Below are 60,948 nucleotides of genomic sequence, written 5' to 3'. Positions count from 1 at the left end.
CATGTATATAAACCCAAAGGCTAATTTCCTGATTCGGCCTCATGCACTCGGCCCATACTATGGATACAAGTTCCGAATTGTACAGTTGTAACATGGCAACCACAGAGGCTTAGATGCTCATACTGTACCCATGTATACCTCCATAGCACATGTAATGCAAAAGAAAAAAAACTGTTCCATTGCAAATCCATATAATGGAGGAAGCATTCTGCAGCAGCATAGGGACCATAGCTCTGCCAAGTGCATGAGGCTTAAAGTGACCCTCCAGTTTCAGGACAAAACTTTATCCTGGGAGCAGATGGAGGAGTTATATTACCTGCTGCTGGTCTTCTATTCGGTTGCCTCTCTGATCCACCAGTTCCAGGATCACTTTTCAGCTGTCCAAGATGGCTGACGCAATCTTCAGACTACCTAGTTCCCACAGTGCGTTTGTGTTTTTAGCCTACCAATGCACTACAGATGATCTCCGATTAGCCAGCACTGCGCACATGATCAGTGCCAGCCAATCAGAGAGCAGTACAATTAGGTAGCTAGAAAAGCACAGATGCCATCTTGGACAGTTGAAAACAGGTTCCTGAACCAGTGGATCGGAGCGACATCAGCATAGAAGAATGTCAGGGGGTAATATACACCCCTTCTGTGCAGGGACAGAATTTTATCCTGAAACCGGACAGTTGCTTTAAAGGGGTTTCCAGGCAACGTTGGCTGTCAGAGCTGGGATCCACTGGGATCGGAGTGGAAGGCACTGCTCCAACCCCTGTGTAGTGGCAGGCACAGCTCCCATTGATTTCAATAAGACCCAAGCCTGCAATTACAAGCGCCGGCCACTACACAGGTCGGAGGGAGCAGTGGCTTCCACTCTGACCCCAGCGTATCTCGGCACAGACAGCGGGCGCTGTGTTAGAAAACCCCTTTAATACAGGAGCAAAACTGCTGCCTCCATGGTGCATAGCCAACTCTACAACACCTGAGAACTACAGGATTATGGGCAATGCTGGTCATACTAGGATTTTGGTTTAAAAGGCTTATTATTAAGCTGGCAGCTGTACATGATAACTTATGTAAATCAATGCAGAGTAGAGACTGTGGTTAAAACAAAAAGGTTTTTGCAAGTTTTGTTTGGGGGGCGGGCTTGGACAACAGATCACTAAACAAAAAAATAATTACAAAAAAATACAAATAAAGTTAAATGCCAACCAATGGTTCATTAAATGTAACTTTGTATCAAAGTTGAAAAGTACGGGAAACAAAATATATATATATATTTTTAAAACAATCAGTCTCAACCCAAGAGTGAGTAGTTAACTCTAATACATCTGCCACTGCCTACTTTGTTTTATACCGGATAACCTCTGTACTTCTGTACGGCACGTCCTACAAAAAAAAAATGGATATGTGATAAATTTACACAGACAAAGAACGCTCGTATTTTATTAAGGCTGTGCATCAATGAAAACATGTTGGTCAATAGCCTTCAGAAAGGCACATAGGAGGTGTGCACAGCGAAGTCCATAATATCTGTACCTGTACAATCACGGATGAAGAGGCAAGCATGCAAGTAGCTTAGAACCATCGTTTCTCATTCTGCAGCAATATGAAGTCTTGGATGACGAGAAAAATGGAGGATTTCCTCCGGTACACAGTTTTAAAGTTATTTATTAAAAAGGAAAAAAAAAATAAACGCAAAAAAAAAAGACAAAAGAAAAGGACAAACATTTGAAAAATAAGACATTGAATGGCGTTTTTGGACAAAGTGCCTCATAGTCCCTACCGATGAGTTTGTGCCATTCGGATCTGAAGCTTGTCTAGGCGTCAGTGTAGTGGTTAGCCCAAAACAGATATCCATTCAAGTGAAAGAGGAAATTTCCACTGACATTTATAAAAAGTTGACTTTACGGTTCAAGTAATGGGGTTTTTACGGCCACAGTTTAATAATAATAATGCTATGTTACAGGAGAAAGTTCTTTTTAAAAGGTCATCCTTCATTAAAGCCTTCTCTTAAAGGGCTCGTGGTCTCTTGGGGTTTATTTGCTTGCTGGCTTGTTCCTCCTCTTGTAAAGCAGCTCGGAACGATTTCACTTTGTCTGAAAGAATAAATAGTATTCACATGACACAGATTATGATGAAAGGTTTAATAGCAGTAGGCATTACTCCACAGGCCTAGATACCTCAATATTTACAGATCTAGTACAAGTAATAGACCAAGGAGGAGCTCAGTGTTAACACATTATAGCTACAATATGCTGCACTCATCCTTATGATGGGCTAAAGCGTATGAGGTTGTACCACAAAATTCAAGACTAGCTGACCACTGCCGCCAGTCGGGAGAACGGGTAGTTGGAGTGTCCCTGAATAAATGGAGCAATGGTCATACATTCCCACCACAGCTCAATTCATTTTAATAGGTCCACCAGAGATAGTGTTCAGCTCTCTCTAGCAGTCCCTCTGAAAATGATTGAGCAGTGGTGGGCATATGTGACTATTGCTGTATTAGTTCGGAGACGCCCTGGATCCCTATTTAGCGGGGGTCTTAGTGGTCAGATCCCCACAACCAGCTAGGCAATTTTTTATTGATGATTCAGTCTCAGGATAGGTCATCAATCAATAGTTGATTGGCAGGGATTCCCGGCGATCAGCCGATAGCCCAACCCGCTGTCAGTGCAGCAGGGTCAGACGAGGTCATCGGAGGTCAGAGCAGGAAATCTAACATGCTGTTTCACTGCCTTTAAAAAGCAATCGAAGGGCAGCTGCCTATTACACTTTCGGCTCAATAGTATTTGCTTGGAAAACCCATTTAATTTTCCTGGGACAATCCCTTTAAGAAGTGTCCGATTTTCATTCCCAGAATAATCATCACCTTCATTTATATAGCATATTATGCAGCACTTTACATTAGTTGGCGTTGGGTTCGGTCCCTATTGGGACTCACAATCTATATTCACTTATCTGTATGTTTTTGGAGTGTAAGAGGAAAACAGAGTACAAAGAGCAAACCCACGCAAACACAGAAAGAACATACAAACTCCATGCAGATATTCTCCTTGGTGGGATTTAAACCCAGGTGCCAGCACAGCAAGGCTTCAGTGCTAACCAGTGAGCCATTGTGCTCCCAATGATGTGTAACTATGAATATCTACAAGTGTGTGACTGGTTTCTAGTGTTCTACAGAACTGATGAAGAGCCCAGTACATACCCCGTAATTCAGTTAGGATGTCAATCTTCTGATCTAAGATTGCTTCAAGTTGTGTAGCGTAGGAATCCACGTCATAATCCACCTCCTCGGTCATTTCTAACAGAGCCTTCTCATCTTCAAGCCATCGTATAGATTCCTGTGCATTAATAAAAATAGTAACGTCTGAGATTTTGGTGATCGGGTTAAATTTCGTTTAAGGAGGAGCAAATAGAGAAAGGGCCTGTAGCAGGCAAAGGGGCTGTAGCAGGCAAAGGGGCTGGGGCTCCTGAACAGTGACAGGAACAGAAAAGGGGGCTCATGCCACATCAATCTACAGGATGTGACCCAAGTTCAGCAGCTGCAGCACAGTTAATAAGGAAGCCATTGAAACCAGAGACCGCTATACTCAGTCACAGGACAATGTAGGAGGATTTCATTGAATTAGCTTCATATGAAACGACTGCACATATAAGGATGTATAAGCACAGGTAAGACAACTTTCCAGCAGAGGAACGCTTTAACTGTTGCAATGATGTGTGTGTGTGTAGCTGGTAGCTATATCTATCTAATAATAGTAAATAACGTTACCGTAGGTACGGAAAAAAAGAACTGACGAAAACACCTCCAATGTGTTTCGGGGGAACACGTTTTTTTCCCAGTGATCCCTGAGCAAGAAGGTTCTCCCAAAATATGTTTGAGGGGTTTTTATCCATTCTGCTTTGCGTACCTACGTACTGCTTAGCGTTATTTACTTAAAGGAATGCGCACAGCCTCCATAGAAAAACACAATATCATATGATATAACCTCCGCTCTAGCGAGGACCAGTGCGGACAGCCATCTATGTAATAATGATGAGAGTCCATGACACTGTAGACGAGTTTTGCTTCAGTTTCTCAGTACACTGCAGGCACTTACACAAACTGTGTATACAACTGCTGGTAGTTCTAGTATCTAGGAGAGTGCAGATATCTGACGCCAGTCCCGAACCTTTTTTACACCAGGGACCGGCTTCAAGCAAGACCATTTTTCCATTGCACGGTGGGGTAGGGCTTTGGTCACATGGAAACGGGGTTATGGAGGGGGTTACAGCGCTATACAGTAGTGCCTTGACATATGAGTTTAATCTGTTCCGTGACGGAGCTCTTCAGCCAAAACTTGTATGCCAAGTCAATTTTCCCCATTGAAATGAATTGAAACGCCATTAATGCATTCCGCATTACTGGCGGTTCAATTCATATCAATGGGGAAACTACAAGTAAAAAAAGAAATATCTATACTCACCTACCGACAGTGTTCCGGTCCTCGCGAAGGTCTGTGTTGCTGCTGCAGGCTGTCGCAGCGTCCTCCACGCCGACAGAGCATTGCTTTCTGGATGCAGGCCTTGAATGCCCCGCCTCCAGCAAGCTAATGCTCTGATTGGTTAATCCAGTGCCACGTCAGCCAATGAAAGCCAGTGCTGGGTTAACCAATCACAGCCATTAAATGACATCAAATCCCCAACATCCTGGTCCGCGGACCGGTGGTTGGGGACCCCTGTCTTATGCTATTCATTTGATCACTTATACGCTGCATGAGCCAAGTGTATATGATCTATAGGTCCTACCTGGAACACAGCTCTGTGATCTTCTACTACCTGTTCCTCCATTTCCACCATTTGAGACACTGCTTCGTGGAAGGTGAACAGTTGTGGGGAAACCTCTTCTTCCTGGATAAGACACAATGAGGAGTCCAAATTAAATAGTTGGAATGAAAGTTTTAGGTGACAAAGCATGTGTGTATATAACTGGCGATACCAGTCTAAAAAGGTGCCTAAAATACAGGATGGAGGGGGGAGGTGGGGGAGGAGCTATTGAGATATGTCCAGATAAGAGAGAGAATTTATGCAGTGAATTTGGCTGCAAATATGACCGTAAGAGGTTTTCCGGGAGAGTTAAAAAAATAAAAAAAATTATACAAGGCATTCATTCTTCTGTGGCCACTAAAGCCTGCGAGTGGTCATGTGTGCAATGAATGGCAGGTGACCGCCCGCCACTTCTTCTGGATTCCGTGCGCCAGGCACAGAGGTAGCAGCGCTGGATGAGGAGAATTCAAATTATCTTTATTTTAAGGCCGCATAACCTTTTATTTAGGTCCCAGAAAACTCCTTTAAGGAATGATTCTTCAAGTCTTCCAGGATTGTGTATTTAAGCACTTTATATGCGGTTGACTATACAAAAAAAATAACCACCAATATGGCTACACTTTCTGTTCTCAAAACGCAGCCATATCCCTTTAAGGAGAAATTGTACTCCAAACTTATATTGGCCATAAACAAATATTTAATAAATCCGATATTAGAGCAGAAGCCAAGGCTTGCCAATTATATGAAGTAAAATGTATTTACTATTAAAAGATTTTGGCTCTTTTCTGCTCTGACAGTTATTTTTTCAAGCCAAAACAGGAAATACATCAGCGGGCATCTTTAAAGGCTACGGACACCTTTGGAGGGTAAGTTTTCTTCACTTAAAACAGATGAATTTTGAGATGACAATCATTTTTGCACTGGTTTTAATGAAAAATTTTGCACCGTCTGTCTTCTGCGGCTCCTATACGTCATTGTATATAGAAACTGCAGAGTAATAGCCCCTTTACATGGGAAGATTATCAATCACAATCATTCAAGCTCTTGCGAGAATATAGGGGGTAATGTGCCGTGCCACCGCATGCAGGGACTGAACGAGTGTCATTCAATTTCTGCATGAAGAAAACTGAACGACGAGCCGTTCACTTCTGAACTGTTTACTGTGAATAGAGGCCGGCGTCCCGCTCCACCTCCATTCCGCCACTGTTGTGAGCGATGCCAGTGATACTCGTTCCTGTGTAACAGCACAGCATCGAGCATCACTGGGACGACCTGCTGGGCATAGTTTGCCTGACGGCTCGTCCAGGTGTAAATGGACCACAAGTCTCATTAGAAGATGCATTAGCAAGGCTGAACAAATAGTCTGTTTTCTTCTGCACCTCATCATCTAATTTACAAATCACAACAAAGTTTAGAGGCTGCACAAGATGCATAGTGCAACATTTTTTAATAAAACCCTATTGGTCATCCCAAAATATATAAATTTAGGTGAAAAAAATTGCTCCATAGTCTTTAAAGGGATTCGAAAAAAAGTGTCTGGCAGACAGCCAATTAACCGTTCTTCTCAGCACACTCTAAAGCTATGTAGATGTGAGTCACACCGGGGTATATGCTCCAGCAAAGTGTTTTTTACAAATGAACTTGTGCTAAGGTGAAGTGTGAGGTAACAAGGTGTAAATCTGGCGTGCACAATGTACATCACGCCGCAGCGGCATACACGTATCCACCCACATTTTGTTCACATAAGAGCTTGAGGTCATCTCTCTGAGGAGAGCTCCCCACTCCCCACAGAGACTCCAAGTCATCCAGCTGATTCTGGGCATGATGTAACATGGGGCGGAGGTCTCCCGCAGCGTTGGGATCCACAGTCAGTTCTTTCACTCTGAAACGATAAGCAGTTCATTAGAAAGAGAAAAACTCAGATGCGTTTGCCAAATGTTCAGGCGGCAAGAAAATAAAATAAGCAGCAACTAGAACAATCTGAACGTATAACGTCAGCTGCAAGATCTCCTTGTTCTAGATCTGTCTCTTATAGAAATAACAGCCAACGCATCTGCCAGTCTAAGGCCGGGCCACAAAGACGATCCGCGGTAAATCGCAGGCATTATAAGGCATGAACTTTCGATTTTTCCTTCACAGTTGCAGATACGAATTGCGTATTCCACAAGCGGGGAAAAAGAAAAATCACAGCATGCTCTATTTTCCACGGAATCTGCGCGGACAGCGTCCTTTGAAGTGAATGGAGGCGTCCAACCCGCAGCCTGTAAGCAATTAACATTGCGTGTGGGCTGCAGGTACCCGCGTCGTAGCTAAGCGAAAGTGAGGGAAATACAAAGAGGGGGGGGGGGAAAAATCACTGCGCACGACCACTGTGCTCATCCGCAGTGCAGTTTAATAAAGTACGCAGGGCCACCGGCCGCTCTCACAGCCGTAATCCAACCCGTTTGTGTGAGCCCAACCTAATATATAGGAATAGTTATCCACTGGCCAAGATTGGATGGGAAGTTGTGTATTATAGAAGTTTGGGCTCCAGCACAGGAATCCTATTCTTCCAGGCTCAAGGTACCGGGGTTTGCAGTTCTCAGACATGCTTCAGCAGCACAGTAGGCTTTTACTCATACAAGTGCATATTGGGGTTTAATTGCTCTGTGGCAACTTTGCAAAAATTATAACTAAAAAAAAAAAAATACTGTGATTTGATGGCTCCATCTAAATAAGCCCTTAGGCCACTTTCACCCGACCGAGAAAATCACGTGAGATTTGTGCGTTGCGAGACGCACAAATCTCATGACTATGAACCTAATTCTTTTGAGCGATTTTTTTCCCGCACCATGGGCCAGCATAGCATTGCACAGAGTGCGATGTTTCTCATTGAAAACAATGGGAAAAGGCCAAGCAGGAGGGTCCCTGAAGTGATGCAGGGTGTTTTTAACACAAGAACACCTTGCATTCGCGGGGACGTTGCATGTTGGTAAGTGCATCTTCTAATAGAGTTTCACGGCCTGATATCGCACTTGCACATGTGAAATTACAGAGAGACTGCCACTCCAAACATGTGGAACACTTCTTCTCCTTCAGATGTCAGATGACATGAGTAGGGACATTAATTATAGCTAAACTGCCAGGATATAAAGTTACTCTGCTCCTGGCAGTTAGAGCGGGGGCCTGGCTGTTAGTACTCAGCCAAGTCATCGCCTTAAAAAGATGATGTATGTACAGGTTTAAAGCCCACTAGAAGTCAGTAAAAAGGCCTATTAGCAACTACTAAGGGGTTAAATAGAATGTCCCAAGAACTCCTGCCCCCATAGGCACTATAAAAACACATGAACTTCATAGAGGTGGGCTTCTCATTGGGGATACCCCCATTATTCAGTCAGAGAGAACCCCTACACATGAACAAGGAAATCTCTTCCAGCTGACAGCCAAAAATAAATTCAATAAAATTAAATGACCGTAACTAAATTCAAGCTACCAACTTATGATGAAAACGTAGAAAACCATGCAACACAAAGTCAACTGAAAACGTGAGCGATAAATAAAAGGGAAAGTGTCAATGGCTCAGGCCACGAGAGTACATGAGTGCACATGACAAAAGTCTGGAGAATAGAGAATGCGGGTTAGACCTGGTGAGCGTAGGAGAGAAGTCGTCATACTCATAGGAAGGAGAAAGATCAGAGCGACTTCCGCTACCCTGAGAGAAGGGAATATCCGATGGACTAATCCCAAATTCTTTTACCCTGGAGCCCGAGAGACAGCGGGAAAATGAAGCAAAGTTGGATAAGCACAGAACAGATTTTAGTATTGCCCATCCATTATAGCAGACAGCAGAGATTCAGGTTATTACATTACAAGATGGTAAAACATTACAACATGCAGCATCATCCATAGTTCACGTAAGCCTCAGCTGGGTAGGAGGCTACATTCAGTGCCCATTACTGTTGTGCGGCCCATGAGCCTCAGCTGGGTAGGAGGCTACATTCAGTGCCCGTTACTGTTGTGCAGTCCATGAGCCTCAGCTGGGTAGGAGGCTACATTCAGTGCCCATTACTGTTGTGCGGCCCATGAGCCTCAGCTGGGTAGGAGGCTACATTCAGTGCCCACTACTGTTGTGCGGTCCATGAGCCTCAGCTGGGTAGGAGGCTACATTCAGTGCCCACTACTGTTGTGCGGTCCATGAGCCTCAGCTGGGTAGGAGGCTACATTCAGTGCCCATTACTGTTGTGCGGTCCATGAGCCTCAGCTGGGTAGGAGGCTACATTCAGTGCCCATTACTGTTGTGCGGTCCATGAGCCTCAGCTGGGTAGGAGGCTACATTCAGTGCCCATTACTGTTGTGCGGTCCATGAGCCTCAGCTGGGTTAGGATAGGAGTGCATATAGCGGAAACTTTCCACATGAAATTTGTATATTAAAGGGGGTTTACGAGGGAAATACTACTGATGATGTATCCTCAGCATAGGTCATCTATAGTTGATCAACTGAGGTCCACCGCTCAGGACCTCGGCCAATCAGCTGATCGGACACCTGCTGTCAGCACTGCAACACGTAGGAGTAAGTAATAGATGCTTGCCCTGACTTGTGCAGTGGCCGCTGCTGGTTATGGCAGGCACAGCTGTCATTGATTTTAATGAGCTACACCTGCAATTTCCAATGCCGGCCACTATACAGAGGTCGAAACCAAACGCTTCCACTCCATACCACTGTGTGTTATGGTGGGGAATAGTGGGGTACGATCAGCTGATTGGCTGCGCTTAGGACCCTTTGCCAATCAAATACTGATCATCTATTCTGAGGATACGTCATCAACAGCATTTCCCTTGAAAACTCTTTTAACCAAGACATTACTACTATAGTTTGAGAGCTCACAAGGGACATACAAGAGCTCACACTAGTACTTAGTCGTGCGTTCTCAAGGGTTGAGTGTACGAAATGTCGTAGTGTGATTGTGGTCAAACCAGTTTCCCAAATCCCGGATGGAAGCAAAGTGTCAAAGCAGATTTATGATGTTCAACTGAGTACGGCCACATTCACACTGCATCTAGTGAGAAAAGCTCCCGATACATAGGTCTGACATAATAACAGCCCCTATTTACCTTACAGAGGCCGTAATGGCATATATTGGAGGCATTCATGGTGTGTAAATGTCCGTAACATCCTTGTGACATACACCTCAGACGTGTGTTGCAAATGCAGTGTGAATTGAGCCAAATGTGAAACAGACTGGATGCCATGTATACACTAAGTGTTTTAAATGCTTTCAGCTTTTCTGTTGGCCAGCCACTGTGAAAGAAACTGCAAAACAGTTCCTTTTAAGTCAATGGGGCTGTACTGCAACTTTCTGCATTGTGGATGACCACATTGTGCAGCAGCCGTAAATCGTACTACAAGCTCATTCCCATTTACTTGAATGGGACCGAGCTTGCAGTATCGTTCATGGCGGCGACGCAATGTACGGGGTTGTATTATTCTAATGTGACTTCTGCTATTAAAGTGAAGCTACCAGGAGTCAGACACCCCGGATTTGATATAAAGTTCAAGAGCGAGAGCGAGAGAGCGAGAGAGCGAGAGAGAGAGCGAGAGAGAGAGAGAGAGAGAGAGAGAGAGAGAGAGAACAAATTGTACACTTTTGCTGAAATAACTGCATCTTATAGGGGTATTGTGGGACAACTTTATTTTTTCTATTGATGGCCAATAGATGATCGGTGGGGATCCATCATTCTGGATCCCAGCTGATTCTTGGGGCTGCTGTCAGTGTAGGAACAGAAAGCGCTGACCATAATGCAACAGCTGGGTTGGTACTGCAAGCGTGGCTCCCACTGAATTCAAAGAGAGATGCTCCTGCAATACTAACAAAGGCTGTTGCGCTATGGTCAGCGCTTTCTGTGCTGACCACAATGATTATTGTGGCGGACCCTCATCAATCATCTATTGATGACTCGATGGTCACAAACAACACAAAAATATCCCTTTAATAATGTACATGCATGATACGTTCTGAAGGCAGATCCTTCAAATTTAAGTATCAGTAGAAAAAAAGACTTACCTGTTTGCATATCTTAAGGTGTTTAAGGTATTTTCACAAGATGCCATTCCAGGAGAAATTGTAGCAATCTACAAGTAAATACAAAGTTATCCAGAAAAGAAATAGTTTCCGGTATTATGTAAATAAAGCTTCATTATCGTTAGGCAACTTTCTAATGACTTTTGTGGCAAACCAATTTCAAAATGTCTGCTTGCAAACGGGGCATTCTTTAGAGCCAGAGGTTTAAACTTGTACACATGGAAAATGTCTGTAGGCCATAAATGTAACCCCATCTAGACATAAGTAAGGCCTCATTCAGATGGCTCTATGTGAGTTGTGCCCGAGAATCTTAGATGCAGCTTGCATCAGACAGTACATGCATCAGACAGTGCTGTCCAATCTGTGGGGACGGGTGACATTGTATGTTCTATCCTTGTCGTAGTGTGGACTAGAAAAGGACATGCAGAGATTTTTTTCGCACAGATACCCACATAAATAGCCTTAAAGGCTATGATAGGTCCGGTATGCTGTTCGTGAAATACATGGACAGCACAGATATAAAATACAGCCGTCTGAACGAGTCTGTAAATGTATCCGCCTGGACTTTCTATATTAGAAAGATTTAGAAATGGCAAATGTTTATGCATGATTCAAAAAGACAACAGCAGACTCCACTGTATGTAACAAAATACCTCTGCCAAGAACAAGGGGTTAATGCTTACCATGCAGGTACGTGAGTTTTCACCAATAAAAGAGTCCCGCAGAACCTGTGTTAGTTTACTGGCCCTGAACGGCGTATGAGGCTTATTTCGACCAAGAGCACGAATGCATTCCTGAAAACAAAGCAGAAGCCAACCTCAGATTATCTACAAGGAAACAAATCCAGAATGGTGTAGTATAATTGGTACATTTGATAAATCTACTTTCCAGTAATACACTAATATTATCTTCATTATTAATAGGGATGGTAGTTAGTTTATCCCAGCAATCTGGTTACAAAAAATAACCCAAGCATTAACAGAAAAAAGTCTAATTGTATCATCTGTCCCTTTATTAATGTTTTTCATCCTTTCATATATTTGGCAGAAACTATAAGATCTCTTGTTGCACTGCTGCTTTACTTCCTTTTACAGGGACAGGTCATCCGCCCCAGGCGATGAGGGCTGACCAACGAGCATGTCGGTCAGTGCTTATGAATACTTGTGTGATCAGATGACAATCATTAATGCAAGGATTTGTTCCCATACTGCCACCATTTGTCTGATACAAATCTCCCTGCTTATATGGCCGACCAGCAAGTATTTCTATGCTTGCAAAAATGTGCCAGGCAGCCGAAGAACGAGTATTTGGTGATCATTGGCACTTTTACATAGTCCGACAATTGGGCAAGCGAATGTTCTGGCGAGCGTTCACACCCAATCATCAGGCCCTGCAGAAGGATCTGCACACACTCTACAACAATCACAAAGGTAACATTGCTCGTTATAAACTTCCAGGACGAGGATGCTGACTTTCTGCATTTTATAGGACATCAAAATACACGTCATTCGAGTCCTTTCATGAAAACCCACCTTTAGCGCTAATAAACTCTTGTTTATCTCAGCTCCTTCGAGTCGTGTTTGTCTGTCTGCGCTCGAGGTGTCAGCGCCTCTTTCATTTCCAGCCAAGTCGATCAGAGAAAATTTACCATGGAGCTTCCCTTTCCGTCGTAAGATTATCTGGAACACAGCGTGACTTCTAGAAGAATGTGCGTTCGCAGAGGTTTGACCCGATGTCCTAAAGCACAGGGAGAAAAATACCAGTCACCTAATTGCTAAGACAAGGGGGTAAAAAGAAGGGTGGTTTAAAAGACCAATTATAAGACAGCTCCTTATAATAACCGTATATATATGACTCCTCTATAAACCTCATGAGCTGCAAAGTACTAGGGGACTAAACAGCACCAATAACCAATACATATATATTGCAGACTGCTGACGAATCGTACCTGCAGCTATTGCCAATCTCTATCAGTTTGAGAACATCTTCTACACATTTCACTTCCCTTTCCTGTAGGCCGACCACCTGCACTTGCTGCTTGCCATCTTCCAAGACTCTTAATTTGGTTTTCCGGTTCAATAAGTCAAACACCTTCATAAAAGAAAGGTTAAATTATCAATTTGTCCATAGAAGGAATTGGCGCTCCCTCTCCTAACGATTAGTAGGAACCTTGACGAAGGAATGATGCAGAAATGATAGGAGATCTACAGTATTTCATTATGGAAATCCACGCAAGGACTATAATCCATAAGGAACAGGACAACAAAGTCCTTGGAATCAACAGTCAAATATTATCATTGCTCCTTCTGCCGCCATTAAGCCGAGCATGGACTCTGCTGCCAATTATATTAAAATTTTGAAATCAGAATCAAAAGCAACTGAAAAATGTATCCCAACCTCTTGGAGACGCGGCCGGCTCTCATTTTAATTTTTACTCCCAGCTTTAAAAAAAATAAAAAATCATTGCTTTAATAAGAACATACAGCCAACAAAGCTGTATGAGGGTTATTTTTGCGGGACGGGTTGCATATTTCAATGGTACCATTTAATGTACCACATAATGTACTGAAAAAAAATTCTAAGTGGTGTGCAATGGGGAAAAAAAGCACATTTCAACATATTTGAGGGGGGGGGGGGTCTCTCTTATTTTTACGGTGTACACGGTATAGAAAAAGGACATGTGGGTCAGTATGATTACAGCGAGACCAACGGGTTTTTTTTTTTGTGGTCTTCTCTATTAGCCTGTAGATTCTATTAGCACCATTATGGGGCATGTAAGACTTTCCTTTGGATTGCCTAACAGAAAATATGTGTGACCAAAAAGTGCAACACTGGTGGTGTGTATTTTTTCTGACAGCATTCACCGTGCGGTGTAAAAAATTCATTTTAATAGATTGGACTTCTAAGGACGCTGTGTGTGTTTTTTTTAGTTTTCATGTTAAAAATGGGAATGGTTTATTTTAATAACTAAAAAAGGTTTACTTTTAGTCCCCAGAGCTACTTGAACTTTTAATCACATGCAGAGCTTAAAGGGAACTTGTCATCACCTTTGAGCCCCAAAAACGGTTATGCGGCTCAAAAGGTCGGGGAACAGGAAGTCTGGGGAGCCAATTTACATTCACTGGGCGCCACGTTCATGCACTGTGACCCACCCAAGTCCACAAGCAAACTCATGGGTGACTCTTTTCAGTCCACTTTGTCTGTGCACTCTCCCATTCATCTCTATGGCAGAGCACAGGCATACGTGGACTTCGAGGGGCCTTGACAAGGCCTCAGACTACCATGGCAATTGAGCACCTCTTCACATTCTCGCCACCGGGGGCCGTTTGGGAGAGCCTTCTCCTATATCCAGACATATAAATGCTGTGGTCAACAATGGCTGAGTCAAAGACAGCTGACACCTGCCAGGTGTAGAGCAGACTACTCTCAAATCCACTTCATACAAACACCTGACATAACATGTACATCAGATGTCGCCAAGGGGTTAGAGAGGTTTTCCCAGAAAAATTTAATTGATATCCTTGGTATAGGTCATCAATAGTTAATCGCTGGGACTTGCCAACCGGGATCCCCAGCGATCAGCTCATCAGTCTAGCCCTCTGTCAGTGCAGCAGGACCTGTCGTCATCCGGGTTAGAGGCGGAAGCATCATAGAGGGCTTTCAGTCCCACTGGAATCAATGGAAGCTGAAGCCTCCCAATTACACTTACACCTCTGATCCCAGAATAAGGGACAACACTCCTATTTATTTCAATGGAAGTGAAGCAATCTTTGACGTTTCCGCCTCCAACTCTGAAAGCAACGTCTGGGCCCCGCTGCACTGACAGGAGAGTGAGCAATCCCCTGATCACCAGAGATTCTGAGCAGCAGGTTCCCCGAATTTACCTATTGAGGACCTATCTTGAGGATAGGTCATCAATAGAATTTACCCTGAAAATCCCTTTAATATCAAAAGCTAAAGGAAATCATTGAACACTTACTTTACCACTGTAGATTTCAAAAAATGTAGCATATACTTGAAGTTCTAGTTTCTTGTAATTTGGTTTCTTTAGCATCTGAAATACATCTCTTGCTGCGTGAAAAAAAAAATTGGATTAATACCCAGAAAATCTATTATGAATAAAGACGTCTTCAGGCCTGTAGGATGTAAGAACATAAAGAGCCAAAAATACTAATAGGATGAAAACTTCAAATACTGGTATATAGGTCAAGGCGAGCAGCAGAAGCGCAGCAACATCTTTATGTTAATGTCCATAATCCTATAGAATTTACTGTGATCCAATGACTTCTGTTTTATCGGAAAGGAGACGAAATTGTGACAAGTGTCATTCACTTCATTGCAGTTACACGGAAAAGATGATCACTACTTCTCAGAAACCAGGGAACGTGTAGAGACATTGTGGCACATTTCATAGAACTGGCAATTTATATGCCAGTCTTATACAGGGCATTGGAATAAGATGTGCATAATATATATTAAATGGAGCATGCTTCGTTATAAGACGCATCTCCGGCTGCCTGCGCACCTCGAACCGAAATCTACAAGATACAATTTATACCAATATCTGGCGTAAATTATAGCAAATCTGATGAGCCGGTCCCTCTAAGCCAACTCTTCTAAAAAGTGCCAAGAAAAAATAGAAATCACGAATCTTTGCACAACATGTGCTAAAATTTGCAACTTTCAAACTGCAGAAAACTGGCGTCAATAGCTTCATAAATTCTCCTCATTGTCCTCCATATTCTTGATTGATAGGGGCACCCAGTGTTAAATCATAACTGGCCATACTTGTCCGATTGACAGGTCATGAAAGTTAATTGCAGAACAGACCCTTTAATTATTTAATTGGAGACATTAATGCTTTTTTTTTTTTTTTAAACTACATTTGGTATACACATCAGGAAATGCTGCTGTTAGCATCAAGTCTGCAGCTCTACAGCATGCAGCGCTATGCCATACAGAAGCATCAGACCCTTTACACACATTAGGGATATAGGTCATTCGCATTTCCCAACGTATACACCAAATGTAAAGCCTGAGAAATATGATAGCTGCAATAAGCAATTCTCCACAACATCCTCCACACCCTGCATTCAGCAATTCTATCACATAAGGGCTTTCAAGGGAATCCGTCATAAGAGCGCTACTTGTCTGGGAGTCCGACGGCGCAGGCGACACCTTGTATGAGCGATATAAATTATTTAGGTTTACCATATGCAGTGTCAAAGTCTGCGAGATTTTATCTCCAGACCTTCACTTGCACTGCCCAGTTAGCGATCCCACCTTAAAACAGAAGAGAACCCCGTAAGAGATTCTCTTTCATGATGCAAATATACTTCAGTATCCAGGGACAGAGCGGAGACTGGGTAATGTAATTGCGTACCTGCAAGAGCATATATTCCTTTTGAACAGTCTTGATTCTTTCCAGAAAAATCACCACCCATGGTCTGAAATGGAAATCATGAGAAAAACAAAAAATAGTAAGTTTTTGTAAAACACATAAAACTCTTACATTTTTCACAGTGGCCATAGAATTCTTTAACATCTGTGTGCCAGAAGATGAAGTTTATATGTAAGGTTGTACTTATATTGCATTTACAGTATCTGACATACATCAAGGAATAACCTCAGGCGCACGCCTCTGATATATGCAACTGAATGCCATCCGTTGGCCATAACTGATGCATTTACTAGTGGACAGTTCACTTGAGCAACTAATACTACTGTAAGAACCCCAGAAATTGTTAATACGATCATTTAGGAATATACAGTCCCATCGCTGTCAGCAGCACATTGCTGTTTGCACAGGGTGATGCGCTGCTGATAAACGATGATTTTTGGTTGCTGCATAAAATATGCGATTATCCAGTTAAAGCGCTTTCTAGTTTATCAAGTGATCAGCGGCACCATTAAATGGGGCAGTCATTGGGTTACTGAATGTTAATTCCCAATCTGCCTGTGAAAAAGGCCCTTTTACTTGAATTATTTTTTTCCCTGAAGTGGTGCATAGTGGAAGAAGATAGGCTGAATCCTAAAAAAGGGAAAATGATAAAGTTTTCCTATTGAAAAAAACTGCTACAGATGCAACAAGCATTAACTTGACATCTAAAGAGCTAGGATAATTTAGCTACAATGTACTGCAATGCTGCAAAGTGGGTGAATCACGATGTGACAGTCATGTTAATTGTTACATCTGTAAATGTTGGTCAGAACCCAAAGGGTTACACAGCAGAGACTATAGCACTGACACAACCACGGACCAAGCTTTGCTCCTATTAGCATGCATTGGTGTAGGTTAGCCAATCACTTGTTCAGAATGACGAGTATGCTGCCACACAAAACCGTTGGGCAGGGTTACATGGGGCAGCGCTGACCAGGTAGTCCCTGCCTATGGTAAAGGAGTGTGCATTTTAAGTTTTACAGTCAATACCCAAACTGATAATAAGCATTAAATAGGGAACCTGTTAGCACTTTGTAGCTGGTGAAATCAATGGCAACCAGGGAACAAAAGAGAGCATCCCAAAAATGGTTGTGTTAAAGCAACTTGTACATTTGTGAAACAGTCAAACTTGCCCACAGTAGGGGTAAACAATATGCACATGCGTCAGTCGTGGCACTGTAGGTGATGTAGATGTCATCTGCGTCACTCAGAGAAAAGGACTGGGGCTCGGAGTGCACTGCGGGCAGCAGGGACTGTCCCAGCCCACCCAACAGACAGTCCGGGCAGGATTTATATACAGCATGCATGTTTTACAATTTTACAAGGCATGAGGGCCCTAGATGCTTTAACACCACAGTTTTTGGAATGCTCCCTAATTTATCATTTTTCTAGCTGCCATCAGTTTCACAAGCTCCAAACTGGTGACATGTTCTCTTTAGCCCTTTCCAATCCAGTGTGAGACCTTGGCCGACATTCAGATTTCCCTGCATAGCTCCAATGTCAGGTCAGGTCCGACACATTTCTAACACTATGCAGGACAGCTCTCCGATGTCTGAGGCTGTTCTGCATATCTATATTACACTATGCAGAACAACCCCTGACATCGGGCTCTATTCATTTCTAATTTCTCTAAAGATATCCAACTACTATTAGAACAATTAGAAATGAATTGAGTCTTATTATATAAATGTGGGTTCTAGCAATATACTTATATCTACAGGATTACTACTAATGATCTTCCCGATGTCAAACACTTATAACTCACATTTCATTTTCAAAAAAATTGCTAAAAATAATTATTATGACAGATCATTTTTAGGGGTTTCTGTTGAGTAAGTCCAAGGAACCCACAACGCGCTTTTCCACCCAAAATAAATAAGAGCCGAGGAGTGTGCGGGTGGCAGGGAAATTGGATTGGAAAGGGTTAAAACTGAACAAGCTTAATCAGAGGTAGATGTAGATAAGTCCAGATATATAGGCAAATCCTAACATACACTTAGATTCCCAAATGATGAGGATAAATACATACATGGGTCTTCCCACTTCCAGTTTGTCCATATGCAAAGCAAGTGGCCATTCCTCTTTCAAAGATGGTTTCTACAAGAGGCCGTGCAGTGAACCTAATGAAAACACAGGGATTAAAGAGAGGAGAGATTTAGAGTCAGTCGACCAGTATACCTATAACATTATCAGTAAATATACAATGTGAATATGCTATTTGGACAGGCAGTAAATAATATATCCTTACACCTTCATTGGAGAGAAGTTCTGACAACATACCAGCATCAAGGGGTTAACCCGACCGAGCCAAACTGAAATCAGCCAACGCAGTGACAACGGTTTATTCCAGCATTCGACAACCTTTTATTTTACAATCCGACACAAAAAAACGCAACAACATATGGAATTTCACAAGACGAGAAGACGGAGCAGAAAGTAGTAATGTCTCAGAAACTCCTAATTATACATTTTTAGTATTTTATTGTTGACTTTTTTACTCTTACAACTTGATCCTGAACCCAGTGAAGACGACAGACTGTGGTGATCAAATTATAATTTGTATGTAATGCTATGAAATATAATATAGCAAGGGACGATAAAGAACCACCATCAAGACGTGTCTATTAAGTCCCATAGGATTCAACACACAAACAGCATTTTGTCCTGCAGAGAACTGCTAAAACAAGGAATGAAGTCCCAATGCAGAACCTGACAGCGGAGAGCGCTCCTTCTGCCGCCTTTACACCATACCTACAATTCAGCCCTGCAGTGACTAATAAACCTGTCAGATGAGCTGCATCCCCAGAGCGGCTCCACAATGTAAACCTCCTGCGTTAGGTCTTTGTGAGCTCATTAGTTAACAAGACGACAGCCGCATGTGCTGCAAGAAGAGGGATTTCTTCAGCTTTTACCAGGCCACGGTAGTAAACCATGCTGTGCGCACCAGGGCAACTTGTAGGAAACACCTCGCACATGAAAGTATCACATAGGTACATACCTGTAAACCATTTCATTTGGCGCGGTTTCGTCAAAGGCATAGTCGAAGCGAAAGGTTTGGTTTTCTAAGAATCTGGTGAGGTCCACTTTCTGCTTGGGTTCGTGCACCATCACCACATCTTTACTAGGAATTGTAATGACATCTAAGTCTTTCACACTGTTCTCTGTAAAAAGAAATGTGATCATGAAGCTTCATAAAACACATTGGCACGTAGTGAATTGTCAAATGCAATGGAAGATTGTTCTACTGTAGCTCAGGGAACGGAGGTCCTGAAAGGGGAACCTCTATGATGTCCATAACACCCTGAAAGGACATGTGGACAAGGAATATACATTAGACGACACCTTTAATTTAGTCTTAAAGCCGAAATCACACAGGCTGATTCCAATTGCGGAATCCGTGATAGACTTCAGCATGGTGGATCCATAGCAAAACACAGGCATTGAAAAGGCATATACTTTCATTTTTTCATTCACACCCAAGGATACGAAATCCGTTTTCCACGAGCAGAAGAAGAAAAAATAAATAAATCGTAGCATGCTCTATTTTTCCGCGTACAGCCTCCATGGTAATCACTTGCATAATTAAGGCGTTTTAGGGTTTGTGAATTGCAAACTGGTCAGAATAGGAAGTGTTGATGATTATAATGGTCGGACCTGATGACCCTGGAGGTCCCTTCCAACGCTATCATTCTAAGATTTTATGACATTTCCAAAACAAGCACAATGTGAAAGTATGTACTATGTATAGGGAAACATTATTAACCGGCCCCTGCGTGATACCCAGAAGCACAATGTGCCATAGAATGTGAATTAAAGCAGAACACTTACATATGTTCAAACAGTACAGAGATACCAAAACATGGTGGGCACTAAAGAGTTAGACAATCTGTCTCAACTTCCAGCTATCTTGCGATGTGTCATGTGCCTGCCTCTGTATACCTAGTCCATTTCAATCTAAGCTGTGGGCTCAAGTGTCACAAATGTCTTATGGCCACCAGAGACCCCTTCCTACTAGTGATGATAGGAGGAACCAGTCCATGGAACCCTACTGATGAAATCTAACGCGTCTCTGTGCTATAAGAAGACAGCCACAGGTGGAGACACATTTTAAGAGAAAATATGAAACCAACAGTTTATCTATATAGATCAGTGCTTACCTTTCTTATTCAGAGGGCGCTTTCTAACACACACACATATCCGATGCTCATCAATCTGTGGTAAAAGAAATTAAAAACAGCTTAACTCACAATGCTTATAAATTACAAAATCTACACTTACAGTAAAGCATATTCAAACTGAAAAAAACACTTCAATACAACTAAAATCTCCCAAAACTGAGATTTTTTCTCTATAGTCTCTATAATTTACACATATTGTACATTCATTTTTACAAAATCAAGAAGACAGGGAACTGAAGATCAAATTCGTTAGAGTAAAGCTGGCCACACATGCGAAACCTGCGGGCCGAACTCAATTGGGAAACGGACATCACTCCCAATCCCCCCATGAAGAGCCATATATGTGTGTTCTCAAAAGGAAGAAAACAAAGATAGTTATGGCAGTGGACTATCTCCCAAAACCCAAAAGAATTGGACATATCCTTTTCTCTCCTGACATCTGTCACCAGGGAGTCAGGAGACCCTCTTACACATTTGATGGCCCGCTGGTCCCACCAAAGATTGGAGACTTTGGCCGTTATGCATCTAATGGGTATGACCAGCTTAACAGCAGTGTCAAAAGACTGTAAACCCTCTTAGACTAGACCTCTAGTGTTTCTACTGAACCAACCTACTTTTCTGATGAGAGTTCAGCTAAACATAACTACAGGAGGCGAGGTAGCCGGTTGGGTAGCTAAAATGTGGCCACATAATTGTCATCCAGAAAACAAATTGTATCAAATACCACATTAAAACAAAGTAAATATTATAGGTTTGTTCTCACTTACAGGATCCGCAGTAGTTAACGGCCGATAATCCAAACTTCCTCTGAAATCTTTTATCATACACATAATTTCATAGTTTGGATTTGTGGCATCAACATCCTACAAAGTGACAAAAGAAAGCATTAGAACAGAATGCACTTCACTCTTTAACACCTTTATATGGGTGCGATTACAAATTGTATTCTTCTATAAGATGTACATTTATCTCTAGAAAATGGAGATTAAATCGCTGTACGTCTTATCGTGTGAATGTAGCTTTAAAACAATCTGTTGTTTCAGGGAGGTGGGAGTGCAGGAGAGGTTTTATGGCTGAGCGATGATCTTCTGAGAGAGTTCTTGTCCCTATGGGCGGCTTCATATGAGTAATTCGCAGCATATCGCCCACATGAGAAAGTTGTGTGGCACGCAGCAAGTACACAATGACATTGCGTACTTGCTGCGTGACAATTGCCTTGCCTTATCTCAGTGTGTATGCGCGTGTAATATGTGCCAAGATAGAACATGCTGCGATCTTTATTGCGCATGTATTTTGTGTTGTTTGTGTTATCAGCAACATAGGAGCCTATGGCAGATTGGTTCATATTCCATGCGCAAAACCCGTGCGTGTAATATGCCGTCACCACAGGTTCGTGTGAAGGAGCCCCAAGGCTGGGTTCACACTGGGCGGATTTGCCGCGGAAATTCCGTCCGGAATTTTGCCGCGATAAATCTGCCTGCGGCCGCTAATCCCGGTATTGGCCAGCCATGTGGACGAGATTTCTTAGAAATCTCCTCCACACCGGACGGCGAATCTGCCGCGGCAAAGTTGGCAGAAGCCAGCGCTGTAGCGCGGATTCGCCGGCCGCAGCATGTTTATTTTTTTTCTTCTTCCGCTGCGGCCGCGCGCTCCTCTATGGGAGCGCCGGCCGCAGCGCAAGAGCGAGCGGCCGGGCCGCTTCAAAACCCGCGGCTAAGTGGGTTTTGAAACAGCACTTCTCCCGGCGGGAATCTTGCGTGTTCTGAAAATGTAAAAACCTCTCCGTTATTTAATGCATATGTTTAAAAACAGACAGTGCAGACCACAGACCATTAAACCTAGTTTAGGCAAGATGGCAGCCTGCATAGTGGTGTATATAGACAACAGAATAAAAAAAGTCTGTAGTCAGAAAACCAGATTAGAGAGTCAGAAAGGAATCTTTTTCCCTTAAATGGAGAAAATTGGCTTCTACCTCATTGGGGTTTTTTTTGCCTTCCTCTGGATCAACATTGAGGGTTAATAAGCCGAACTGGATGGACATATGTCTCTTTTCCGCCTTACATACTATGTTACTATATAAAAACTGGAATGTGTTTCTCTATCTGGTTCTAATTAATAAAAAAAAATTGGGGGTGATGTAGTCCCTTTAAAGCGGTCAGCTCACTCTTCATCATCCAAGTAGATTCCGGTGTATCTGGCAATGTGACAAGTCATAGACCACAAACATACGGCCGTACATACAGCAGCTACAGTGTCATGTCTGCCGTACGATTCCTTACCAAAGCTCTTTTCTCTCGAAGTTCTTGCTGTTGTAACCGTCTTTTCTCTCTCTTCTCTTGAAGCTTTTCTACCTCTTTGACACAATTAGATTTTCTCCTGGCTGTTAGAGAATAATAATCATCATTGTATTAGACATGCTACATTTAAGTCATTAGTAAGAATGCCCAAAATGTTTTCTATGAAGAATCATGCAACAGAAATACAATAATAACAAAAATATTCCCCTGCCACTCATCCAAAGGCAAATACTGAACATCCGGAGACAAATTTGAGGTGATACAACGACAATTCGCCTGGTGACTGCGATACGTATACCAATAACTACTGAACTATCCACTCAGACAGATCACCATCAATATTAGCATCTTAAAAAGGTGCCCAGTTACCTATAAAAAGCCATAAACTATGTTATGTTACTTTAGTTAGACGGCGTGGTGTCTGGGGAGCCACCTTCCATCCCCACCCGGACCTGCGGTGTCCCTGGACGAAGTCAGCACATGCACCGCAAGCCTGACTTTATTCAGAAGGCTGTGTAATCCCATTAATCTCTATGGGAGGAGCATTGGTCAGACTTCTATGATCTAACTAATTTTATGGTTCTTGTAGTTGACCGGTTCCCAATCCACTCAGTGATATCGCTGAACACGGCCTGATCTTTAGTTAACACACTTGAACATCACACTTTCCAAGTTCATGGAAACAAGAACCCTCTATTGACCAGATAAGTCCCACAATAAGGGTTCTGACTGTTGCTTCTTCCAGAAATCCTGGTGTCCAATCCCCCCTTCCTATGGAGTTACACCCATGCACTTGCAGAAATCCTTTGTCAAAGCGAAAGTGAGACACAGGAAACAATCGGGGGAACTCCGCTAATTTCCTTATTTCCCACCTAAAAAAGGAATCAGACATTCACACCTGTCTCTTTGGTGGGAGGGGGCCCGGATACTTAGCAGCCAGACCCCCAGACATTCATCACACATCTGGTAGGTCAGCTTTGCAATAAATTCAGCTATTCTACTATTGTAGGCGCATTGTGAATACCTCGGCACAGAACTAGGAAAAGCTTTGCTTGTCACAGAGCTACTCTATACAAACTAGAAGTCCTTTTTAGGCGGGGTCATTAACATCATTAGAACTGTTCTCTTTGCAAACCCGAGTCATTTCTACAAAGAGCCTACACATGGCCAAGGAGAGTTCCCTGCAGGCGTTCTACCACACACGCCATAAATCTCACAAAGGCCCAATGTCCACGGGCGGATGTGTTTTGCGGGAGATCTGCAACTCAAGACGCCCATAGGGAAGCATGGGCATCCGGACATAAATTACAGAATGCGGATTTGTTTTGTGGATCTTTTGATCCAGAAAACAAATCGCAGCATGCTCCATTTCACTGACGGCTTCCATTAAAGTCAATGTAAGCCATCCAATCCACGTGGATACTGTGGGAAAGTAGGAGTTTAAAAAAAAAACAAAAAAAAAACTAAACTGCGCATTTACACCAGATTGCACTTCCACACACATCCGCAGTACAGAAAAAGAAAAGAAAAAAAAAAAAAGACGACCCAGACAGGTACGTGCGGTCGCCAGCAGGGTCCGATTCAGCTGCGGGCTCCCATATGGGGAATCCGATCCACCTGTGGACAAGGCCTAAGGGTAAGTTCACATGCAGCAGAGTTTCCGCTGTGGAAAATCCACACCATTAGTGCAAATATTGATGTAGATTTCGGTTTGGATCCACAGCAGACTTCCCCTTTTCTATTGAGAGGGTGAAATCAGCAGCAGATCCGCATTAAAGGTGCAGATTACACGGAAATGGTGAAGATTTTCCGCTGCAGAATATCTGCCCCATTTTCCACCATGTGTGAAAGCACCATGAACCTGCTGGGCTCTAAACAATAACTTTATGAGCTCTCAGGACCGGGGCCCTGTGGTGTGGGGTGTGTTTTTATTTATAGTTACCTGCCTCATCATTCCCTGCATTGTGCTGTTTCTCTGTTATTCCTCCTAGAAATGTATGAATAAGCTGACAGCTGGATGCTATGAGGCGGGAGCGCCCGTCCATACCAACATTGGCCAATCAATGCCAGCAGTACCAGACAGTGCAGGGACACAGAGGAGCAGCACAAAGACTTCTAAGATGCTCCAGAATTGTTTTTTCATAGGCAACACAACCTACTGACCCTACATGAGAGCTACACCTCCTTTTGCAGTAAATTACTCCTACCATGTCGCACTCCTCATCTTTAACCCCCGAGCGCCCTTTTCTGACTCCATTCTACAGTACACAATTGCGCTTTTCAAGAGGAGAACATTTCTCATATATTGGAAAATCAGCAGCTAAACTTTAGAATTATATATTTTAGCAATAGATTGGGAATAGTTTTGGGAGTTGAAACCCATTTGGCCATGTGTAGTTGTCGACTATCAATTCACTTCACACAGACTGAGCATCATCGGCCCCTTTCAGAAGTTGCTGAGAACTTAATTCAAAAGTGACAACCTCCTGTTAACTCTACAAACATGTCCATATGTACAGCTGAGCAGATAGGTGGCAGCTGCTGTGTATAAGTCTGTGGAGCTCATTCTTCCTACATATAAGACTAGATTTAAAGAGCCACTGCAGCAAAAAAGGATTTTTCCATCCCTGCACTTGATTGACTCTTTCTCTATGCAGTGCTAGCATGATGCATCAGCACAGCATCACAGAGCCAGTACCATTTCTGCCTGCTGGGAGAACACTAATCACCACCTTCTATATTCCCCTAAATAAGCTATTAACCATAAATATACACAGTCAGGAGGCTGAACTGCCGTCTTCATTATAAATGTGAGACGGGGCTGTATAATCATCAGCAATAACTGTGATAGAGGAGTTTTTGTCTCTCCCTCCCATGAAGAGCCTGTGTAGCACAGTCCATGCAGTTTCATCATACAGTAAGGTCTGATGACTAAGGCAGCAAACAAGTAGTTTCCAGGTGGTAGTGGTCACAATGAAATCACAAAACCCGAATGAAAAAGAAGGACTATGAATTTTCAGATACAAAGGAATAACTAAACAAGGTAATACCAGCTGACTTTTATATACTAGAGGACTAGCTTCATAATGAATGATAGGGAAATCACTGGAGTAGCCCTTTAAATCAGCAAGAATCTTACAAATGAATACACTGCATTGCCATAGACCAACGAAGTCATCAGGGAATCAGCCGTGCTCCACACAGGTCCGTGTTACCGTCACATCAGGGATTTAGCTGCTGCTTCTACATAAACCACTGCAGGCATTCTCCGTGAAGCTGTGGCACACGAGTTTTGCTGATATTCAGCTGTGTATAAGCCTCTGAGCTATAATTAGTGGTTCCATGAAATCATGCAGCTAAACCGTGACTTAGCAAGTCTGATGGAGCGCGGATCAGTCATTTATAGAATATACCATATACTAAATAAGGAGTCTAATTAAGGATTCCCCTTCGTCAATGAGCTTCAAAACCACGTACAGAATGTATGAACCTAAAACCGGTCACAAGGATACGGACAAGAATGTGACGGCTACAATTTTCAGGACTCTCAAGTCTAGCTTTTCACTTATAGGGATTTTCCTCAAGTGATGGTATATCGCTAGGATATGGCATCACCTGATGATCAGTGGGGATCCAATCTCTGAGCTCCCTACCCATGGTGGTGTAGAACTGCATCCCCTTCACCATTTTTCATCCTGTACATCAACCCCCAGTCATCCAGCTATGTACAGAGAACTCCCAAGGCGTACTCCGTGCTATACTAGTACTGCGATCACTTTATTCTCACAATCAGTGGGAGTCTCAGAGGACAGACCCCTACCAACCATAAAGCAAGGGCATATCGCTAGGACATGCTATCCCTTTACTAAGTGGAAAAACACCTTTAACCCTTTCCCACTAGCAGTGGTTTTATATCCAAGCCACAGTTGTCCTCTTCAGCCAAGTCCTACATCTACGGTCCTAGATTTAAAGAGGTTATCCCAGAATTGCAAGTTATCACCTACGCAGAGGGACCCTCACCAATCCTGAGATTGGGGGTCCCGCTCCCTCCTCCTCCTCACTGCGGGTTTACTGTACCCCCCCCAACAGTGATGAGGAGACTGAATAGAGAGCAAGTCACACAAGTGTGTTGGCGCTCCATTCATTTGCAATGCGACTGTCAGAAATATCCGTGCAGTAAGTAATCTGGAATTCCATCAGCCTCACTGAAACGAATGGAGCGCCAACCGTTCGTATTCAGCCAGTGCTCCATTCATTCTGACATCACTGTGGGGGAAGAAGCAACCCAGCAGTTACAGGCAGAAGGGAACACATGTCCCCCGTTCCTGAGATCAGCGGGGGTCTCAGACATGAGACACCCCATCAATCAGCAAGTTATCCTGTAGATAGAGCATAACTTATGATTTTGGTAGATTAAACTGCACACACTCTGCTAAGGTGGCAGGAAAATAAAAATATCTGCAAATAAACAAACAACCGGGTGTTACCGTTCTCCCTGTCAACTCTGTATGTTTCAACACAATCCAACACTGTCCAATTAATGCTGACAGTGTCCGACTGCATAGGTACACGTCTTATTGACCAGGGAAATTGCAATGTTCAGATATGAATTGTCCCATACATTACCAGGAGGAATAACTGAGGAATGTCACAATGAGAAGTTCCAAGAAAAGATCCAGCATTATTATGTCTGCAATGTTAAAGGGGTTGTCTCGCGGCAGCAAGTGGGGTTATACACTTCTGTATGGCCATATTAATGCACTTTGTAATGTACATCGTGCATTAAATATGAGCCATACAGAAGTTATACACTTACCTGCTCCATTGCTAGCGTCCACGCTCCATGGCTCCGTCTAATTTCGCTGGCTTCTTGCTTTTTTAGACGCGCTTGTGCTGTGCGGTCTCCTGCCTGGTGAATGGGGCCGCTCGTGCCGGAGAGCTGATCACCGCGTCGTCATCGTAGCTCCGCCCCGTCACGCGTGCCGATTCCAGCCAATCAGGAGGCTGGAATTGGCAATGGAACGCACAGAGCCCATGGTGCACCATGGGAGAAAACCGCAGTGCATCCCTGGGAAAGGACTGGCGGCCATCTTAGGGAGAAGATTTTTTAAAGTCCTCATTTCGTCGGATCGGTGAGTAGCAAGCGGTTTAAAAACCGCTTTAATTTGCTATTTTATGCCAGGGGGGGGGGGGTGACAGGGGGAATGGGGTAAGCTAAAATTTTGAGGTTTGCCACGAGACAACCCCTTTAAGCCTCCACAAATTATCCCATTGATGGGTCTGAGCACTCTGTCAAGTCCTCCCGCCCCCCCATAACTCTGTGATAACCTTTTCAGATATTATAGACACAATGTTCAAAGTAGACTAAATGACATTGATAGTACTCAGCACAGTGGTAGTATGTGTGACAAATGTCAGAACATTTTTGCTAGATTTTTCCTTTAAAGAACATCATACTCATGCTCCACCACCGCCTCCATGATTCACAGTAGTACCAGCAGAAATCAAGCATTCAAGCTTAGTTATAATTCATTACACTGTCAATAGCTATGGCTCCTTGCAGATGGTAATGTGCATGGCCCAACCACATTTACTAGGAAACTTCAAGAAATTGCACATGCAAAAAAAAAAAAAAAGGTGCACTACGTCCATGCAATCAGTGTACAATGTTACTGGGAATATGGGATCATTAAAAAGAATAAATGAAGGAGTGTTAGAGATGCTTCATTATTTACGGGCCCATGAGTCTGCTGTGTACAACTTTAACACAGACTGCTTATGACTTCTATGTAGCATGTGGGATCGGCAATGTGCACATATAATATGAAGCAATCCTAGACATGTGTTACATACAAGGAGGGCCAAAGTCCTTTTTTCCAGGTTGATCTGGAGATATATCTGAAACACTACCATTCTGCTGTGCAGAGGCTGGGGGTTCTGGTGGTTGGCTTGGCCGTGCCCGGGCTGAACCGACTGCTGCATGAGAAAAAGGGGGAAAAAAAAAGAGCATTAGACCCAAGGGGCAATGTGGATTAGGATTATTAATTCATAATACCAGACTTGCAGGTCAACCAAACAGCACTGCAGGTTAGACCTTGCCAAGTCCGGTATGGAATATGCTTTGCAGCGATAATAGGCATGCGATACAGGTTGCAATCATGAAATACAATGACACAGAATCCGATACCCTCCTTACAGAAGAGCAGAAGGCCCAGGAGCAGAACAGAACAAAGTTCTCTGCAATGAGTGCCTGATGAACACGGCGCTGCCATCCTCACCTCTATTGTCCCTTGCAGGCGTTTCATTCTTAGCTGGAGCCACCGTGCGCCGATTCTGTCAATGGAAAAAACAAATGTTAGCGGAAGAAAGCAGAGCCAATCACTGCAAGTCGTGCAAGAAAAGATGAAGCTGCTTTTTGCCTAATTTTGGAGCAAATAAAATGCATAATTTTCTTCTAGTTTTCTTTGTCGTTAGTCATTTTGACATCAGTATTTTCTGTTCCATCAGCACCATCTCCATCTATGAGGAACTGCCAGGAGGGGAGCGATGACTGCATACAGTCTTGTTAATGCCCCCAAAACAGATCAATATACCTTCCATCAAACGTCCGCCCCAGTCCTCAACTGCAAGATTGTCATTAAGGTATAGCTGAATTTTGAACAATTTTTCTAAAATACAACAGGTTCTCCTTACCCGCTCATTTGCTGCCGTTTGCACCCAGTTTCATGTTTTTAGGTCTTGATTTTCAGGTGGTCTTCCGCATTTTTTGGCAGCCCTGGCTTTTTGCAATCCATATTCAGGCAAGGGGCATGTCACAAGCGTACTATTCCACCAGTAGTTCACTGTCCTGCACTTCCTATTCCTCACTTCCCATGCTGCATTGCACTGTCTCTGGTCCAATGAGCAAGGAGGCAGTATCTGTATGCCCGCTTGCCTGCTGTCCGAAGGCAATTCAGACATTCAGTGACATTCTGGCCAAATGGTTAGTAAACCCAATATAATGTGTACAGTGCTGTAACAGCAGGAGAGGCAGAGATTGTGGAGATTGCAGACACTATGTAAACAGTCTGTTAGCCTGTGAAGATGCCCTGTGCCCCACAGCTAAAAAAACATTCCAGTAACTAAAGCAGCACAATACCTAACAGGCAGATTGCAATGGGGCTGGAAGCGAGAGCCCTAGTGGCAGCCACTTCAAACTTGATTTACAGTCATAAAACAACATTTTTAACACCTTACCGCTCCATGACGTAGTTACATCATGGAAGTTTGAGGTTTGAATGGAAGGGGACCAAGAGCTGATCCGGCTCCATACAATGCATGTGCCAACTGTTTCTTACAGCTGACACTCACCCACAACAGCCCTGATCAACACTCCCACTGATCATGGCTGTTAACCCTTTAAAAGCCCCAACCAGATCACTCAGTTGCCATGGCAGCCGGGGGCTTTCTGAAAGCCCTCAGGGCTGCCATTGCAGATTGCCTATCAAGCCATGCCTATAGAAGTATATTATCAGATTGATGAGACACACACACACACATAGACTATTACATGAGCATAAAGGCCCCATTACATGGGACGATTCTTGTTCTGGTTGTTCAGGATCCTGTGGGATTTTGAAAGATAATTGTCCTGTGTAAAAGCATGCAGAAACTGAACGACTGGACTAGACTCATCCAGTTGTTCAGTCTTAAGCATGCTTGAAAACTGAACGTCACATCGTTCAGTGTAAACAGAAGCCGTTCAGCACTGAACGGCCACTGTTTCCAGTGAATGGAGAGCGGGGAGAGAACGCTCCTCCAGCCACTTCACCTCCCTGCTGGCCGCGCTGTCAGCATCCTCGCTCCTGTGTAACAGCACGGGAGTATACACAGGGACGAGTGTCAGGCATCGTTTGTCTGGCACTCAAGTCGTGTAAAAGGGCCTTTAGTTAGTGCCTTTTTAAACGCAAGGCTGTGTAAAGATGTGATATATTTGCTGTGGATTCAGCACTGCTAATTCTCAGCAAACAGTACAATACACATCATGGGGCTCTAAAACTGCCATCCACATGTGGAAATATTTGTATTTTCTGGATTTTCTAATCTGCAGCATGCTCATTATGCATCCCCTTCAATGCACATAAGTGAATCCATAGCAAAATCTGAATTCAACATATGGAGATTTGTGGGGAGATCCGCAGTGGAAAAACTTCCAACATGTGTGGCCTTACCCTTAGTTTGGTAGAACTCGCTGAGGCTGGTGGCGGGTGAGTGAAACAGAATTTTAAAGGCAGGTATTTTACATTGTTGTATGCAACTAACCTTCACAATTTTGTTAACCTTTGTAGTTGGTGTAGGGGGAGGAGGCATATCATGGCTGGAATCTATTTCTTCATCAGGAGCCAGATCAGGATTAAGTGAGAATATACTTTCCAAATCAATCTTTAAGAGATAAAAAGTTTCACATTAACCATTGCATTACAGACACTGAACAGACAGAGTTTTGCTTTTTCCCTGTGGCATTTGTTTTGCACTTTCACCAAACATGCTGTAGCCACATATTAGTTTAATGTCTATCATGAAATATTAGATTGCCTAGAAAGGAAGGGGCAGATTTACCAAGACCTGTGCGTCGTATGTTGGTCTTCATGCAATGGAGTAAAAGGCGACTAACATTGAGAGGCACAGACAAAAAAAAAAAAAAAGGAAAGTACACAATTCCAAAACGGCTTGTTTTTTAACCCGCTATACCTCCCCCAAAACATGGAATATTCCCTGCTGACTTGTTCATTACTGCTCTATTTCCTCCGTCAACAGGATCTGTATCTAGTTTGCACACAGATGATGAACAGGATGTGAGTAACCACCGAGTTGTTGTAGGAAGTAACTTCATTGTGGAGGGAATCTAACCACAGCGAGGGGGATGCGAGAGGAGGTCACAGAGGTGGACAGCTAGTTATAGTGGACCAGAGATCTACAACATGCCGAGCACAGCGGATGGTGGGGGTTATGGTCACATGTATAGTACTGGTGCAGCAGGAATCTCTACCACTAACCCATCAGAAAAGTGTGCAAAACCCATAGAATTGAATGTAAGCTGCATTGTCACAATCAGCTGGGAGGTTACGTTGCATTAACTGCTTTTATAGAAAGTATGACCAGTTCACATGGGAAGAATGGGATTGCAGATTCTGCGATTGCCGTCCGTGGTAAAACGTGGGCATTGAAAGTCATGCATTTTCGCTTTTTAATTCACACTCGTTGATAAAAATTGCGTATTTTACGAGCGGAAGAAAAATCGCAGCATGCTCTATTTTGTCATGGAATCCGCACGGACGGCCTCCATTGATGTCAATTAAATCCGTCAAATGCGCAGCCCATGCGCAATTAATACTGCGTATGGGCTGCAGGTGCCCACTTCATCGCTAAGTGACCGCGCGGGAAATACAAATTAAAAAAAAAAAAAAACTGTCCTGTGCTTGACTGCCAGCGAGCCGCCACGGTCATTCCCAATACACTAATAGGTACGCAGGGTCGCCCACCAGGCTGACAACCAGAATCCACTGCAGGCCTCCCACTTACAGAATCCGGGCCACCCGTGTGAGCCTGGCCTTAGACGTCTTCACGGCCCCTCCAGAAGTCCGCCCTCACTTCCAAAGTAGTTACAGCAGGCCCCCCTCACTTCCAGCACGAAAAGCCTCCCTTCCTCAGCAAGTTGTCACAGCAAGGATTTTACTCCCCCATCCTATAGCATTGCATGCAATGATGGCAGTAACCTACATACGAGCAGCAATACCGCAAACAGAGACTGACGCAAGACAACCACATAGCACTGTCATAACAGGACAGCAATCAAGCCCTCAGTCTGCATGGCAGGAGCAGTCTGACCGTCTTATCAAGCAGAGATGGAGTCTGATGCATTGGGAAGCTAGTGGAAGAAAACCGTGGTCACCGGGTTATTTCCTACTTGCGAAGCCTACAAGGTTTTCCTGAAGCCCGATTAAATTTAGGCGTTCAAATGCACAAGTTTAGGATAGTGATCCCAATTTCCTGCCCTCCGGGCTGTATAATCTATTATGCATGCACAGCTACAGAAAATGAGTAGTAAAACCATTAAGAATCCCTCACACCAAAACATGGAGGAAAGTGCCCAAAAGAGAAAACCACTGCGTTACATCAGTAAAACATACTAACTGAAGAACACCAGCATTACCTCTTTTCCTTTCGTGTCCCCATTTTCAATCCACTCCACAGTGATACTCTCGCTGTCTTCATTCAAAGAGGTTACCATGGCCTGATGAATTCGACCTAAGAGAAGAACAGAGTATATAATAAAAAGCACATTAAAAACTAAGAGTTACTTCACCTTGTGCTACAGAGGTCCATAAAAAGATGTCAAACTCTGTAGATATTCCACAGTCTGATCTTATACCCATTTTCGATCACCCCTTAGGCCCAATGTCCACAGGCAGATTAGAATTGCGGAATCTGTGTGGGTCACCAGAGCGGAAGGTCCACAGTTCAAGCCGCCCATAGGGAAGCATGGGCATCCGCACTTGAATTTACACATGCGGATTTGTTTTCCAGATTCTTCATGCAGAAAGCAAATCGCAGCGTGCTCCATTTTAGTGCGGACAGCTTCCATTGACATTGCGGACGAGCCGCGGATTCCGAGGAAAAACAGGAGTTTGAAAAATAAAAATAAATGTACTGCGCATGTGCACCGGCCCGCACTTCCACACACATCTGAAGTACAGAAAAAGGAATCATAGAATGGTAGAGTTGGAAGGGACCTCCAGGGTCATCGGGTGCAACCCCCTGCTCAGTGTAGAATTCACTAAATCATCTCAGACAGATATTTGTCCAGCCTTTGTTTGAAGACTTCTATTGAAGGAAAACTTCCTACCTCCCGTGGCAACCTGTTCCACTCATTCATCACCCTCACTGTCTAATATCTCATCAGTCTCCCTGCTTTCAGTTTCCTCCCATTGCTTCTAGTCTATCCTTGTACAAATGAGAATAGGGCTGATCCCTCTGCACTGTGACAGCCCTTCAGATATTTGTAGACAGCTATTAAGTCTCCTCTCAGCCTTATTTTTTGCCAGCTAAACATTCCCAGATCCTTTAACCGTTCCTCATAGTACATGATTTGCAGACCGCTCACCATCACCAGGACACGTACGTGGGGCCCTCGGCCGAGGGCAAGGTCAATGTTGGATTCCGTTGTGGGCTCTGACCCGCCCATAGACATGAGGCCTTATTGTTTCCTCCATATACAAAATTGGTTACAAAATTCTGTAGGTGTCCTTGGAAACGGCAGCATATCTACAGTATTCTGTCACAATTCACTTTATAACAATACTGTAACACGTGAGCTCCCATAATGCATTGCTCCTTGGTAGCAGAAAGCCACTGGAATTCAAAATTTAGCTTTGGTTGTGCATGGAGGATTCTGAACTTTGGTTTAGAAAACACTTTGGGGCGAAAAAAAAAAATAGGTCAGTAAAACCACCACATGGGTGAAATCCCCCAAAAGGACCTGGTACTTTAGGGGTTAAAGGATATATAACCTCTCTACAGTACATACATCCTGCTAGTACAAGTAAATTTAACATGGGAGACTGTTCCATGCATTACAACCCCTGCTATTAGTAAAGCAGCTCTCCAAGTGGAGGACTCGGCATATCCGTGTATTCATTATATAGACTAACCATTGATTTCAATAGTCAAGCTGTAATGCTTCAAGTGAATACTAGTTGGCCATTTCCTTTGGCAACAACATCCTGGAGCGTGGAGAGAAGCAATCCTGTACTGCGGTTGTGGTTATAAGATAAACTTAGATTATCACATCCCAATCAAGTGTCCTATTAGCAAATATAGCCAGCTGATCCCCCATTCAGGAGCTCCTGTTACTCCTAAGAAACAAAGGACATCCACTTATTTCACCAGGTGCCTTTACACTGCTGTATTCCTTCTTACATTGCCATAGGCTCCCTACAGCAAGGGCACCCAGGATAAGCAGCAGTCTAATGGCTCCACATATTAGCCAGTGCTCTGGTACATTAGTCTTATTAAACCAAAAAGTATTACAGCCATAAATGCCATAGAAATGACAAACACGAGGCAAAACCATAACACAGATTCATGAGGCAAATAATGAATTGCTGGTCTGTGAGTGTCAGTGATCTAACAGGTTCTCTCCTGGCTAATTAGTATGTAGCATTATCACACCCAGCCCCTACGCTCCACATACAAGTACTTCCCTGTTCTCTCTTATGCATACTATGGGTGGTGAAAGGCAGATTTTTCTTCTTGAAGTTTATACAGGTGACGTAATGGTATAAAACATGTATTTATAGAAGTAATCAGGGCTGCATTGTTACAGGTGACCTGATTTTGCAAACATCAGATAGATTACAATTTACTAACAAAATTATGGTGAACCTTGTAAAAGTTGAAGCCAAACTGATGGCGTGCGATGTCTGGCTGCAGTACAAAGCTGCGACAAGATGTTCCCGAACTGCACTAGATGGAGATGTTATCGAGCGGATAATACGGGATTTAAAGTGCCATCATCGCTTCATCAATGTAGCTAAAACGCTAAATTAGCATGCCTTAATTGCTGACCTAAAAATAGGATGGAACTGCTACTTGCCTTCAGCTCCCAGAAGTCAGCCGTGCCGTTATGCTGATGGCACACGGGTCCCGTATGGTCATTTTTACCTAGATTTAGGCTCTGTGACAAGCCGACAAAATACATTTATGCATGGAAAGTGTGCCTGTGCTTGCAGATGACTTTCCAGAATAAGTTGCCACGCGAGTACAAGCCATAATACTATTGTGGGCTGTTAGCTGACTTGTAACCTGCATTTAGTACTAGTATTCCCTGAGCTGATGGGTGGAAACTAAGGGAGCGTTACAACTACCTTTTTTGTATCTGTTAGGCCAACTTCACAAGGAGCGAGCGCAACTTGGGGCCGTTAATCCGCCCCCCCCCCTCCCTCCATATCGCGCTCCTCACCATGTGAAAATCCCGTGGATGCCAGACGTTTTCATGGAAAACCAGCCTTGCATCACTTTGACAGCAGCATAGGATTGTGGAGTTCTCCCATTGCTTTCAATAGGGCCGGCATAATAGGAGAAAACCAATGTGACTCAATAAAGTAGTAAAGGGATCAATAAAACAAAAAGAAAGCGTTTAAAGTACTAAAAGAAGAAGGCGGAGAAGAAGCACTAAGAACCCATAAAGGAAAAAAATAAATTATGTAAAAAGCAGGAAAGATGGAGACAGAGAAACTTCTTGCCAAAGAGTAAAACTAACCCTATAAAATAGTAAGAAGATTAGTACTGGGAGTGCTGGCCCTTTAATAAATAATGTTGGAAAAATTGTAAAGGGTGACGAGGAGAAAGCAAATCTATTAGTTTATTTCTCCAGTGTATTCACACAGGTAAATGAAGAGTCAAATGAGATAGAGTGATAAAGTAAACGTAGGAAGAAGTGCAGAGGTGTCTTAGGCCGTCTGCAGAGGACCAGGTTCTAATTGCGGAATCCACGATCATCTCCCGCTCCGACGTTCCGCAGCATTCCGTTACAATTCAAACTCATGGAGCATCCGCATGTCCACTTACACGGGCGGACAGTGACTGCAATTTTCCGCTCTCAGAGGAAAAATATATATAGATCAGAGCATGCTCCATTTTCGTGCAAGCTCCACACAGATGGCTTTGATTGAAGTCAATGGAAGTCATCCGACCCGCAGCCATTCCGCAATTGACATTACAGAAAGGTTGCGGGACCGGCTTAATCACCTAGCGATGGTGCAAGAAAAAAAAAAACTGTACTGCGCATGTCCAACGGCTCGATGCTCGAACCATCCACAGTACAGAAGGCCGCCTACACACGACAAGAAATGACAGGTATGCGGGGTCACCGGTCAGGCACAGGATCAGATTCTGGTGCGGGATCCCGTTCGTGTGCAGCTGGCTTTAAAAAGATTAAAGTGGACAAATCACCAGGTCCTGATGGCATACAACCCCGGGTTTTATGGGAATAAAGTAATGTGATAGACAGACCTCAAGGAAAATAGCTGATAACTCCATATCAGCATGGGTTAATAAGGGGTCACTCCTGTCAAACCAACCTGATCAGCTTCTACGAGGAGGTAAGTTCTAGACTGGAACGGGGTGAGTCATTGGATCTTGAGTAGCTGGACTTTTCCAAAGCGTTTAATACTGGACAATACAGAGATCTCTCCCATCATTTATTATACTGTGACAGTAACATGAGGGCACCCTCTATGTCTAGAGGAAAAAAGGTTTCTACAGAACAAAGAAGGGGGTTCTTTACAGTAAGAGCAGTGAGACTATGGAACACTCTGCCTGTGGACGTGGTAATGGAGAGCTTACTAAAAGAGTACAAGAGGGGCCTGGATGCCTTTCTTGGGCGATACAATATTACGTTATAATCTCTGATTACTTAAAACGGTCGGTAATCCAGGGATTATTTCGATTGCCAGATTGGAGTCAGGTAGGATTTTTTTCCCCCTTAAATTGGGAAGATTGGCTTCTACCTCATTGGGGTTTTTTGCCTTTAGGCGTGTTCACACAAGCGCGATATAGACGCGTGAAAAGATCGCGGCTATACTGCACTAAAGTTCGGGTGAATTCCAGCTATTAGGTCTCAAGCTTAATTAGCTGTGAAATTGCCCGTTCACACGATCAGAGGTGCGTATTATCCAGCTCCCATAGGAGTCTATGGAAACTCCAGCACAGTTCGGACGAATGATAGGTCAGGTTTCATCTTTTCACGCAGCACAAACCTCAGATCCGAGCTTTGCAGTCGCATGTTCTATTTTTGTTAGATGCCAGTATTTTGCACCTATAACGCGCTAAAACCACGCTTGTGTGAAAGATGCCTTCCTCTGGATCAACACTGGGGACACTGGTGGGTGAATGGGCTGAACCAGATGAGCATGTGTCTTTTTTCAGCCCAATACTAATACTGTGTTACTAATTCTGATGTACAGCAGCTCATGCAAACAGGAAACACAAAGACTAAGGCCTCCTTCCCACGAACGGATTTCCGCCGCGTAATTCGCGGCGAAAATCCGCTGCGTTGCCCGCAGCTATTAGGTTCTATTGAACCTAATAGCACAATGCTCACGATGCGTAATTCCAGCGCGGAATTACGCACCGCGATTTCTCCCGTCCTCACCCGCAGCATGCTCTATTTTCTGCGGGTGAGGACGGGCTGTACGCACTGACGGCTTCCATTGCAGTCAATGGAAGCCGTCCGTTCACGCTATCTCCCGCTGCAACCAGCGGGAGATAGCGTGAAAAAACGCTTTCCCGCCCACCGCTGCGCGTCATATGACGCCAAATGACGCGGCCAGCCGCGTCACGTGACACGGCCGGCCGTGCACGTGACACGGCCGGGGACGCGGCGGTGGTGGGCGGTGACGCAGCGGTGGTGGGCGGGGAAGCGATTTCACGCTATCTCCCGCAGGTAAGTATAGGGGCTCTGGGGGGCGCCGTGACGGGCTTCACTGCGTAATATTACGCGGCGGACCACGTCACGCTCGTGGGAAGGAGGCCTAAGGCCTGATGTCCACTGGGTAAATGGAATTGCGGATTTCTCGGCGGATTTTGCCCATAGGGAATCATTGCCATCCGCGGTCCATTAAATTGATTTTTGCACCCGCGGATGGCATTTTAAAAGAATTGTGTTTTTCATGCGCGGGAGAGAAAAACGCGGCATGCTCCATTTGCCGTGGAATCCGCGCGGATCGGCAACATTGCTATCCCATTGATAGCAATGTGTGCGGATATCTGCATGCAAAAAAATGCCATTTAAAGCAAATCCGCGGCAGATTCTGCGCGGATTGTATTTTTTCAGTGGACATGAGGCCTAAGGCTGGGGTCGTATTCCTGGAGGAAATTTAGCAGTTTTGCCGCAGTGAAAAAACGCGAGATTTCCGCAGGATAAGTGCAGCTTCAAAACCCGCAGCACTTAGACGTGGGTTTTGGAGCGGCTTCACTGCATGCTTTTCCGTTGCGGCTGGCTCTCCCATAGAGAGAAGCGAGGCCGCAACGGAAAAAAAAATTGACACACTGCATCCCGGGAATCCACACCACAGCACCAGCTTTGCCGCGACGGATTGTCCGTCCCGTGTGGACGAGATTTTTGACAAATCTCGTCCCCATGGCTGGCCAAACGCGGGATTAGCGGCCGCAGGCGGATTTGCAGAAGCGAAATTCCGCTGGGAATTTCCGCGGCAAATCTGCCCTGTGTGAACCCAGCCTCAGGGCTCATTCACATGGGTATAAGCGCATTGTGATCACGTAAATATGCTGTGTATTTCTGCAACCAAAAATTGCTTATTTTGCCTGCTACTGCAGGATTTTGTGTGCGCAAATACACAAACGAGCCCAGTGATATGCGCTGCGTGCAATCACTGGCCTATTGTGGTGCGCAATACTCACTAAAACAGGGCATGCGGCATATTTTTTCACATAATCACACATTGCATGAAAAAAATAAGCTCATGTGAATCAACCCATTGAAATCAGTGGGTTCTATTCGCTACGTATTACCTGCGCTAAAATTGCACGCGTAAAACACGGTACAAATACGCTTGTGTGAATGAGCCAGAAAGTTCCCGCATGCATACGGCTCGTTGGCTTTAGCTCCGCCCACAGCTCCTACAACTTACTTGCATCAGCATCCGTCTTGCGTCGCTTTCATACGGCAGAGGAAATCATGTGAGATGCGTGCGATTTGAGACGCACGTATATGAACCCCATTCTTTTGAACGGGGTTATATACATGACAGATTTTTTCCGACAATCGCATCACGGTTTGGGAAAAATCGCGACATGCCCATTGCTTTCAATAGGTCTGGAAAACACAATGCATGGCGTCTTGTCAATAGTGAAACCTCGCATCGCTGTGCGATGTGTTCTCCGGCTCTACTAAACATAATGGGCGATGCATTCCGAGGGAACGCCCAGAGATAGAACATGCCGCGATTCCTTCCAGCACCGTGGGGCAAAAAAAAAATTGCTTATGTATATGACTCGGGAGCTGTGGACGGAAGCGAAAGGAAAATCGCGGCGCTTTGCCGAACGCCTGTGACGTCACATCCTCTGACAAAAATTCCAAGTGCAAAGTGTGCGGTTTCCCGTTACACGGATGACGTTATCAATCATGATCGCTCAATTGTGATGCTGGACCAATGCTTTCCTGGCCAACCTGCATTACTGGGTCATTACCTACTGATGGTAATGCTGGGCCACGATTGGCTCTTGGGATGGTGTAACTTCGGGTCCGTTTACACCTCACGACTATCGTTTTAACGAGCGAACGATGTCAGAGTTTATACGGGCAGATACGTCATTGGATCGTTCAAACGATAAGTCATTCGCATTCGCTGTATCACATGGCTATTGGAGCTGAATAAGTGAGCGAGCCGTCGATGAATCCGAGTCTTGCGTTAGATGAACAAACGAAAAGTAAGTGATTTATCGCTGGCTGCATCTGGACTGAACGATTTTTTGAATAATAATGGTTTCGTGTAAAAGAGCCTTTAATCCCAGAGGTGGTTGCAGTCTGCCAGTGTCTGATCACACATGTATCCACTGTATAGAGACAAAGCGATACATTACACGTCCGGCCGCGTCCCCCACATTACAAGGACCAGATAAGTAACACAGCGGCTCTGTTCTGTAAGTCATAAGCACAACCGGCGACAGGCACAGCATTAACCCTCCGAGTGCCGCCACACAACTCAGACTGAATGAGGGCTCGCTTAGTTACTGGGATGCATTATACTGAATATCAGGCCCTTCAGGGAAAACAGGAGTATCTGCTGGAGAAGTAGCCATACAGGTTGAAGTCAACTTGATGACATGGCAATTCCCAATAGAGGACAGCATTACTAGGCACTTATATTCATGGCAGAGCCACTGAGGGAGTAGTCTGACGTTATCAAACAGGGGACAAATTTCAACCAATCAGAAAAGGACTCCTCCCAAAACCAAACAGAACCGCCCATGAGGAATCAGCACTTTGAACACATCTGACAGAGCTGGCAGAGGAAAGAACAGAGCCTCTCATAGACCCAAAGCTAGATTCAGACTGGGCTGTGGAGTCACTAAGCAAAACTTCAGACTTCTGAATTTTCCCAGACTCCGACTCCATCATATATGACTCTCGGTTTTTAAGTGAAATATCTTCTGTATTAAAATGGTAACATCCGGCTTTCCATCACCATTATGATAATATAAATCACACTGCGTCCTAAATTCCACGTCCTAGTTATCAACGCTATTGATAAATAGGGGGTTAGAGCAATAAAACATACATTTATAGGACATTTCAAAACTTTCCTAAATTCCTATGAAAGGAAATTTGCAACAAATTTTGTATTTTAATATATAATATATATATAATATAATTTATAACCAGGACTTGGTATATTTCTGACTGCACCCCAAAATGGGACTCTGACTCCAACGACAGCCCAGGTTTCAGAGTCAGCAGTGGTAAAAAAAAAAATAACTGGAAGAGAAATGTACATGAGCCAGGGGTGAGGAGGCCCCAAAGATTAAAAGGAACCTGTCACCACCATAAATTAATAGTTACCGTGCTCACAGTGCAGGGCCCAATTCCGTAGTTTTTATACCTCCCTGCCTCTCCGTTCTTCCACCCGTAGAAGTCGGCACCAGCGGACTCTTCTCTGCGGGCTGTGCATGCACATACACACTATTCTCTATGGAAGTGCCCATACCCAGCCTGCAGAGAGGAGTCCACTGGCCCGACTACCACAGGTGGACAGCGTGGGAACAGGAGCCAGGCGAGTATAAAAACTACATCCCTGGACTCCTCGGGACCTGCCCTATGAGCACCGTAACTTAGTTTATGCTGCTCATAAGTGGTAACTAGAGATGAGCGAACATACTCGTTTCGAGTACTTACGCACCCGAGTACCGCCATTTTCGAGTACTTCAGTACTCGGGTGAAAAGATTCGGGGGGCACCGGGGGGCGGGGAGAGGCGTGGCGGTGCGGGGGGTAGCAGCGGGGAACAGGGGGGAGCCCTCTCTCTCTCCCCCCCACTCCCCACTGCTACCCCCCGTGCCGCCACGGCGCCCCCCGAATTTTTTCGCCCGAGTACGGAAGTACTCGGAAATCGCGGTATTCGGGCGAAAAAGGGGCGTGGCCGAGCACGTTCGCTCATCTCTAGTGGTAACAGGTTCCCTTTAAGTGGACATAAAAATAGTTTGTTGGTAGCACATCTCCTCGTGCAAATGGGTGTGCTGCCATAAAGGTACTTGTGGGTTATCTGTCACCACTTTTAAAATTAATTTAACAAATGTCTCACCAATACATATGCGCAAGTAAAAAAAAAAAAAAAAAACACTAAACTTTTTAATTCTCCAAAATATAAATATTTATAATATTATTCAGGTGGTATAAATAGCCTACATGGTGTGTGTATATGTTATACACACACACACACACTAAAGAAAACCCACAAGTCCCGCCAAAAATAATCAAATTGATCGTTTGAGAGTCAGTCTGTATCAACATACTGGCGCCAATTGTTTCATGTAAATGGAAGTGCCAAGTGACTTGCTAGAACATTGGTCTGCGCTTGTTAAAGGGGTATTCCGAAGACTGACCAGTAAAAGGGGAGTGTACAAGTCGTGATCATTAGATACTAATGGGGAACTAAGCAGGGGAAGCTCCGGGTTAAACCATTATGTTGTATAATGACATGTTATCACCCTATGCAGCATGAAGAATATCTTCTAGCACTCAATCTCCAGAATACCTCTTTAAGAGCAGGTTATCTGTTTGTGTAAATTGACCTTTACCCTTTGTGTCTCTGCTGTAGTCATTGGAGGACTTATATAGAAAATAATATCAGCCTCTCTAAAACCTCATTAAAGGGCTTTTCTAGGCACAAATTGGAAATACTGCAATCTAAGAGGTCCAGCTAAGTAGGGGCCCCTGCACCTTTTATCTGCCGCCCTGGTCCCTCCTCTTCGCCCCGTGCAGCCACCGATCTGCCGCTGGGTTTACCTGCATCACTTCCACAGTAAACACAACAGACGGTTACCTATAACTGCCAGCATGCATAGATCTGGTCCCCCAGTCAGCACAGTAGCTCCGCCCAGACCGATCCTGCAATTAAAGGGGTTGTCCCGCGGCAGCAAGTGGGTCTATACACTTCTGTATGGCCATATTAATGCACTTTGTAATATACATTGTGCATTAATTATGAGCCATACAGAAGTTATAAAATTTTTTTACTTACCTGCTCCGTTGCTGGCGTCCTCGTCTCCATGGTGCCGACTAATTTTCGCCCTCCGATGGCCAAATTAGCCGCGCTTGCGCAGTCCTGGTCTTCTGTTCTCTTCTATGGAGCCTTTCGTGCAGGATGCCGGCTCCGTGTAGCTCCGCCCCGTCACGTGCCGATTCCAGCCAATCAGGAGGCTGGAATCGGCAATGGACCGCACAGAAGAGCTGCGGTCCACGGAAGAAGAGGATTCCGGCGGCCATCTTCACAGGTAAGTATAGAAGTCACCGGAGCGCGGGGATTAAGGTAAGCGCTCCGGTAAGCTTTCTGTACGTCCCTGCATCGGGGTTGTCTCGCGCCGAAGGGGGGGGGGGTTGAAAAAAAAACAAAACCCGTTTCGGCGCGGGACAACCCCTTTAACCAGCACCACCCTGCCTCTCAATTTAGCCCCCTGTACCCACACGCATGTGGAACTTCTGCCAGCAGCGTACCTGGTTAGTTTCTTCTTCTCCTGTACTGCGAATGGCCCGCCCAACTCGCTGGACAGGCGCAGTACAGATTATTTTTTAAACTACTGCTTTTCTCACATAATCGCCTAGCAATGAAGCGGTATCCGCAACCTTTCTGCAATGTGATTGCGGAGGGGTCGTGGAGTCAATGGAAGCCGTCCACAAAGAATCTGCAAAAAAATGGAGCATGTTGCAATTTTTCCACCGCTTGCGGAAACCGCAATTGGTTTCCCCAAGCGTGCAGGAAGAATTGATTTCCAATAGCATGCTATGGGCGCTATTTGCTGTGGATCCACGGTGCGGACGCCCGCCGCGGATTCCTCAGCACATATCCGTCCGTGGGCAGGAGCCCTAAGAGTGTTAAGAGAAAGCTGCTGAAACCGACAGACAGGAGCTTCCGGCACTCTGAACTGCACATGAGCCATACAGCACAGTGCTTCTACCTGTCCTCCCATCATGCACTGCTCACAGGATGAGGAAGACTATGGATAGAGGAAGAAGCAGCAAATGCCAACAAGATGTCAGAGGAAGGGGAGATATTTTTGGGTGGAGGGTCACGTGACAAATAGAACAGGAAAAACGTAGCTAGACCGGCTACAGTGACTCTATTACAAAAAGACCTATTGTGATGATGGAGATTAGATTTTAAATGGTTGCTCTGTGCCCGAAATACCTGTGACTTTAGTGGAATATAGTTGTACACCGATGTAGAATATTGGTGGTGCTATACGAGCTTTAAGGAATCAGTATGGACATGAAATACAGTGTCTGTACAAGTTCCAATTTATGATGGTAAAGGAACTCTATCCAGATCCTGAATGCACTAAAGTGGATGAGGCCGAGCCGGGGGCAAGAAATCCAAAACTAGTGACCATTTCCATGCCAAAAACGACACCATTGCTGCAGATTTCTACACCAATTTTGGTGCAGATCGGCAGCTGAATTCATTCCTTCAAGTCAAATGGTGGAACTTTCGGCAGATCCACATCTAAAACTGCTTCAACTGCTGTGGATTTTGATGTGGTTTTTGATGCGGTTTTTGCAGCATAACATGTGGACTTTTGGTATGGATCCACACCTTGTGATCATATCCTGACAGTGATCGCGGCCAACCAGAGCTGTAAAGCGCCCCCATACACCGAGAGAAGGCCCACCTGTGGGTGACAGCCAGGAACTGGACGTCGGGCGAGTATAAAAACCTACATAGAGCTCCTCTGGATCTGCCCTATCAGCACTAGAGCTTAGTTTATGGTGGTGACAGGTTCTCTCTAAAGGATTCGACCAATCACAAACGGGAGATCTGTTCTTCTCGTCCAATCGGTGGATGTATTTACATAAGGCAGTTATTGGGTACGGGCTCTCATTGGGTGGATGATCATCCGGTGTGAATTGGCTTTTAGGGTGACTACCCACTACAGTTCTTATTCACTGCGAAATTCGCAGCGTTTTTTTTCCCGCAGGGGTCTATGGGACTTGTTAATGTTAAAATCGTGATCGCGCAAAATGGCAATTTACCGCGAAATTGCGATTTTGCGCGATCGTGATTTTAACAAGTCCCATAGACCCCTGGAGAGAAAAAATGCTGCGAATTTCACAGTGAATAAGATCTGTAGTGGGTAGTCACCCTAAAAGTTGTATTCCGGTCTTTATTTATAAACTATGCTCAAGATAGGAAAATGAAGCAAGTCCATCGTGGGTTAAACGCTTTCAGTCTCTATTAGATGATCCAGACAGGCAAACAAAGAAACAACGCCGAATGCACACGGGCGTATTTGCATTGCGGAATCCGGAGCGGGCGTCTGCTTGAGGGTTCCGCAGCGAATACTGCCCATGGACATGCCATTTCTATACGCTCGTGGAGGGAAAAAAATCGCAGCATGTTCTATTCCAGCGCAGATTTCACGCGGACGGCTTCCATTAAAGTCAATGGAAGTCTTCCGATCCGCGGCCCTTCCACAATCATCATTGCACAAAGGTCGCGGAATCCGCTACAACGCAGCATAATCTGTACTGTACAGGCCGCACATCCTCAATACGGATCCGGAGAGGTACACAGGGGTCACCGGCTGGACACAGGGTCGGATTTGGGCTGTGTGAATTTGGCCTTACATGTTTCAGGAAAGCGTGTTGCCCTTAATCATAGGTCTATGATTAAGGGTAACACGCTTGCCTGAAACATGTAGGACGGCGCAAGTCCTTTGTTTCTTTATGTCTGGATCATCTGATAAAGAGTGAAGGCTTTTAACGGTGATGGGCATCAGTTGTGGTTTCCAGCCGGTCCGTGGCAGCGTCTGCAGAGGAGCTGGTTGCTGGTTTGCATAAGCTCGGCATAGGTTATCAATAGTTGATCTGCCCCTCCAGATCCTGAGCAGTGCCCCCCAATAAAAGCCCAGATTATTCCTTTAATACCCAGAACCACCAATCAGATCAGTGTTCTCATTTTATAGCTGGCATCCTCATGGGCAGCTGCATTACGTTACAGACGAGGGCAGAAAGAATGAATGAATCAGACGACCAGAAACTTTTAAACTCGTCAATTGAGTTGTGCAATAAAAGTTCACCCGGTAGTCAGCAGACTTTACTGCCTTCTTATTAAGCGGTGTGTGCCCTATAATACATGACACCCTGACATACTGCAGGACACGGGCATCATCACCCAGCCAGCCCTGTGATTTGTGACCTCATATAATATAAATGACACATTGCCTAAGTGTAAAGAGCGTATAATGGCGGAGGACTATCGGTGATAACTTTCAGAGTGACAGACATTGTAACGTATGCAGCCGTGGCGTTACCCCCCTCAATCTGGCCATAGCAACAAGTCCTGGCACTTGTATGCAGTGCCACCGATAGGATGGTAGGAGAGGCGGACCAATCAGTAGGCAGGGCCGGGCATCCTGATGCAGTGCACTGCACACCCCGTGGAGGAGCAGCTCTGCTTCAGTCCCTTGTTGGGGAGGGGGATATGACCTCGGCCGGCAGCGTGGGGTCTAGTTACCGGTCTTGGCATTGTTCTTTCCAGGACGCCAGCTACAATCCCATTGAAGAAAAAAAAAAAAAGCCTACAGTATTAGCAGCAGGTCACGAAGGGGTTAACATGCAGTTCTGCACCCAAAAATCGGAGGCCCCGCCAGCAGAAGATAAACGTTCCGCCCGCCGCGCAGCGTTGTAACGTACGCAGCCAGTCGACTGACACAATTAAGTCATTCATTGTAGTGATCCCAGTTACTGTGGCAATGATAACCTAAAACATGCAGAGGAGGGGGACGTAATGTGTCACCGCAACGTGCTGCAACTGCAAATCCACCACTTGCACATACGGCAGGATGGATCCAACCAGGAGGGGAGGGGGGCGCACAAGCCGGTCCTTAAAGGGGCTGGTGTGACGGACGGCTTGCAGATTATACTGCAGCACAGACCGCGCGGGGTTAATAGTGATCATTAGGACGGGTCTCTACGGGCGCTGACTTGCATGTGCAACGACTGCGAAACGAGGCAGGAAAGAGGAAAAAAAAGGATGAATAATGTGGGTTAGACAAAGACGCCGCAATCCGGGGAGCAATGGGTTAACGAAAGCCGATCGCTGCGGCAACCAGGTGGAGCGTCTGTCAGCCGGTTGCTAGGAAGACAGACAACATACACCTCGCAGCTCACCCAGCGGTGACCCAACCTCTACTCATGCAGGCCCACATACCCACGGGCCGCGGCTGTCCCACCAGGGCAGTAATCTGTAGACTTGAGTCACCGACAGTTCCAGGCCAGAAATAAGAGGCTCCAGCCATCCCAAATATGAACCCTCATCACTGTGTTCCAGGACGTAGCACTCTACCATACCCTCACTCCTGCCAGGTGGGCACCCTGTGCCACGCAGCATGGGGTAATGGGTTCTCCGCACTCCGGTCAGATTCAGTGGCCATCCCGCAATACGGCATCTTAAGTAGTAATCTACAGTCCAAACTGGCCACCCCATGAATCACCAGTCGTAGGTCGGCCACCCCATCCCCCACCATACTGGGTAGCCATCCTGTGCCCTGACCACTCCACACTGTGAAATCTTAGGTAAGTACCCAGCTGCACCGCTGAACCCAAACCAGTCCTAGGTGGGCACCCTGTGGCATCTTAGATAAGTATCCCCGGCCAGTCCGAGGCGGACATCCCATGCTTTGGCCAATTCTAGAAGGGCGCCACAAGCAACTAACGTCACTTAATCTTTGGTGGGTATCCCCCGCCAGTCACTGGTAGCCCCCCTGGGCCCGGGCCATCTTATGCTGCGCACCTTAGGTAAGTATCACTGGCCCATCCAGGCGGACACCCAGCACCCAGCCGCTTAACTCTGTAGCACCTTAGGTAGGTATCCCCGACCGACACCGGGCATGCACCCCCTGGTTCCAGGACACCCTGCATCCCAGTCGCCACTCATTACAGCATCCTAGGTAGGTATCCCCGGCCCGTCCTCGGCAGACCACCTGCGGCATCTTAGGTAGGTATCCCCGGCCCGTCCTCAGCAGTCCCCCTGCGGCATCTTAGGTTGGTATCCCCGGGCAGACCTCGGCAGACCCCCTGCGGCATCTTAGGTAGGTATCCCCGGCCAGACCTCGGCAGACACCCTGCAGCATCTTAGGTAGGTATCCCCGGCCAGAACTCGGCAGACACCCCGTGGCATCTTAGGTAGGTATCCCCGGCAGACACCCTCCGACATCTTAGGTAGGTATCCCCGGCCCGTCCTCGGCAGACCCCCTGCGGCATCTTAGGTAGGTATCCCCGGCCCGTCCTCGGCAGACCCCCTGCGGCATCTTAGGTAGGTATCCCCGGCAGACACCCTCCGACATCTTAGGTAGGTATCCCTGGCCAATCCTCAGCTGCCACCCTGCGGCATCTTAGGTAGGTATCCCTGGCCAATCCTCAGCTGCCACCCTGTGCCCAGGCCATCCTACGTTGCAGCATCTCCGATGCCCCCCATGCTCAGCAGTACGCCCGCGGCCACCCCACAGTACCAGGTGGGCTCCCTGCACCCATGCCAGCCTCTCCTCGCCATCTGACAGCCTGTGTGAGCGCCGTCCCCAGCTGTCCCCGGTCTGTCCTCCCCCAGCATCCTCCTCAGTCCTGTCACATCCAGCGGCCGCCTCCCCGGGAGGCTCCAGCACAATGGCGGCCCCTGAGAATGAATGGGGATCTCACTCACCATCACTCCTCTTGATCTCCACATAGATCCCGATCTGGATCTTGCCGAAGCTCGCTGCCATGCCGCCGCCTCCTCCCCCTCCTCCTCGCCCCGGTGCCCTCTTCTGCGGCTGCCAGTTGCCCGCTCTCTCCCGCGCTCAGGGGGCACACACTGTTATTGTTTGAAAAAGGAGGACCGCTGACACCAAGCGATGCCGGGGAGACGGGAGGAGGAGGGAGGCCGGGGCTCAGAGGAGGTAGGTGCGGGCGGTGAGGCGCCTCTGCCGGTCACATTCACAGCCAGAGGAGGAGGAGACGTAACTGAAACCAGGAGAAACTGCAGTGCGCAGGCGCGGTGACGTCGCCACCAGAGCGGCTGGAAGGCCGCGCGTGCGCAGAAGGAAGTTCTGGTCCTGACTGGACTGTGGCGCGCATGGCCGTGGGCGCGCGTTACCCTCCGCAGAGGCGCCGCTCACACTTCTTGTTGAAACACAAGTTATATTGCAAAAAAAATAAAATAAAAATTAGTTTTTTATATAGTTTAATTTAAAGAGATTGTCCAAGATAAAGAAAAATTTGATTGAGGGCAGAAAATGTTGTAAAATAACAAAATAAGGACCCTTTCACATTAGCGTTCGGGGAGCAGGAGAACGGCACCCCATGTCCGAACAATACCGTCCCATGACAGAATGAAGCGGAGCAGAACGGACCCCCATTGACTATAAAGGGGTCCGTTCCATTTCTGGTCAGCAGTCTCACATTTTGCTGCAGCTTGCTGTCCGGTTTTCTAGCGGAAATTAGCGCCGGAGGTTCCAAACATAACCGCCGATGCTGATAGGACCAAACCCTTAGCGCTGCTGTCCTGTTTGCTTCCCCATCAGTCCACCACCAGCGGTTTTGTCTTCCCTGACCGCCTTCTTTTTAGTTTTTCACATTTTTTTACAAAAAAGTGAACGTTGCCGCCAATCGGTGGCCTCAGAGGTTTAATACTGTGCCCCAGTGAGGCTGGTGATGGGCACCGCTGCAGTAATGTAAACACATCCCCGCCTGCAGGACTGGATTAGGCACTTAGGGTGCTTTCTGACAGAATGATTATCGTTCAAAAAATCGTTCAAATGAGCAAAACTGAAGGATAATTAGTTCAGTCTGAACCTGAGCCGATGAATGAACGATGAATGAGAATACGTTCGCTTCTCATTCGTCGCTCAGTTTCTGCAAACATAAAACTCATCGCTGGCTTGTTGACTTCTGCTTCCATTTAGACACTTGTCGTTCAGTGTTTCATGTAGCGAATGTGAACACCAAACAAGAGGTGAATGATTCTCCTTGAATGACTTAACGATGAATCTGCCCATCTAAACAGGCTGCAAGAGCGCAAATGAGCTGGTGATGATGTCACCGACTCGTACAAACGCGAATCCTGCAGTGCAAAAGGAGCATAAGCGCTCATTCACACGGGTGTTGTAATTTTTGGCCGCCCACGCCATGGACGATAATCACATGAACAAGACAAACAATGAACAATCGCATAAAAATCTCACATTTTCTCCTCCATTCACACGGCCGCCACCTGGAATTCCATTGGCCGGGGGAGAAAGTTTAGCACTGCTAAACTCTCTCCCCCTCGCTCCCACTCCCTTTGCAGGCTGATCACCGCAATAGAACCTCCCATAGGAGCCTATGGGAGCTGCTGGCAAGGGAATGGTGTAGAAGGGGGAGAGAGTTTAGCAGTGCTAGTCGTGCTTAACTCCTCCCCCCTCTTGCCGACAGCTCCCATAGGCTTCTATGTGAGCTGCAGGCTGATCGCGGCCAAGATAGGACAAGACCTATCTTTTCCAGCCACGTGTAAAAGCAGCCGGCCGGAATCTGCAACATGTGCTATCTCTTCCAGACGGCAGATTTTACGCGCTGGAGAATCGCCCATCTGAACAAATGCATTGGAATCCAATGCTTCAGACGGTCACGATTTTCGACCAACGTTTTATCGCTTCAAAATAGCCACAATAAAACGCTTGTGTGAATAAGGCCTAAGTTAGGCTATTTTTAAGATGCAGCCATGTGCAGTGTCCGAGGAGCGGGCCCATGGCCGAGGAGATGGGGGGTAGATAAGGAATTTCTGTCATGGTGGCTCTACCATCTCCTCCCCTGGGGGCAGCTCGGGACCTGTCCAAGTTACTGCTGGAGGAGGTTAAAGGGAAGAGGTAACTACCGTAGCGGTTACCTTACAGTTCTTTGTCACTCGTGACGCCACGGTTCTTTCCTCTGCAGTGAACTTTGAGACAAAAATAAAGTAGTCCACGCACAGGGATCAGTTTCTGAACAAACCGGTAATTGTCGGTAATGCCCATTTACTTAAGTCCAACAAAATTCCAACAAAACAGTAACAGTCCAGAAGAAGAACACTTTAGACTCTCAGAAGGCGGTGTGACAGGGAGGACTCTCGGGGTAATGCAGTCAATCCACAGTCTCAGTTATCTGTGAGATGCTGCTCCCGGCAAAACTCTCTCTCCTCTCGTACTCTCTAACGGTCATCACACACTCCTCTGATATTCTTCTCCCTTCTCAGCAGCGGAACTGGCACATCCCGGGTAGCATTGGCCCAGGTTATTTTGATGGATATCTTTCAGCTTCTTTCATTCTGGACCACACAGACCAGACAGTGTCTGTGTGGCTCACTTGCAGACCTCTCTCTTGCAAGACTGACTTCAACCACCCTCCTTTTGCGTAAAGCCCTTTGCATACACCTTGCAAACACATATATATGACACCGTCACAAGACATACAACAAGATACATTTCTCAGACATAACCCAGATGTTAACCCATTCAGTGCTGCAGAGGTGTAATACACATGAAATGTATACAACATAGAAGACACTGAAAATACGATTGCACAGGACAAAAATGTAACATTATGGAAGGGCCACGTTAACTTTGGGCCACTACACATGTGTGTCCCTGGCCTTTCTGCTGTCTGAGGCAAATGGCGAAATGGCGCTCCTCCCCACAAAAGCAAAGCATTACTTTACTGACGATTAATATAAGAGTGTATATATAAATACATACACAAACAGACAAAGTAGCAAGAACAGAGGGGGACACTCTGCACCAAGAACAATGCCCAAGGAATGCTTGGTTCTAACCATGCAGTGTGGCTTGGCATCTGGGGCATTACTCATTACTGGAAGCTGAGAATGATCCTTGATGCTCAGCTGTCTATTGAATGCCGGACTGGGATTAAAAAGCAGCCCTGGCATATAAACCTCACCAGCCCACATACAATATCACACTTTCAAACTACGGGTAAAATAGCGGCACACAATGTATGCTGCAAAAAAATGTACTTTACTTTTTGAGTCGAAATTTCATTGGACGTTATATTTTGGGTAAATACAATAAAAGAGGGCTTCTAAAAATGTTTCTACTCAGATCTCAGTAACCAGTACAGAATGCCTGGTGGTGTCCAGTGTCAGAATTATCAGGAGGAGGTGCCTTCAGGGTTGGGACTCAAATTTTTAACAAGTTCCCTATCTGGGTGCTTAACCCCTTAAGGACGCAGCCCTTTTTTTTTCTATTTTCGTTTTTTCCGCCATTTCAAAAAAATCATAACTCTTTTATTTAACCATCGACACAACTGTATGAGGGCTTGTTTTTCGTGGGGTGAGTTGTATTTTTCAATGGTGCTATATCATGTACCATATAATGTATTGAAAAACTTTTAAATTCTAAGTGAAGTGAAATGGGAAAAAAATGAAATTCCGCCATCTTTGGGTGCGTCTTGTATCTCCGGTGTACACACTGCAACAAAAATGATATAATAACTTTACTCTATGGGTCAGTATGATTACTGCAATACCAAATGTATATAAATTTTTTTATTGCTGCACTATATTTTTTTCAAAGATATTTAATTTTAAAAAATTATTTTCTGCCGCCATCTTCTGACAGCAATAACTTTTTTATTTTTCTATCTACATGGTTGTGTGAGGGATAATTTTACGTGGGACATCCTGTAGTTTTAATTGCTATGATTTTGAAATACATATGACTTTTTGATCACTTTTTATTACAATTTTTTCTTGGAGACAGGATGACCAAAAAGCACAATCCCAGCACTGTTTATTTTCCTGACGACGTTTACCGTGCGGGGTAAATAACGCGTTACTTTTATAGATCGGACTTTTACAGATGCAGCAATACCACGTTTTTTTGTTTAATTATTTAGATTCTTTTATTAACCAAGTTCCACCTCACCCCGCCCCTCCCATTGCAAACAGTGGCGAGGGGCGGAGAGGGGGCTGGAGCTCAATGCACTAGGTCCCAGGACATCCTGCCTCCTCCACTTGCAGAGAGGTGCAGCGTACATCGGCCGGGCGTGAAAGCCGACCGATATACCATCGTCTGTATAAGACCTCAAGCTAACTTTTACATTTTTTCAGTCCCCATAGGGGACAAGAACTTTGGTCGCTCCTGCAGTATGCTGTAATGACATAGCATTACATTATACCGCGATCTGACAGGCAATCTATCAAGCCTTGCTACAAGCATGGTACATAGGCAATCTGCAATGACAGCCCTGGGGCCTTTCAGAAGCCCCCTGGCTGTCATGGCAACCGCACGGCAACCCGCCATCTCATCGCATGGAAACATTGGTTGGGGCACTTAAATGCCTCTGTCAGACTTGACTGCGGCATTTAAAGGGTTAACAGCTTTGCTAAGTGGCGCATCTTATCGGAGCTGTTGCAGGCAGGTGTCAGCGATAAGAAACAGCAGACACCCACACTGTATGGAGCGGGATCGGCCCGTGATCCCCCTACATAATACCCTGAACCTGCAGGACATAACAGTACGTCTTGTAGCGTTAAGGGGTTAAATTATGTGTGTTAAATGCCCACAACTTAACACACCACAGAAAATTATCTCTAAACTAATCGATAAAACAATTACAATACTCCAAATATATATTATTGTAATCATTAATACTAGAACAGCTCAGTACATATAGAACCAGCACTAGAACCAAACATAGTACATAAATACAGCCCCAGAGCCAAGCTCAGTATATAAATACAGCACTAGAACCAACATCAATACATAATTACTGCTTAAGGCCTCATGTCCACGGGGAAAATCAGGCCCGCTACGGATTCTCCATGTAGAATCTGTAGCGGGTCCCTCCTGCCCCGCGGACATGAGCTCTAAAAAGAAGAATAAACTTACCACTCGCCCGCTCCAGATCTTCCCTTCGCCGCGGCGTCATGTTCTCTGCGTCGCGGCCGGATCTTCTTCCTTCGGCCCGGCGGATGCGCAGGGCACATCGGGGCACGTCGGTGACGTGGCCCGCGCATGCGCCGGGCCGAAGAAAAAAGATTCGGCCGCGACGGAGAGAAGATGGAGCCGCGGCGAAGGGAAGAACCGGAGCGGGTGAGTAAATTCCGAATTTTGTCGGAAAGCCGTCCCCGCTGGAGACCCGCACGAAAATGGAGCATGGTCCAGATTTTTTCATGCTCCACTTTTTAAAAAATCACTTTTATTGACCATCCGCGGGTATTTATCTACCCGCGGGTGGTCAATGCATCCCTATGGGATGCGGATCCGCGGACAGGAAAAGAGTTAAAATCCGCTGCGGATTTTAATTCTTCTTTTGCCCGTGGACATGAGGCCACGGGATAATTTACATATAAAATCCACAGCGTTTTTCCCGCACGCGGATCCGCGTCCCATAGGGATGCATTGGACACCCGCAGGTAGTTAAATACCTGCGAATGTCATTTTTCCCTTCAGCCGCGGATCCGCGCGCGGGAAAAAAAACTCGACATGCTCCATTTTCATGCGGGTCTCCCGCGGGGACGGCTCCCGCAGGCTTCTATTGAAGCCTATGGAAGCCGTCCGGATCCGCGGAACACCAGTACCTAAATTAAAACTCACCTGTCCGGACGCTGCGGATCTTCCCTCCGTCGCGGCCGGATCTTCTTTCTTCGGCCCGGCGGATGTGCCCGGCGCATGCGCGCGGCACGCTACCGGCGTGCCGAGCACATCCGCCGGGCCAAGGAAAGAAGATCTGGCCGCGACGGAGGGGAGACCCGCAGCATCCAGGACAGGTGAAAGGAGGGACCCACTGTGGATTCTGCAAGGAGAATCCGCGGCGGGCCTGATTTTCCCCGAGGGCATGAGGCGCTAGAACCAAGATCAGTAAAGAGATAAACTGTAAAGGCGAGTTAGCCCCGGCTATTTGAGGCTTTATTCACATGAGTGTATATCGGCTGCGCTTTCACGGCCGACTGATATACGCCGCCCATCTGATGCTTTGGTTTACAATGCATCAGTTCAGATGGGCGTATTCCCGCGGCGTAAAAGCATCTGGCCAGCCAAGATAGCGCATATGACGCGCATTTCTGCTGGGCACTTTTATGCCGGCCAGGAAAGATGGTTCAGAAACTATCTTCTGGCTGGAATACTCCTATGGAAGCCTACGGTAGCTGCCGGAGAAGGGAGGTGGGAGGGAGTTTAGCAGCATGTCCGCTAAACTCCCACCCCCTTCCCTCCCCCTCTTTGCCTCTCCCCAGCTCTCAGCAAGGGGAGGGAATGGAAGCTAGTGTGCTAAACTCCCGCCCCCTCTCCACCCTTTGTCTGCTGCCAACAATGGTAGGGGGCGAAAAGGGGCGGGAGCTTAGCAACTAGCTTGTGCCCCTCCCCTTGCCAAAAGCTGGCGAGGGGTGGAAAGGGGGAGACAGTTTAGCAGAGCTAAACTGTCTCCCCCGCCGACAGTATTCCGGGCTCCGCATATACGCGCTGGACCCGGGCCATCTGAACGGGCGTACAAACGGCAGATTTTTGCGCCTGTTCACACAATTTTCGGTCATGCTGTGGCTGTGACACGGCCGACTAAAAATCGCTACACTCGTGTGAAAGAGCCCTAAGTCTGTGCTTCCTAATAGGACCTGAACAATGGCAAAGTATTATGAGAGTTGTCAGTTCACAAACAAGAATGCTACTACTCATCATCATTCTACAGACTATACAGTGACTACAGGAATGATCAAAGGCAGTCAGTGGCAGAGTAAACAATAACACTGTGACTCATGCATGATGTCATCTCTAATTAGCGTTGTGGTTTTCTTCTCCATCCAGTCCAGATTAACATGACAGCTTCTCTTGAACACAACTTGCCTATTCAAAAGTTGCCACAGAGATGTCTTTGGCTCTTTGCTTTTTTATATACGTAATCCCTATATTAAGATAGTGTCATACATGGTTTTCCCTAAAAACTATATAGCAGTGCAACTAACAGTGCCCCCTGAGTAATGAATAGAAAGCTTCACTGTCCTTGTGTAATGAACAATGAGCCACACTGTTCCTTTTTAATAAATACTGTCATACTGTCCTCCTGTAGTAAATAAGGAGACATACTGTCCCCTTGTGGTAATAAATAGCCATAATGTGCCCTGTGGTAATAAATAGCCATAATGTGCACTGTAGTAGTAAGCATTATGTCAATCAGTAGTAATAGCTACATTGTCCTCTTTAGCAATAGCCATAATGTCCCTGTTAGCAATAACCATATTTTCCCTTTAGTATAGCCATAGTGTCCCCTTTAGCAATAGCCGTATTATCCCCGTTAGTAATAGCCAAATTGTCTCCTTTAGTAATAGCCATATTGTTCCCTGTAGTAATAGCCATAATTTCCCACATAGTAAAATAAATTCATTCACCTCCCCTACAGTCCCACGACAGCTACCGTCCACCTCCAGGCTTCTTCTGGCCACCTTCTGTGAAATAAAGCAGATGACGCTATGACATCGTCGTGCCACCTGCATTACATAGAACACTCCAGGCGGCGGAGCAGAGAGCTCTATGCGGCTTCCGGCATTGGCGCTGCTGCTGTAATTGTATCTGCATCTTAAAGACACAGATACAATAAACTTCATAATCGGCCTATGGGCGGCGCCAGTGACCCACTGATCCCAGGCAGCAACATGGCCCACTTGGAATCTGCCCAGTCGGAGCAGATTACCACTACAGGCCTTAATATAGGCAGCAGCTATAAATTGCATCCCTCTGCATTTGGGAAGGGGCGCTGCCTGAGGCAGAATGCTCAACTCACCTCATAGACGGGGAAGCTCTGGATGCAGCACTGGTTCAGGTGCTGATTTCTGTCCTCCATGCTAAAACTGCATAGGGATGGAAACCAGTGTAGTGGGTTAAATACCCATGCATGTATATCTATATATATGATTGTTGTACTTTATGTTCTTACTAAAAGCTTCAGAAAGCTCATTTGACTGTTTGTTTTTTTTTACTTTGTGTTCTGGGATCTCTTCCTTTCTAGTATCTGATACAGGTATTGTATTTGTTTATCCAACATCTGGCTCTAGTGGGAGAGATATTAGTTGAGATTTGCTTGGTCTCATCTGTGGGTAATTTGGGAGGACTATTTAACCTGGCCTTGTGCTTAACTCATTGCTGTTTATTTTCAGTCTTCCTCTGATTGTGGTGGAAGTCACAGCTTGGTGCTGGATCTCCTCTTTGTCTGATTCTTCTTAAAGCTAAGCACTGCGCTGTAGCTTTTATGGTGCAAGGTTTGGAGCTGCGGGTGTAGTAGCCATGCAGGTCCAGAGAATAGACAGACGAGAGCCTAAAGTCGGCAACAGGTGGTCTCAGGTCATGGTACAAAGGAATATCATTGCCAGGAGGAAAGCCAGAGTTCGGTATCAGTAGGTCTCACGTCACGGTACAAAGGAGGAGGTGGGTATTATTGTCAAGAGGAAAGCCAGAGGTCGGTATTGGTAGGTCTCAGGTTTGCAGAGGAGCAGGCAGGAGAGGAGCTTGACTAAGGCTGTTTAGCACAATAATCATGCACTAGAGGAGAGACAGAGCAAGGTTTATATAGTGTCTCTGATTAGGAACAGGGTGGAGCCAAGACAGGGAACTGGATCAGGGATATCAGAACAAGGCTAAGGTCCAGCAAGGAAGCTGTCCAAGGACTGCATGGCTCAGTGAAGAGAGCTGCTGACTGGAGTGCAGGAGGTTCCAGGTTCGATCTGACATGTGGTTATTATCATTTACATCTTGTTTTCTGTGGTTTTCTCCTCTCCCACGTAGAGTCTGCTAGTGACCTATGTACATGGTCAGGTCTGCCTTTGTTAGGGCAGATTATTTTTGTATAGGCAGGTTCATTCCCTGGGTTAAAGTTCTTAGGCCTCCTTCCCACGAACGGATTTCCGCCGCGTAATTCGCGGCGAAAATCCGCTGCGTTGCACGCAGCTATTAGGTTCTATTGAACCTAATAGCTCAATGCTCACGATGCGTAATTCCACCGCGGAATTACGCACCGCGATTTCTCCCGTCCTCACCCGCAGCATGCTCTATTTTCTGCGGGTGAGGACGGGCTGTACGCACTGACGGCTTCCATTGCAGTCAATGGAAGCCGTCCATTCACGCTATCTCCCGCTGTAACCAGCGGGAGATAGCGTGAAAAAACGCTTTCCCGCCCACCGCCGAGCGTCATATGACGCCAAATGACGCGGTCCGGCCGCGTCACGTGACACGGCCGGCCGTGCACGTGACACGGCTGGTGACGCGAGAGCGGTGGGCGGTGACGAGCGGTGACGAGCGGTGACGCGGCGGTGGTGGGCGGGGAAGCGATTTCACGCTATCTCCCGCAGGTAAGTATAGGGGCTCTGGGGGGCGCCGTGACGGGCTTCACTGCGTAATATTACGCTGCGGAGCCCGTCACGCTCGTGGGAAGGAGGCCTTAGGGACAGTGTTTTCCTTGTATCAGTTTTCTTTATTGTTTACCACTGTTTTGTGTGCACTTTCAGTCTGTTTGTTAACAGCTCATGAGTATTTCAGGGTTACGGATCCAGTGTGTCTGCTTGGATGTGACACTGTGCTTTGCTGCTGTGGATTAGGAGAAAGTGAGCTGTCCATTAATTGGCTTATAATCTAAGTATAAAAGGCTAGTATTGTACTTGGGCTAGGGGATCAAGCAGCAGTTTTTCAGAGAGCCTTGTGAGGAGTGAGCTGCCCCAGTCGTGCCAGAGACCTGAGTTTTCCTGTAACAGAGAGAGAAAGTGTACAACTCAGATACCTGGAGTGGCACTACCCAGCTGCTGTAACACGAGTCCCAGAAGGAGGTCTGCCAATTGTCTACAAAATTGTCAGGTACAATTACCGACCACAAGTGCTGAGCTGTCACAGGGGGAAGGGAGGAATACAACTAGCAAAAACACTCTGATAGCCAGTATGCGGATATTCAAGTTTCAGGGGTATGTAATCCTGAGAACCATCACCCAGATTCATCACCGATACAAAGAATTATTTTGACCTCATTACTGTACAGCCTCCCCAAAGATACTGTGCTAAGAATTTGAGTACAATAATTACTTAAGGGATTATTTTCATTGCCACACTTGGAGTCAGGGAGTATTGTTTTTCCTTAACGGTATGTTTACACATACCATAGCAAAAATGCTGCAAAATTTCCACATCCAAAGCAGAATCACAATCCGCATCATCAGTATAGATTATGACTCGAAATCAGCTTAGCTTCCACAGTTGATTTCAGTAGGTACCACACTTCCTTCACGTTTGCAGTCTTTGCACTCTCAGTGCTACCTTCACCGGGCACCCAATGGCCTCTTCCACATTACTGACCAGCGTTGCTGCACTCACTAAAGGCCACCGTGTGCCCAGTGAGAGCAAAAAAATATTTCCTAACGTTGCTTCTGATTTTTCCCCCAAACTAATCTCAGATTGTGCCCCTTGTTCTAGTGTTCAGCTTACTAATAAAACCACTTTCTCCCTGAACATTATTTATACCTTTATCATGTTTAAAAGTTTCGATCATGTCCTCCCCTCTCCATTCTTTCCTCCAAGCTATACAAATGAGGTTGTTTAAGTCTTTTCTGATACGTTTTGTTCTTGAAACTTCCACCACTTTTGTAGTCCAATTTTGGATTTGTTCTATTTTATCAATGTCTTTCTGTAGATGAGGTCTCCAGAACTGACCACAGTAATCCACAAGTGGTCTCGCCAGAGCTCTATACAGCAGGATCACAATCTCCCTCTTTCTACTGGTAATAATTCTTGCTATGCAGCCAAGCATCTTACTTGCTTTGTTTGCTGCCTGGCTACATTGTACACTCCTTTGAGGCTATCAGAAATAAGAACCCCTAAATCTTTCTCCTCTGAAGTCATGGATAACACAAAATAGTATATTTTTTTACATTTGGAAACATTGCACTGCAGTTTCCATCATTTTGTTCATTTACAATACTAATACACTTTTACGAATATAATTTATTGTGTATCACCACATTGCAAGACCAGAGAATTTCTATTTTTCTGTCGACAGAGCTGGGGTTTTTTCAGGATGAGTCGTGGTTTTTATTTGCACTATATATACTATTTTGAGGTATACATGACTTTTTGATTACATATACACGAGTATTAGCCAACCCGATTATAAACTGTTAATAAGTTTTACCACAAAAAATTGGTAAAACTGATTGACTCGAGTATAAGCCTAGCTATACTTGAGTATATAGTAGGTAAAAAAACAAGCAATACTCACCTCAAAGCCAGCGTCTGTGTTCCCGGGGTGATGCTGTCCCCGGCGGTGCGGCCAGCTGCTGCCTTCTCCCCCGCTGTCTTCTCCCTGGCTTTCTTTTGAAATCCCCGACATCAGTGCTGTGTTTGGAACGAGGCCTGGCCAATCACAGCCAGTGCTCGATAAACTAATCACAGCGATTCAGAATGACATCACTGAATGGCTATGATTGGTTTATCGAGCGCTGACGACGGGGATTTCAAAAGCAAGCCAGGGAGAAGACTGCAGCAGCTGGCTGCACCGCCAGGGAGAGTACCGTGCCGGGGACAGCATCACGCAAGGGACAGACGCCAGCTGATAGGTGAGTATTGAGTTTTGTTTTTTATCTCACTCGAGTATAAGCTGAGGGGGACTTTTTCAGCACATTTTTTTGTGCTGAAAAACTCGGCTTATACTCGAGTATATATGGTACATTTTATTCCTCTTTTTGGGAAGCAAGATCAACAGAAATTTTTTTGTGGAATTTACTTTTCTGGATAAAAAATGTAATATTTTCTAGTATGGGTTGTTATGGATGCAATGATACCAATTATGTGTAGTTTTTTTAAACTATTTTTATGTTGTAAGAGGAATTGTGTAAGGGGAAAAAACTTTTTTTTAAAGTTTATCTGTAAAAACATT

General features: G+C 45.4%; 1 protein-coding gene across 4 annotated transcripts; it reads right to left on the bottom strand.

The window, feature by feature from the left end:
• Positions 1 to 1,399: 1,399 nt before the first annotated feature.
• On the bottom strand, positions 1,400 to 49,038 carry KIF2A (kinesin family member 2A). 4 transcript variants are annotated; one of them, XM_066602782.1, is made up of 21 exons: positions 48,740 to 49,038; positions 32,961 to 33,055; positions 31,070 to 31,189; positions 29,047 to 29,101; positions 28,622 to 28,744; positions 22,751 to 22,851; positions 21,239 to 21,334; positions 20,451 to 20,505; positions 19,292 to 19,454; positions 18,323 to 18,413; positions 16,237 to 16,300; positions 14,833 to 14,924; positions 12,802 to 12,944; positions 12,386 to 12,590; positions 11,537 to 11,647; positions 10,836 to 10,903; positions 8,418 to 8,531; positions 6,526 to 6,676; positions 4,777 to 4,878; positions 3,194 to 3,329; positions 1,400 to 2,084 (listed from the first exon to the last, which is right to left on the bottom strand). In XM_066602782.1, the coding sequence occupies exons 1-21, from the start codon at positions 48,798 to 48,800 to the stop codon at positions 1,999 to 2,001; spliced, it is 2,232 nt and encodes a 743-aa protein (XP_066458879.1). In that variant the 5' UTR covers positions 48,801 to 49,038; the 3' UTR covers positions 1,400 to 1,998. The 4 variants fall into 4 exon arrangements, with proteins under 4 accessions (XP_066458879.1, XP_066458880.1, XP_066458882.1 ...); XM_066602783.1 differs by having other exon boundaries at positions 28,679 to 28,744; XM_066602785.1 differs by lacking the exon at positions 8,418 to 8,531.
• Between the last annotated feature and the right edge of the window lie 11,910 nt (positions 49,039 to 60,948).

Source organism: Eleutherodactylus coqui, chromosome 5 (assembly GCF_035609145.1).
Source record: "Eleutherodactylus coqui strain aEleCoq1 chromosome 5, aEleCoq1.hap1, whole genome shotgun sequence".
Taxonomy (NCBI): domain Eukaryota; kingdom Metazoa; phylum Chordata; class Amphibia; order Anura; family Eleutherodactylidae; genus Eleutherodactylus; species Eleutherodactylus coqui.
Note: the sequence above shows the minus strand (reverse complement) of the source record. Positions and strands in the feature narration are given on the sequence as shown.

What these genes read in the sequence shown, in the direction of transcription:
- KIF2A (XM_066602782.1), bottom strand. Translation starts at nt 48,800, where the DNA reads ATGGCAGCGAGCTTCGGCAAGATCCAGATCGGGATCTATGTGGAGATC. An exon ending in TTGAAATCTACAGTGGTAAA is followed by an intron (nt 12,945 to 14,832) that starts GTAAGTGTTCAA and finishes TCTTTTATGAAG; the next exon opens with GTGTTTGACTTATTGAACCG. An exon ending in AGAGTTTATTAGCGCTAAAG is followed by an intron (nt 11,648 to 12,385) that starts GTGGGTTTTCAT and finishes CTTTGTTTTCAG; the next exon opens with GAATGCATTCGTGCTCTTGG.